Consider the following 72,089-nt stretch of genomic DNA (forward strand, 5'->3'; position numbering starts at 1 on the left):
AAAATGAAAGGAGAGACCTAACTTAAATACAAAACGTTTAAACTTACTGTAGTATAAATGAGCTTTAAAATTACTTTAGTATAAATGAACTTTAAATTACTTTAGTATAAATAAACTTTCAAACTTCCTATAGTATAAATGAACTTCTCTCTCTCTCCACCCCATCCCTCCCTCTCTCTGTCTCTTTCTACCACCCCCTCATGCCCCTCTCTCTCTTTGTCTTAGGATTTCAAAATTGACTTTTCATAATTTAAATTTAATTTTTTGAAAGTTTCAACAATATCTTATATCTATAGTCAAATAAAGGACTCAACTAGAGATAACCTTAAACTTCACTCTCTAAGATAGGCATTGTTACATTGTCCCTTTTCCCAAGAAGTGTGGCTTAAGATTAATAGACCCAAAAAATAGAGCAATTGATTTCAAAACTTTGAAAAACATAGTTTGAACCTTTGAAATTTTAAACAAAATTTGCAAAATGTTTTTTAAGCCAAATTCAAATAGACAAACTGTCTAAAGCTTAAGATAGGAGTGTTACATGTCATGTTTAAGATAGGAGTATTGATGAGTCATATCCTTAGTACTTGTACTCTCTCTTGGACTCTAAATGCATCAAAATTATACTATTTATCTAGGTCTCTATTTCTTGACATCTCTCTCTTGGGTTGCCAACCATTTTGCATGGCATTGTCTAGCTATGTTATTTTCATATCTTGCTTTCCTCACTTCATATATTGCCAAAGTATGGACCATGTGCCTCAAGTATATGCTACATAAGAAAGAGATTAGAAACACAAAATAATTTACAATAATGATATATTTTTATAATGGTGACAATACTGACCATGTAGTGTGTTATGTTATTTGAAGTCCATGCCTCTGCCCATAGAGTTGTGAAATTTAGCAGCTGTCTCTTTAAATGTATTGATATCACCATCCCTAAACCTCAACTTTTGTAAGAGAGTTTCTAATCTATCTGGGTGTATCCACACATCTACCTTTGCAATCCTCATTCTTCCCCCATTGCTCCAATCTAGAATAGCAAGATGCAACTTTTTCCATGCTTCATACTTCTTTGGTTGTTTCACAAGTATATTGCCTTCCTCATCTTGAGGTGGAGATACAAACTTCCTAACCTTGGGTTTTCCAAAGCATGGTTTGCAAGGGATGTTTCCACTCTTGCCCGATTTTTTCTCACTTTTTATTTCTACTTATCCCTTATGCGATCCAACTTCAGAGAGGACTTGTTATATCTTCTTACATGTAGCATCAACTTTCAACATAGGCTACAACTTGTATGCAAAGCATACATATTCATATACTAGCTTCTCAATTAGTCTAACCAAACAATGCAATGTGCAAAAGTGAACCCTTGTCAATGGTATTTCCAAAATAGGGTGCTAGTTTGGATCTGTGAGATATTTGCAATCACACCTAATGTAGCCTCTTTGTATGAGGCAGCCTGGGCTTAGGACATGTAGGCTGCAGTAATCCCATATGCACAAAGAGGGAAGATTGCTACCCATCCAACAACTATAAAGCATTGTACTTGACTACCACTTTTCATATAGAATGAATACAATGTCATGATGCTTTGTACTTTCAGTTAAGTGTCGTGTCATTGTCAGTCATACACAAAATTGTGTTTATGAGTCCAAGCTTCCATCTTGGAACCTAATTCACTTGTGTAACAAACAGTGTCTTTGTTTTCATCATCATGAGTTCACTTTATGCCTATAAGCCACCATAGCCATGCTCTAGATCCACTCATCTCGACATGGTATCAGACCCTAGTCGGGCATGGCATTGCTTCTCCACCATAGCCATGCTCTAGATCTGCTCATCTCGACATGGTATCAGAGCCCAATCGGGAATGGCATTACTTCTCCAGCCTCTCTTGATTCCTCTCAATCTCTACCCAACTCACATCTAGCTCAGGATCAGTGTATGACTTCTTTTCTCAACTTCAACTTCAGCCAAGCTTGTGGCAGCCATAGCCAAACAGCACATAGCTCTGGTTGAGCCCCTAGATCTCACACTACAGCTCATCTCAGCCCATGATTCCTTCTGGAGAAACATTCCTCTACTCGTGGCGAAGCTCCCTGATACATCATAGTCCAACATTACCCATCGTTGAGCCCAGCATTGCATGAATTTGAGCTCGCTACCAAATCTGTGCCCTATCCCAGTAGTATAACTTCAGCCAATCACACGCGTCACGATTCAGTCTACTGCCATAGGGCATTTGAAGCTTGTTATGTAAGCTTCTCCCTCACTAAATCTCGTGGCAAATACTTCACTATAGCTACTGTAATCAGCAAAAAAAACTAGTCGCACCACTGCAAACCCTAAAGGGCAGCCATAGCTTTTTGGGCTCAAGCTCATAAAATTTTTCAATCTCTCACTCCTTTGGGCTCAACCAACCCTCTACAATTCTAATTCACTCTGATCTACTCACTTTCCAATTCAAATCAGCGAGGGAAGCAAGAAATCAAACTCAGTTTCAACACCAAGCTTAAAGATAGTGTCTTTTTTATACTCATTCAATGTTGATAAACACTAATCTTCTTGTGTCTATTGACACATTAAAGTGTAACTCTTCTGCAGTGCAAACTCAGAATTTGAAGCTCATTCTCATTTATGGGAATGAAAAAAATGAATTCCTTTATAAAGATGCTTGTTATGAAGAGTGATACAATTCTCCTTGCCAAATTGTAATACATAGAGGATGCTTTTTCTACAGGAAGAAATGTAGTAACCTACATCCAAGTGCAATCAATGATTCCATTTATAGATTTTGAAGACACTCCAGCTACCTTAGTCATCATACAAATCTCAAAGATTGTACCTTTTCTTGAGGGGGACCATAAAGACAAGAACCAAATGACTAATGCAAGCAAAGTCCATGAAAATGATGACCATGAAGGAAAGATCAAAGAGAAAAAGAATAAGAAGAAGAAGTAGAAAAATCATGAAGACTCTGAATCGACAAGCAAAGTGAACAACAAGTACATAATCAAAAAGGGCAAGTTGAACTACTCTGATAAGAAGACCTACAATGAATTGAATATCTATGTCAAAAGTAATGCTGAAAACTGCAAGGGCTTGCCGGTCCTTGATCAAAATTTTTACTAACTTCTTTAGCCTTGTAATGTCTAGCCCAAATGTCTTTACCATAAGCTTTTAAACTCCTCATGTAGCCTTGTACTATAGCCTCTGTAAGCCTCTGGATGACCATTATGTTTGTGGTACCCACACTTAGCCTTTTCTGCAATAGCCTCTGGTGTTTTGCCATGTTTATGGTGTGCCCACACTTTGCGGGTGTTACTTTCACTAAAGCCTCTACACACTTTGTACTTTTTGGTTGTGATTGAGGAGGGGTGTTGAGATATTTGCAATCACACCTAATGTAGCCTCTTTGTATGAGGCAGTCTGGGCTTAGGACATGCAGGCTACAATAATCCCATATGCATAGAGAGGGAAGATTGCTACCCATCCAACAACTATAAAGCATTGTACTTGACTACCACTTTTCATATAGAATGAATACAATTTCATGATGCTTTGTACTTTCAATTAAGTGTCTTGTCATTGTCAGTAATACACAAGATTGTGTTTATGAGTCCAAGCTTCCATCTTGGAACCTAATTCACTTGTGTAACAAACAGTGTCTTTGTTTTCATCATCATGAGTTCACTCTATGCCTACAAGCCACCATAGCCATGCTCTAGATCCGCTCATCTCAACAAGATCCACTAGGACTAGCACTCCATTTCTCATGACTTTTTTATCACATGTTGAAGCACCTTGTTGTCCTGTCTTGGCAAGCCATTCTTTCTTTGCATCTTTCCTTTCTTCCTAGCTTGCATACAATATATACATGAAAATTTTGCATTTTTTGCATTCGATAAACCAAACATACACTTCATTGTTTTTAAATCACTTACAAGATGCCATTCAACTTGATAGTCCCCAAATCCTTCAACATGTAAAGTTGCTCCATTATTTTGTTGTTGAATAATACTAGGTATATTAGTGAGGTTTAAAAAAACTTTAAGTACTTCATGGTCCTCTTTTGGTACTTCAAATGTTGCAAGCTACCATATTTCATTCTCTGATTGCACACTAAAGTATAAATGATGGTTTTCATTGATTTCAGGACCCAATGCTTGATTCATAAGTGGTATACTCACATGTTCAAGTTTTTGCCCCATGATAATCTCACTCTCATCAAGTTTGAGGATAAGCTTGCCTCTACATTCTTCTGAAGACATATTGTAGATCTTGTTGACCATAGCCACCTGCACCCTACATATATCCAATACAAAGTTGTTGGATGCATTCAATACAAAGGTAACTTCTTTGGAACCATACTTCAGTATGTGTGTGTGTTCCAAATGGGTAGGCTCACCAATCAATTCTAAAACTTTCTCATTTAGTTGTTTACAAGAAACCAAGAATAGAGCAAATGGAGTTGGAAAATGCTAACTTATGCGGTAAGATGCCTACACAAGCCTTGGGAGGATCTTCTTATTTCATGTTGATCATTGACGACTATAATAGGAAGATGTGGGTATACTTCCTTCATGATAAGGCTCAAGCTTTTGATAAGTTTAAACAATGGCTAAAACTTGTTGAAAATAAAACAGGGAAAAGTGTGAAGAAATTTAGAATAGATGGTAGTGGTACATTTAACTCAAAGGAGTTTGAAGTCTTTTGCAAGAGCAAAGGGATCAAGCATCAATTGACAATGCCTCATACACCTCAACAAAATGGTGTTGTGGAATGTAGGAATCACACCATTGTGGAGATGGCAAGGTGCATACTAAGGCAAGGGATTACCAAACCATTTTTGGGCCAAATATCTAAATACTGTAGTTTACATTCTCAAACAATCAGAGCTACACAAAGGCTCTCAAGGGAAAAACACCTCATGAGGCTTACACAGATAAGAAACCAAAAAACATTAAGGCCTCCTGGAATCTCAGTGCCATCAACTTGTAAGCTCCTGATCAATAAGGAGCATTCTCCAATCATATGAAACCAGTACACCTCTTGCTTCATGTAGCTACGAAATCTCCTTACATCCGCAAAAAGTGTGACATAGTGGAGTCCTTTGCCTTTATGATAGTCATGAGAAGTAAAATCTCCCTTTTCCTAATATATTGTTATTGAACAAAACATAACTTCAATATTGTTGAACCAAATAAAGTTCAATTCCAAAAAATAAGAGAATATTAGTCCATGAGGAAAACATACCTCTCTTTAGCAACATTAGCACTACAAATGGCATACAATTTGTCCTTGGTAATAGCCATCATGTTCTTTTCATCCCAATTCAATGCAAACAAAACATAAAAGAAATCCTCTCCATGTGCAGGATTAGCTATTCCAAGGTACTTGTATCCTTTGTCCCTCAATTTATATTGCTCTTTGTTTATGAATTGTTTTCTTTTTGCCTCTGGAAATGCAAGCTCCTTGAGGCAGGCCTCCTCTTTGAGTATGGCAAAGTTATAGTCATCCTAACTAAAAAACCAATACACTATTCTTAGTTATGGTTAAATTCAAGATACCACAATTTGTTATGGTGAAAACTAAAATACTATACCAAATTTTTTACCTTCCACACCAAAAGTGATATCAGCAAACATGGGTTCTTGTACCATGCCATGGTTACTTTTGCCTTCAATTTCATACTCTATTTCAGCCCACCATCTTTGAGAAGGGCTCATCCTTTCCAAAATGCTTTGTTTATTGACGATGCCAAATTTTTGGAACATTAAAATTTCATGGCCTAGGTTGGGTTTGATATGTGCTCTTGTTACACATAAAGGGGATCATGGTGATTGCTATTTGTAATACAAAGGAAGTGGATATAGAAACACAAATTCTCTTTTGGAGATGCCTTAATAATGTGATGCTCGGGTGGGACACCCTCCTGTAGACTTTGCAGGCTTTATGGTGGACGAAGCAAGTGCAAATTGGATGGCGATCTGCACTATTTTCAATGGGGGACCTGAGAATGTGTTGGAAGGAAGAGAGTGATTGTGTTTTTTTCACTGGGAACAAAGCTTACAAAAGCACAAAACAAAATACGTGCCTTCAAACATTCGAAAGCATCACTTGAAATTATGCAAGAGGTGGTGCCTTTCAAAATCCATTGAAGAGGGCAAGAGGAATGCCACAGCTATACAAAATTGGTGGTAGCAAGTAGTAGGACTACCTCGAGACAGTGCCATAGCATTGAAGAGATGGATCAAATGGTGGGAGAATAGAATAGACCATTGGGGTAGTACTACACATGTAAATGTTTTTAATTTTTTCTATTTGTTACATGCACATGTACTAATATCATTGGGGTGGGAATACCCAAGTACAAGAACAAAATAGACATGTAAGAGGAATTGCTGACTTTTTTATTGGGTTGCACGCTTCCTTGAGTCCTTGGGAGAGGGCTTGTATTCCCAACACAAATCTTTCTGAGAGCATGCATGCAAGTTGGTTGGCAGGGGAGGATGGAAGGAAGAAAATTGGTTTGTATGATGCATGAATCACTAACTTGATCAACACATATATTCAATGTTCAAGGCAATTGGCCTTCACAACTGAAAGATACTCTAGAAGCGGTCCCGACATGGATGCTCTTATTAATAGGGTGGTTGCAAGAAACACCCCTTCACCTACATTCATAGCTCGAACAATTCAAGGAGGAGTTCTTGGCACCCCCATGTACGGAGAGCCTTTCATTTCTAGGAACAAAGAAACAATTCAAAGGAAAAGAAAAGCTCTAGATGGTTGTAGCTCTCATAAGCCTAGCCATGCAATGGAGTCAAGGGATAGAAAACAAAAAGGACGACTGCGCAAGATAAACTTTCAAAATAGAAATGACCAAGGTATAGAAGTAGGCTTGGACCATGAGGTGCATGCAATGCTAATTGAAATGGATCTCCCAACTAATATTGTCTCAGAGGAGGAATTGCATAGAAGTTTGTGAGCCATCTGAAGAATGCCCGTTTGTTGCAAATGAAAATGTTTTGGTATTATAAATAGAAAGAAGTGATGCAATGTGATAGAAAGTATATCAACTGGGTTACTATGCCCTTCATTTTGGTCAAAGAGGGAATTTCAAGGTAAGCCTATTGCACAATATTTCTAGTTTTGCAATCATGATGTGGAGCATACATGGGATGTTGATAAACAAGTTAAGCATGCGCCCTTGCAACCAAGGATTTGGTCTATTGACAAGGGCACCAATGCTTCTGTAGAGGAGACTTCAATCCTTATAAAAGGAGGTTTTGCATTCAAGCATGATGGCATTCCACTTACCCCCAAAAATACTATGACCCATGGGACAGGACCACTTACCTCTTCAAGTGGCAAGCGAAGCAAAAAATGGAGACATGGTATTTCTAAGGATTCAAAAAGAAAAATTGCATTGGCTGAGGCATTGGATGTAATTTTCATGGATGAGAAAGTAGTGGTGGCAAATGAGAAAGTCGTATTTTATGTTATGTTAGAGCATTTCTATGAGGTGCATGTCAATCCCAAGCCCTTCTACATGTGTCCTAACTTTCAAAAGAGAGAGTTTGAAAGTAAACCCTTCCTGGCCTGCAAGCACATGTATTATGTCTACATTCGTGTGCTTGGGATAGACAAAAATCAACATTGATGATGCATCAACCTTCCCTTAAGAAAACTTATTTAAATTTTATGCTTGCCCTTCCCTGACGCAAAAAATGCAAATCAAAGACTTGAGAGTTTCATGCTGGCTATTGTTCAATGAGATGGGGACCATGCAGTAGTGAATGGAAGACTTAAAGGGTATATGAAGAAGTGGAGGTGGACATTCATTTTAGATACATGATGTGAAGGGAACACATGTTTGGTATTTTCCTTTTTGAGCATAATGAGAACTCTAGTAAAAGTAGACATTCTTAATCATGGACCAGTTTTCCATTTGTGGACATGATTGAACGAGGATCTAAAAGTGGAATTATTGATCATGCTTTTTTGATTCATTGAGGGGACTATCTATTTGTGGACATGATTGAACGAGGATCATGCTTTTTTGATTCATTGAGGGGACTATCTATTTATGAGTTAGGGATTTCTTTATAAACTATGTTTATTAAGTATGCAAAGTAATTTCATTTTTCTTGATTTTGACACTCCAACTTCATTTTTGTTGCTTGAGCCAAAAAAAATTTCAAGGTAATCTAGATCTTGCTCCTCTGCTCCTGTTATGGAAAGTATACAAGTCTATTGTTTGCCTTTTGCTATGAAGAATACATCTATAAAGCTTGGTATTCAGTGGGGGGCTACCTATCTATAGGTGATGGATCTCGTTATAAATCATGCTTGTTTTTTGTGCAAAGAAATTTCATTTTTCTTAGTTTTGATGCTCCAAGTTCATTTTTGCTAATTATGACAAAAATTTTCTCAAGGTAATCTCAATTTTGTTCCATAGAGCTTGTTGATCATTTTGTTTTAATTCCCCTCAGAGGGTTTTCTATATCCCTTCTAAATATGTTAGAGTTAAAGCTCCCTACAACCATTGCATATATGAGAAGCTTTGGAGTGATTAGTGAAGAAGATGAGGAAGATATTGACCTTTGTTGCTACCAAGTCCACATATCAATACTATACAATAGTTATATATAAGTGGTTTTCATAAATTGACTAAATAGTTGCAAGAGAAATAATTATATTTTCGTATATTGAGTTCTTTTTGTGTTTTGTTTAGATTGACTCATTATTTTAGAGATCAGTTTGATTGATAAGGGTACTTTTTGATATGTGTGGTAGAAACCCAATTTTGTTCATTTTTCTCTCTTCAGTATATTTTGAGAGTTTGAAAAAAATGGTCCCTTGAATAGCCCTCATAAAGTTACAAATTTTGTGAAAACACTCCAAGTTTTTTCAAATACATAGAAAAACTCCAAGTTTTGGAAAATTTTGTGAAAAAACTCCAAATCGGGTGCTTGCTTTTTTAAATTCCCCCAGTGAAGTGTATCTCTAGTATACCATCTTGTACCAACTATGTCACCAACAACAACTTGAGTCACTATCTACTAGAGTCATAGCAACACCATCCATACCATCAGCAAGAATACCATCTTCATTGGTTTGAGGACTTCTTCAATTGTCCTAGCATTTCGCACCTTTGATACAAGCAATAGCATGCTACCTTCAAGTGAATGTTATGGGACTAGCATTCATCTATGGGAGAAATGATGTTATTAGTATTTTGACAATGCTAAAGACTAAAGTGAAAGATAATCAAAGAGGTTAAAGCACAAGCATTGGCGTTATTTTCTAGTGGATTATTTATTTTTGGAGCACTTCAATATATTATTTTTGGGCACTTATGATACTTAATGGATATATTATTATCATGGCTATATTATTTCATGAGGACCATGCTCATCACACCCATGCACAATGTATTATTACCCAAAGTCATACTTGTCGCACTCGCAAAAATTGTTGTTTGGGTAGCACACATGAATATGCAATCATAATAACATAGGCTAAGCCTCATAAGGTAACAAAAGAAGCATGGATTAAGCAATGAGCTTCCAAGATCCCCCAAATTGGATAGGATGCCCAAAAGCAAGTGCAAACCCTAATTTCCAATTATGGAATCCCTAAAATGTAAATAGGGCACCACCCTAGAAAAGGGGCCTCACCACCCTAACCCTAATTTTAGTCTATGTAAGAGAGGGAAGTCTTAGTTATAATCATCCTTGTGACACATTCATGATGCAAAATCTCTATCACTCTAGCTATTGAGCATTCATTCACTTCTTCTATCCTATCATCTTGTTTCCATTGTTGAGAGAGAGAGAGAGAGAGAGAGAGAGAGAGAGAGAGAGAGAGAGAGAGAGAGAGAGAGAGAGAGAGAGAGAGAGAGAGAGTGTGTGTGTGTGTGTGTGTGTGTGTGTGTGTGTGTGTGTGAGGTTGTTTGAACGAGGAGCTTGGGAGAGAGAAGCATGTTCTGATCCTAAAATAATGTTAGTTAAGGTTCTAAGACTCTATCTTATGCAATTGTAATGTTTGGCTACACCAATCAAGTGCATCCATCTATGTAATGCTCCTATTGAGGGAGGAGCTCACCCATTTTCCTTACATGCCCTAGACATCTTTACTTATCGAATTAATTTCTAATACATTTTTTAGTCATATACAATTAGCTTCCTCAATTATCCCCTTAACATTGGCTTTCTTCCCACAATTTATAACATGGATACCAAGGCAATATCAAACAATCCTTTTGGAAAATAGTTTCCAAAAAACTTTTGTAGCTTGTAGAACCTTGCCCCCTCTAAGATACATATCCCAAAACCACATATTCCAACCATCATAGGCTCACAAAGCAGCTCTTTTTGGCTCAAATATAGTCATTTATGGATTCATACACTTATCTAGAATTGGAACTTCCAACATACTCAAATATAGTCATTTATGGATTCATAACCTTATCTAGAATTGGAACTTCCAACATCTATAGATGTTGGGGCCTAGATAGGTCCTTATCTCCATCTTACGACCTATTGTGAGAATGTCTAGAGGCTCCTAGATCATAAGGTTGCCATAGGAGTGAACCCTACTCTGTGGTGGCATCCTCACCACTCAACCCTTGGCTAGTGTATCAAGCACTGCCCTTGTGGATCAATTACCTCACTAGCAATAATGTGTAGGATCATAGAGATGGTTTCATTGTACAATATCCCCCTTGTTTGAATCAAGTGAAAATTTAGAGCAAGCAAGAATCCTCCCCTCAAGGAGTGATTATGATCATATCTCATGAGTCAACTACAAATAAGGCAAACAAAGGATATATTCCTTTGTTTTTGTGTCAATGCCCTAAGTTACATGAATGATTCTAGTGTAAGGAAATAATTAAGGAAGCTCCTTTTACATGTACAAATAGCACGGTAGGATCTAATTAGACAACTAAAGATGTTTTGGGTGCATGAATGGGAAGAAAGTGAGCATTTCACTTGACACGAGTACTTTACAAATGCATGGACTCAATTAGTTGGGTGGCTTTTTGAACAAAGCACTAAGAATAGGGCCAATCATTTTACAATGTAAGTCCAATCATATGACTTGACTAATATCATTTTAGGGGGGTCAAAGTGAGATTATGCTAAGAAAGAGGGGGTGATGCTCAATTCTCCCTCATCTCTCGCTCTCTTTGAACCAAGTGTAGTGGTAGTCTACTCTTAGACTTGATTGGTTGCAAAGTGACCCTTCTTCACCAAAGCACTAGATTACCCATTGAGAGTAAGAGGTCATAAGATCTTCAAGATGATCCTAGTGGATCGTGGTCAAGCACATTGCTTGCTAGGTGGACTTGGAGACCACCCAACTAACTATGTCTATGTGTCCCATGGGATTTCAATGGTACTGGGAAGGGTGACCGAGTGACTACCAAATGTTACCTCTTTAGGACAAGTACATCTCAATGTGCTAATAGGAGGGTCGATTAATACTTTGATGAGTATACCTAATGCAATTGAAGGGAAGCTTGTCCTTTTTATCAAATTTCTGAACACCAAATGCATTAGAGTGACATTGAATACTCATGTTTACGAGTTTTGTAGTATGCGAGCTAAAATTTACACTACTCATGAAGAAGTTTTGGTTGTTGGAGAAGACAAAGCTGCATAGCACATTAGGATAGAAGGTGAAGTTTGGTACATTGATTAAAAGTACATTACGGAAGAGTCCAATATGAGAGAAGTGCTTTAGAATATCAAACCAACTAGTGCGGGAAAAACAATTATACTCAAAGAAGAAGTGCTTTTGAAAAACAATTATACTCAAAGAAGAAGAGATAAAGATAGCACACATGAGTGAGTAGCTAAAACCCTAGAGGTATGACACAAATTTGACTCTTTGTTTGGCGAGAAAGCATGTTAGGCTTGTGCTTATAACTCAATGGGTGGAATTTGTATGGATAACTACAAGTGTAAGAATACTACTAATGACTGAGGTGAGTCCAAATTCACAATGATAAGGTATGTTTTCATAGCATTTTGTGATATTTGTAGAAAAAGTACCAAAGATAGTGTCAAGAAGATTATGGAATACTTCTTATGCTAAATCAACAAGCCAAAAGGAGTGAAATAAGTTTTTAATTGTTGAGATTCATTTCGTGCTCTTAACAAGGATGTCCATGTTTCAATAAGATCCTTAAGGTTTGAGATAGCTAAATTTGTATTGTTGTGACTGAAATATGATGAATTTTTTTACCAACAAGTAGTATCCAATTCTAACAAAACACGGTTTTATGATTTCACATTATAGCTAGTGCTAGATTGGTCAAGCTCAATGAGAGCACAAAGGAAATATATTGGAATATTGCAAGATACTAACCCTTGAAGAAAGATAGAGGGTTGGGGAAAAGGATTATTATATCTTAAGGCCCATAGCTAGAGGTGCAAATAGAGTTACAACATTGACAACATGTTTAAATTTTAGAAAAATAGTAATGAGTAGAAAGCTACAAAAAATAGCTACTATTAGCACCATTTTCATTAGTGAGTATCATAACAATACTAAAACCATTGCATCTAGATGAGATTTATAATAACAAATTCTCTAATACAAGAAAGAAATATGGGGAGCATTTCCTCCGAGATACATCAATTGATTCATGAGAAAAAAAAAATTTGATTTGCCATTTTAATAAGAAGTTTATAGCTCAATGTGAAGGAAGGCTCATCATGTTACCTACAAAATCAAAAAGTTAGAGAGTTATAAGGACTAAGCATCCAAAACCTACATTGAACACATCATTAGCAATGGTCAATCACCCTCATATGGAATTGCCACCTTGCTTGATATCATGGAAAAGCAAATTGGGGTCTTGATACATGCTTTAGTATTCGAGTGCTAGGTGAATAGCCATGATCCTCACATCCTTAAGCTAATTTAATCATAAACACATATAGAAGTGAGGATTGGATACCTAGGGTCTTATTTGAATAGTTATAGGATTAGTTAGACAATTCTCCATCAAAAGTGAAACTAATAGGCATGGCGTGCCTTTTGAGTTACATTAGAGTAATGTTTATCTTAGAGTATTAATAGTTGCATACTTACTTATCAATCACATTAACCAAATCCTAAAATCAAATAATCAACACATTCATTCTAAGAAGCTTTTTAGTTATAAACTCTAGTACCGACTAGTTAGAAATTAACTCAAGGTTAGTTGGTTTGTGTAAGTTGTTGCATATACATTAGCTACTTCATGCATGTGGATGCATATACATTACCTATGAATAGATCCACGTCTATTGCCATCATATGAACAAAATCACTCCCTAGGAGGAGTTACATGAAAAAAAGTGCGAAAATCAAGTATCCAATATTGGTTCAATCTGATGCAACCAACACATTTGAAGGAATACTAGAAGCAAACAACACTTCACTATCACTTCATGCACAATTATTGCATTCACTTCCTCAATCTTCACATTGCCTTTGCCCTCTTTCTTATCAATATTCTATATCCTTCTTCCTATACTTTTGCTCTCACTTCCATTTATAATAGCCCTTCTTGGTATGACTTTTTTTAGCACAAGAGAAGCATTCAATACTTTCTTGGACCTAGATTTGTTGCATGATTGCCCATGGTCCTAGTTCCTTTTACTATTTTTTATATCTTTCTTTATGAATAGTCAATGCCCAACCATTTTTGACTTGGTACATGGTTTTCCTATATATTTCTTTAGCCAATAAATTGGCCACAACATATTTGAACTTCAATTCACCATCTAGAGCTGAATTATTGATGCATGTTCTGAAGATATCCCATGACATTTGGAAAGAACATAATAGGAATATCACCTTTAATCTCATCTTCAAAGTTCAATTTCTATGCCTACATTTTGTTGAGTATTATGTTGAACTCATTGAGGTGGGAGGAAATAGTGGTACCCTCGTTCATCTACAACTCAAACAATCGCTCATCAAGTACATTTTGTTTGAGGAAGTCTCCTTCTCATACATTTTTAATAACTTTTTCCATAAGTCATGCACAATGATTTCATTCACAATAGTTAAATAAAATGTTTTTCTGCCAAGTGCAATCTAATAGTGGACTTGGTTATAATGCATCCAACTCCATCTAGTCATCTCAAAACATATCTATAGGTTTTGCATCTATGCCTGTCATTTTTGGGTTTTGAAATGGAGGGCCAAAATTTTGAAATGGGGGGAGAGGGAGAGAGTGCATCACATCATGGTGTGGTTGGTTTTCAAGGGAGATCCCATGCCATGGATGGGATTATGTTATGCTGATGAAGGGGAAGGAAAAATCATGTCATGTTAGGGGGTGTCCCATGGGACACTATGCCTTGTCAAGTAGAGGTGCTTCATGGCAAGGAGGATGAGGGACATCACATTGCAGTTGGGGTGGTGGGTTCACAAGTGTCACATCATCGTCTTGCCATGCCATGATTGTGGTGATAGGGTGATAGATGTCACGACATGGTTGGAGTACCATGCCACGGGGGAGGAGGGCATACATTGACAATGTAGGGAGAGGGGATCATGCCATTGTGTGGGAGGGGGGAGGGAAAATTGTGTCATGGCAAGGGGGTGTGCCATGCTTGGGGGACACCATGTCATGGCAAGTGGGAGGGTGCCACACCATGGTGTGTGAGTGACATCATATTGTGGTTAGGGTGGTGGGATGGGAAGTCACATGTTGTGGTTAAAAGAGGGGAGTTTCCATGCCATTATTGTGGTGTAGGGTGGGGGATACCATGATGATGGCATGTCATATCATAGAGAGAATGCCACTTCATGATGAGGGGGAGAAGACATTGTGTCATGGTGGGTGTATGCCATGTTTGGGGGACGTCGTGCCATGGCAAGTGGGTGGGAGGGGTCCCTAAAAAACTCCAGTCCACCCCAATCCAACAACTCGAAAGGACCCCACTCCCCCCACTTATGTCCTATAAGAGCTCATGTGATACCAATGGGAGTGATATGAAATACTACTTGTGTTATATCAATACCTCCTTAATCAACTCAAAAAGAATAGCTAACACTATAATGGACTCTGGAGCTTTAGCAAAATCTAGTCCAATATGGATAATTATCCCAACTCTATGTCAAAGCCTTGGACTAAATTATTTGTCACATTGAATCAAAGTGGTGTCTCTAGCTAAATTTGAGATGTACAATTGGCAATCCTAGGTCTATTGAGAGAAATAGTTTTTTAGAAAATGGACTAAATACTCATTGAATCCCCCTTTTACATTCATCTACAAAAACTTAAAATTATCCTAACCTAAATATCTTGAAAAGATTTGTTCAATATAGCCTACCAAGATAATCTAATTGCAAAACAAATCCAAAAACGGAGTAGGCATTGCCTTATTTCAACTAATGCAAGCCAAGGTCTTTGGGTATGCTCAATATTATCGAAGCTATAAGGACCTACTACAAGGACTAGTATAATATAGGAAAAGTTTCAAGCCCAAACACCAATAGTTAAGACTTTGGATGATCTTCTATTCTTTCAAAAGCTACAATTTGCTCCAATGATGATCTCTCATGTTGTCTTCTTGATACCTCACTCTAACTAACCGTGCATTCTCCTCTCTTTGAATCAAGATGGATTTTCTAAGGCCCCAGTACTAGTTAGTAGGGGCGGAAATCTTGGAGAAATAAGGGTCTTCGTGCCATTCTTCTGTATGGATGGAAGGTGAACACTTGCATAAGAATTTTCTATTAAATAAAGAAGCAATATTTCAAAAGCTTTGTTTTCATTGTTTGTGTGTTGTGCTTTTAAATTACGTAAATGAACATTATGTTTAAAAGGGTCAGTTAAGGAAGTTGATTTTATGTGTACAACTTAAATGTGTAAGGTAAGTAGATAACTAAAACTACCCAATTGAGAGAAGCGGGAAGGTGTGACCCTTGACGGATCCACCCTGAGGCAAAGTGGTCTTAGTAAGTCGAGAGCTTCTCACGAATTCGTTGTGTTAGAGTATAGGAAAAATTGACCATTAGAATCAACTGGGACCTTGACTCCATATCGTTTTAGGGGAATAGAGTGAGGGTTTGCCTTATGGGTGTTGAGAAATGTGCAATCACATCCACCATAGGCTCTTTGTATGGGACAAATAAGGCAAAGAAACATACAGCAAATAAAGCCTTAGACTAGGTCATGTATGCACGGTTTATTAAAGCCACGGTTGTTGAATACCATGGTCCCTTTCCATCTATCTCCACCTACCAATACCACCTACTATAAGCCTATAAAAGGCACTTATCCCCACACTCATTCCATCGGTTATTATCAGTCAGTTATACTTGCATTGTGCTATGATACCATGTTAAAATACTGAGAATGCATGCCATGGAGGATCACTAATGAGCAAATAGACAATCATAATGAGGTAGAAGCATTGATAAAGAAGAACAACTAATATTATCCAGACTCACCAGTCCCTCTTTTGTAGCTCATTTTCTGATGATAGACTTTTTTAGTTTAACATGTGGACTTGCCTTATGTTCCCACCATAAGCTCCTAAAACTCCTCATGTAGCCTTTGCACACTATAGCCTCTACAAACTTAGTGAGGCCTTGTAACAGCCTCTAGCTTTGTATGGTTAGTTTTTTGTTTCTTCCATGTCTACAGTTAGCAAGGTTCTACTCACGACAGCCTTTGTATACTCAGTGTATTTTTCAATTGTGATTGAGGAGGGGTGTTGAGAAATGTGCAATCACATCCACCATAGCCTCTTTGTATGGAACAAATAAGGCAAAGAAACATACAACAAATAAAGCCTTGGTAGGTCATGTATGCATGGTTTATTAAAACCACGATTGTTGAAAACCATGGTCCCTTTCCACCTATCTCCACCTACCAATACCACCTATTATAAGCCTATAAAGGCACTCATCCCCAGACTCATTCCATAAGTTATTATCAGTCTGTTGTACTTGCATTATGCTTGGATAATATTAGTTGTTCTTCTTTACCAATGCTTCTGCCTCATTATGATTGTCTATTTGCTCATCAGTGATCCTCAATAGCATGCATTATCACTATTTTAACAATGGGTAGAGGGGTCAATGTATTCATACTCCCCCTCATTTCTCACTCTTCTTGAACCAAGTGCGATACAAGTTGACTTAAGTAATCTAGCACAAGCAATTGCTTAAAGATCGATGCTAGTTAACTCCAAATAGGAGACCTTAGTTTACCTAAAAACCAAAATTCAAGTTGATTCTTGTGGGAACAACTAGGACCTTCCAATGCGAAGTGGAATCGAGAGAGTCTGGGTAGCAAACCTTGTGTTATTCAAAAGAGTACTAAGCTGCATTGCCTTGAAAAATCATCTGGATGGACCACTACATCGTGCTGCCAAAGGATGTCTCAAGTAGACATGTTACACATGGTGCTAGAGTGAAATAAAACTAACGTATAGGAAGATTTGTTTGTAACCTTGTTAAAGAAACATTCAATGCAAGAATGATTTGCCTCTAACAATCGGTGGAATCTCTTTCAAAATAATAAAGATTGGCAAAAAATCTTGATATTCCGAGCAATGTTTACCTCCATGATGCATTCCCCTGATTTTGATCTGTGGGATCGCTTCATGAGGATCTTGGAGCATATATATAATCCTTTGCCACTATATCAGGAGAATTCATGAATCAAAGTGGGATCTATTGCTTCATCAATGCCGATTAACTTGCCTATCTTCAAAACAACCTTAAGAGAATCAAGTGGATGGAAGATCTTAAACTAGTCAAGCAGTTTATCTTCAAAAAATCACACCTATATGCCATCCTCAACATAGGCAGGGATTGAGTTCAATAGATATGTTATCTTTATGACCGAGTACTCCAAAATCTCTCAATCAAGCGCGTTGCCATTTTAGGGCATTTGACCATCACAATTATTGTTAAGATGGTTTCTCAAGTCTCTCCAAAAGATACAAAATCTTATAAATATTTGATGAACCTTTAAACCTACAAAACCATCAATGTATTTGAATTTCACAATTAAAGTCATTATAACCCAAAGGTCTTCCCAACTTGATTCCAATTATCTACTTGATGTGATAAATAAATTCATTTAGTCTTGTTGCGAGCTGTGAATAAGAAAAGAGTTTCAATTTTTTGCAAGATTGTGTATTCCATACTACCGTATGCTATAGATTTAAAAAATTGTGGATTCAAGTATTGAAAAAGACCTTAAAGAGAGGTGAGTATTGTAAGCACTCAAGACATGCAACTAATCTTGCAAATGTTAACAAAACTAGGATATTGCACCTTCCATGTCTATGCTTACCCTAGCCGAAGTGCAAGACAAGAATTTCCTTCTCAAGCAAATCAAACTACCCGAGTTTGATGACAAAGGAAAGGATGGCAAGTTTGAAGTAGAAATTTGGATTGAATCTATTGAGAATTACTTCGTTGTTGCAGGAACTGCTTCTCCAAATTAGGCAATGATAGCTAAACTAACGTCAATAGGAGAAGCCCAGGAAGCAATGGTGCAAGGACCAAGGTGTTGTGAAAGCGACCATTACTTGGGATAAGTTGAAGGAGGTTGTATGCAGGCGATACCTCCCACTAGCCTACCATACACTAAAAATGAATGAATTATTTAGTTTGAAGAAATCTAGATCAACCTTGGAGGCTTGCTATTCTAGATTCGTGTCCCTTTTGAAGTATGCCCCACCCATGGATATCACCCAGCAAGTGTCAAAGTTTTATCATGGGCTGAACCCTCCCTTGGATAATCGTCTCAAGGCAAAGCATCCATCTAACCTATAAGACACATTAATTTGAGCAAGTCCCATTATACATGAACTTCAATCAATATCCAAGAGTGGCAGATTTTGGGGACAAAGTTCTCCATACAAGGGACCATGAGGATACGTCAAAGAGGGTCCAAGGACAATACTAGATCGAGCAAAGGAAAAAGGCCAAGACAAGTGAAATTGGAAACTTCTTACCTATAATTGGCAACAAGGAGTTACCAAGATATTTCCATTGCAACAAACTCGGCCACTTTAAAAGACAATGTTTGAAGTTAGAGCAACCAATCCATCAAGGGCAAGTTTGTGGCTAGAATTGAGCAATTTCAACCACCAAGGGGAAGGTTGTTAGAGTAACCTTCAAAGGAAGGAACAAAAAAATAGATGAAGGTGAAGATCCCACTTTAGAAGCAAGCATGAAAAGAGCAACAGTACATGCTACTCTCAACAAGAAGGCCTGGTAATCTAGATGCCAGCAACCTAACAAGGTAAAAACATTTAAGATTTTGATTGATTGTGGGAGTACCCACTCATTTATCTCACCAAAATGTGCAAAGAGGTTAGGAGTAAACATCAAACCTACATCTAAATTATTAGTGGAATCCGCAAATGCGAAAGAGGCAATTTCTGCTCAACAAACTAGAAGAGTGGATTTTAACTTAGGAGACAATCTTTCCAACATGGGCTTCAGAGTTATGAATTTAGGGGGTTTATAAGTGTTTGCTAGGGATGGATGCTCACATTCATTGCAAAAAATGTCAAATCACATTCCTAGACCAAAAAGGTGAGTTAGTAACCACTAAATGCGAAGCTAGAAACCCTAGAATTCAACTAGCAAAAGCTTCTTGGATCATGAAGGGGCTAAGAAAAGGACTAACTATCTACTTAATCAAACTTAATAACGTCAAGTGAGGAAAGGTAACTGATGAAGAACCATCGTGGCTAAAGGAATATACAAATGTATTTCCAAAGAGTTGACAAAATTTCCGCCGCTAAGAGAAGTTGATAATGAGATCAAGCTAACACCAAGAGCTACACCAGCAATAGTAAAGCGACCCTATCATATGTCCATTTTAAAGGCCATTGAGTTCAAAGAACAACTCAAGTAACTTTTGGATCAAGGATACATCAGATCGAGTAATTCACTGTTTGTGGGGAGCACCAGTGCTGTTCTAAAAGAAGAAGAATGGAACTCTCCATCTTTGCATCGACTATTGTAGGCTAAACCAAGTGACAATCAAGAATAGATATCCAATTCAAAGGATAGATGAATTACTTGACTATGTTCAAGGTGCAAAGATATTCTCAAAGATTGATCTATGATCATGCTATTATCAGATAAGGATCAAAGAAGAAAACATTCCAAAAACTACATTCAATATAAGGTATGACCATTATGAATTCATTGTAATGTATTTTGGGTTAACTAATGCACTTGCAACATTTAATAGGTTGATGCAAGACATTTTTTGGCCCTATCCTAATGACTTTGTTATTGTCTTCTTCGACGAAATATTGACCTACTCAAAGAAGAATGACAATCATAAATTGCAACCCTGAGTTGTCTTGGAAACAATGAGAACACACAAACTATATGCTAAGAAGAAGAAACATGTCTTCTTTAAAAGGCAGATTGAGTACCATGGATTTATAGTCTCTAACAAAGGAATTGTGATAGATCCTACCAAGGTTAAAGATGTACAAAAATGGGCATCCCCAATGACAATTAAGGAAGTCCAAAGTTTTCTAGGCTTAACAAGATGGTACATGATTTTTATTAAGGATTATGCCTTGACTATTGCACCCTTGACTAACTTACTCAAGAAGCAAACTGCCATTGTATGGACTCCCATTGAGAAATCTAGCTTTGAGAAGCTTAAAAAGAGTTTGATCATAGCTCCTATTCTAAAATTACCTAACTTGAACCAAGAATTTGAAGTTGTCATTGATGCAATTTCTCTTACATTAAGTTGTGTGCTCATGCAAGAAGGCCATTCGATAGCCTACTCTTCTAGGAAGTTGAAGATTCATGAGAAAAACTATGCTACCCATGATTTGGAGCTACTTGGTGTAGTTCATGCTCTCAAACTATGGAGACACTATTTGCTTGGTAGCAAGGTTAGCTTTGTCATCAACCATAAAAGTCTCAAATGGATCTTTACTCAACTAGATCTAAACATGAGGCAATGACAATGGATTGAAGTCTTGCAAGAGTATGACTTCGAGATCAAGTACATGCCAGGTAAAGAGAATGCTATTGCAAATGCTCTCATCCTCGGAAAGCATTTCTCAACACCCTTATCTAAGAAGAACCCTCCAAGGCAAGGTCTCTAACAACAATGATGTCGATGCCTAGTAAGCCAATCATAGAAATGGCTAAGGAAGAAGCAAGTAAGGACCCAAGATACCAACAGATGATAAAAGAAGTCCTACCCAAAGAGATAGACCCTAAGTTCAAATTCAAGTATTTGAACTTCTCTATAGAATGAGGACTTATCTACTCAGAACGAGACTGTGCATTCCAAGAAGTCAAGACTTCAAGAAGAAGATACTCTAGGAAGCTCATGATACTCCTTTCTCAGGAAATTCAGGCTATGCAAAGACTCTTAAGCTTGTAAGAAGAAGCTTTCATTGGGAAAAGCTCAAAGGAGATGTGCTTAAATATGTCACTGAATGCCTTAGCAAGTAGTCAAGGTTGAGCACGTCAAAATGGTAGGAAAGCTTCAACCCCTTGACATCCCACAAACGAAGTGGGAAGTTATCGACATGGATTTTGTAGTTGGGTTACCTTGTGTCCAAGGAGAATATAATTTAATCTTAGTCATTGTGGATATGCTAACTAAGATCACTTACTTATGCTAGTTAAAACCAACTACAAGGCTTCAAATATTGCAATGATCTTTATGAATGAGATTTTTAGATTGCACGGATTGCCTAAAAGGATCATTAGCGATTGTGACTCTCTCTTCACTTCTCATTTTTGGAAAAAAATATTTGAGGCTATTGGCACCCAACTTTATTTTAGCACCACCTATCATCCTCAATTTGATGGGCAAACTAAGTGAGTCAAGCAAGTCATTGAAGTCATTTTTTAGAGCTTGCTATTGTATGGAAAAGAGTACCTAACATCACTAGTTTTTGACCCTACCTTAAAGGTAGAAGCTTATAAGAATATGTTGGAAGAAGTGGATGAGTAAGTTAAGGGTATCACACGAGATATCCATGCTGCCAAGGATCGAGAGAAAGCATATGTCGATCTAGGAAGATAAGAACGGATCTTCGAGGAAGGAGACATGGCTTTCATTCATGTTCCTCGGTTTAAGAAGAGCTCTTTATCTTTGGGGCAATTCAAGAAGCTAAACCCTAGATATTGTGGATCATATAAAATTCTCAAGTATCTAAGACTAATGCTTATAAGCTACAACTTCCTGAACACCTAAAAGTTCACAATATATTTCATATTAGCCTTCTAAAAGGTTATATACCCAATCGTGATCATATTCTTGATGATCAACAAGTTGTAATGCCAAGCCAAGGAGCCCTTGAGCTTCAACCTAACAATATACTTGATATAAGAGAATGCATCCTTAGAAGTAGGACCGTTAGGGAATATCTTGTCCAATGGAAAGACTATCTTGAGAAGGATGCCAGTTGGATGGACAAGGATACCCCATGTAAACAGCATCCCCAGTTTCTTTCATAATAAAGGACTAGGGCCCAATAAAAATCTTAGAAATATCTTCCTCAAATATAATGAACCCTACACTTGCACTGCTTGTAATGACTACTCTACCCTATCCTTATAAACTAAAGCTTGGTGATACATGTAATCAAGTAATGTAGTGAAAGCCTTAATGGCTCCTAAACCGCCAGTTCTACGATATAACTTTTGCTAGAAACTAATAGCCCCTAAGTTCTCTTGAGATGAGGACATCTCAATTTCTCTAACGGGGAGAGGATGTAATATCCGAACCATGCAAACAAGATTTAGGGGAGATGAGTGAAATAAAGTGTAACCTTAATAGAAAAGAAAACAATAGGAGAAAAAAAGGAGAAGATAACGAAGTCGCTCCCGCACGCCGATAGACTGCACCATCTTCCTTAGAATCTCTACAAAATCATCGCCTTAAGTACACCACGAGCGTCATCAAACCTACCACTGTGCGTTAATTCCCAAGCACAATCAAACCATGCAAGTTGCCAGTGAACTACGTGACCATTACACCAATAGTTGCCTTAGCCAAGGCTATAAAGATTTAGCTCAAGCCTAAGGCTTGAGCTAGCATCCTATTTACTACTCACCAGTTACTGCAAAGAGAGAGAGAGAGAGAGAGAGAGAGAGAGAGAGAGAGAGAGAGAGAGAGAGAGAGAGAGAGAGAGAGAGAGAGACACACACACTCACGCACGCACGCACACACACACACACACACAAAAGAATAAGAAGAAGGAATAGATAAGAAGGAGAGAAGGACAGAGAGGAAGAAAGCGAAGAAAGAGATGGAGTGAGATGAAGGAGCAAGAGGAGATCATCCCGAATCATAAAGAGGAGCACCACTCCAGTCTGTAAGAGTCTCATCTACCTTCTTATCCTTCATACTTCAATACAAGTCCTTTCTCTCCTAGCAAAGTTGTGATCTTGCAAGGAGCTGCCAAACCATTTAAAAGATCAAGATCGTGGAGCTAGTGCCATCGGACATCTTCTCACGATGACCCCAAAAAGCAGTGGTATTCTAGAGTGACGAGTACAAGAGCTACGAACCGGGTCACAAACCTAGCCATGGACGTCTTCTCATGATGGCCCTAAAGAGGTGGTATTCTAGAGTGAGGAGTATGGGAGCTACCAACTTAGTCACAAATGTGGTCAACACACCATTATATATGGCACAAGACTATGTTCCTTCGTAAAAATTAATATTTATTCAATACATGGCTAGGAGCATAAATAGAGAAGTTGCAATATGGTAAATAAATTATAGCAAAAAGAAATTATAGGACAAGTTAAGGCTATTATATTAGAATTGTATTATTTGAAGTCAGGATAAATCATATAACATCGCCTTGAATAAATTATCTCAAGTTACTTATATACAATCAATTGCATCAAGAATAAATTCCTTGGCATTTATAAAGTATGAAAACATTAGGAAAGGTAGAAGTTGCATTAAGAATAATTCTTTTTGCATTTATAAATTATGTAAGCATTAGAACAAGTGAAAGTTGCATTAAGAATAATTCTTTTTGCATTTATAAATTATGCAAGCATTAGGATAAGTGAAAGTTGCATTCAAAATAATTTATTTTGCATTTATAAATTATGTAAAGCATTAGGACAAGTGAAAGTTACTTTCAAAATAATTCCTTTTGTATTTATAAATTATATAGGCATTAGGACAAGTGAAAGTTACATTAATAATAATTCTTTTAGCTTTTACAAATTATGTGGTCATAGGGGAAGGTGAAAATTATATCAAGGATATTTCTCTTTTTATGAAATTGTTAAATATCAAGAAAATATTTACTTAGTATTTATAAACATAGGAAAAAAATTCAAATTTTCCTTGGTACTTAAATAGAATTAAGACAATTAAAGTAGGTGATCGAAAAGTATCAATTAGGAGTAGTTCTTAAGGAAGAAAATTCCACTATTATTTTCTAGATCTAATAAGTTTCCACAATTTAGGATAAACTCTAGATCCTTAATGAAGTTAAGTGACCACTCCTTGACAAGAGTGGGTTACGAATGAAAGATTGCAAACAAAGACCAACGACAACTAAGGAAAAGACCTAAAGAATGAAGATTAATTGAAGTTTAAAAGGGGAACTTAAAAAAGTCAATTTCAAAGTGAAACTGGGAAAAATCGAAGAGTTAAAAGAAGAACCAAGTTGGAAGGGATTACCTCTAAGTTAAGATCTTGCTCAATTATCTCTTTATTTGTTAGGAATATTGCTTGAAGGAAATTGCTTGTGCTTATAGAAATTGCATACAAGTTTAACTTGATGCACTTAGGAAATTGATTGAATAATAAAAAATCCTAATACACTAAGACTGCAATAGGATAAAAAAGAAAGCACACTAGACCTCCTCAAGGCTAGTTGCGGGTCCCTTTCCAAGGGGAAATAGATTACCACCTCAGAGAGTTTTTGGATCGACCTCAACGAAGAGAGGTCACTCCATAGAAAATCCTTGCATAAGAGGAGTTGAGTGCCAGGGGGGCTCTGGCCAGTCAGCTCTTAGACTCATAAAAATCATCCAAACTCCTATGTGACTCAGGATGGATTTTTTGAGACTCCATTACAAGTTAGGGATGAAAATCTTGGAGAAATAAGGGCCTTCATACCATTCTTCTGTATGGACAGAAGGTGAATACTTGCATAATAATTTTCTATTAAATAAAGAAGCTATCTTTCAAAAGTTTTGTTTTCATTGTTTGTATTTATGATTTTAAATTATGTAAACGAATGCTGTGATTAAAAGGGTTAATTAAGGAAGCTGATTTTATGTGTACAACTTAAACGTGTTAGGTAAGTAGATAACTAAAACTACCCAATTGAGGGAAGCAGGAGGGCATGATCCCTGATAGATCTGCCCTAAGGCAGGGTGGTCTCAATAAGCCAAGAGGTTCTCACAAATTCATCATGTTAAAGTATAGGGAAAATTGACCCCTAGAATCAACTAAGACCTTAACTTCATATCATTTTAGGGGAACAGAGTGAGGCTTTGCCTTATGGGTAGAGGGGTCAACATATTTATACTCCCCTTGTTTCTCACTCTCTTTGAACAAAGTGCGATATGAGTTGGCTTCAGTTCAAGTAATCTAGGACAAGTAGTTGCTCGAAGAGATGGTTAACTCCAAAGAGGAGACCTTAGCTACCCTAGAAACCAAAATTTAGGTCGATTCTCGTGGAAATGACTAGGATCTTTCATTATTGCGAAGTGGACTTGAGAGAGTCTAGGTTACATTATACTCCCCCTTGTTTCTCACTCTCCTTGAACAAAGTGTGATACGAGTTGGCTTCAGTTCAAGCAATCTAGGACAAGTAGTTGCTCAAAGAGACGGTTAACTCCAAATAGGAGACCTTAGCTTGCCTAGAAACCAAAATTTAGGTCGATTCTCGTGGGAATGACTGGGATCTTTCATTATTGTGAAGTGGACTTGAGAGAGTCTAGGTTGCAAACCTCGCATTATTTGAAAGAGTACTGAGCAGTGTTGCCTAGAAAAACCATCTTGATGGACCATGAAATCGTGCCACAAAAGGATGTCTCAAGTGGATATATCACAAATGGATATTAATGAAGATGATATTTTTGTCGATGCTAGGGATGATGTTGTTGGTACTGTGATGGATGGTGACTAAGATTTTTGTTGGTGACACATCTAGTAGAAGATAATGTTGCTAGAGATACACTTGATTGTTGATTCTTCTAGTTGGATAACGCTTGAATGCCAATAAAAGTAAATTGGAGATTGTAGAAGATGGAAAATTTGTTGCTTGAAAGAGTGATAGTGGCTCATGATTCTCCTCAAATATTTGTACTTGTAAAGCAAAATCCCATGTGCACTTACTTCCTAGGGAAGAGTGCAAATCTTTTGTCTTGTTCACATGACATATGATACTACTAGTTTGGGAGATAGGTCAAACTCCAAGCAAGCTTGAAGTGTTGTTGCAAACTTGATGATCCAAAAATGTGGATAGATGATGGTGTAAATAGTATGTGAGCATGTGTATAATCATAGGCTAATACTCAATTAGAAAATTGATCCATGGGTTATTCTATTGGTGATGAAGATTTAGTAAAGTAAGAAATCTCAAGCTAATGTTGATAGGCAAAATTATTGTTATTAAAGGAAAAGAGAGTTGATGAAGATCATGGAGAGAACACCTAAAGATGAAGATTTAATAAAGCAAGAAATCTCAAGCTAATGTTGATAGGAAAAATTATCATTATTAAAGGAAAAGAGAGTTAATGAAGAAGACCTAAAGATAGGAAATGTTGGGGGACAAATGATGCAGTCCAATATGAGTAGCTCATGGAGAATGCCTAAAGATAGGATGGACAAATGCTGGGACAAATGTGGAGTCCAATATGAGTAGCTCATGAGAAACATGGTTTACCATGGATTAATGACATGTGGTGGTTGATTGAATTGGCCCCTTTCTACTTGAAGTATCTTATCACCTTGCTTTGTGATTGATTGGTTGATATTAAGGAAACTGAGATGATGAAGTGAAAAGGGAAAAAGCGCAAGTGACTTAGAGAGATAGATCTAACCACGATTAGCCAAGACTCTCTAGGTATATTAGGGGTATATCCTAATCTTGATGTGCCTTGAGTAAATGTTTAGCAAAAGTAGAAAAAGGGCTAGGGGGTTAGAGACAAAGTTGGCCAACCAAGGTCACCAAAACGTATCTAACTTTTTTGCTCATATCTTTGTCTCTGATTTAGGGGATTAGAGACAAAGTTGGCCAACCAATGTCACCAAAACGTATCTAACTTTTTTGCTCATATATTTGTCTTTGATTTAAGGCTCTAGAAGAGGCTTATTATCTTAATATTTCCACAAATTAATTCTTTAGAGAAAAGTTCTCATCGTTGATGTTATATTCTTGACTTGAGTTGAGCCATTGTTATCCTACATTTATGGTGAAGCTTTGAGAGTACTATATAGTGAAAAAGATACAAACAGTTGATGATAATTATGCTACTTTATGCCTCCGCACCTAAGTAATTATATCGCATAACAAGAAAGGACTTGCAGAGCAACTAGCAATATGTAATTCCTCTTTGGTCAAGATCTATCAATGAATGGGTGATATTGAAGCTTGGATAGTAATTCTAGATTCTAAGCAAGAAAGATGGAGCAAAGAGAGGTGGAGGCATGATAAGTAGAATCTATTTGCATAATATTAATCACATGTTACTATTTGGTTGTCGTGATGAGACGACTATCAAAGTAAGCAAGATCAAGCTATTTCTGTTGCAAGAATGGGCTAGAGATTTGTTATTTTTCTTAAGCTTCTTAATATTCAATTTTTGACCAGTTGCTACACTTGGTAATATATGCATAAGAGAGAATAAGTTGTGATAATTACAATTGTTCATGTGAAGATTTTTGAAAACTCATTCTAGATAAAGACTATTGTTGCAAAAGAGATGTTTATTCTCTTTCCAAGTGGAATGCCAATTTCAAGCAAGTTGAATTGCATCATCTCAGCAAGACCCATATCTATCATAGCAAACAGTTTGGTAAGGGTATAAAAGGTAGAGCCAAGTTGAAGTAACTTCTCCATTTGAAGAGAATTCTCTTTCTTGGCCAACTTTGGAGGCATATTATTACTAAGAGCTTGGTAGAGAAGGGTAAGTAGAAGATCAAGTTTAGTGGGGCTGATCTATAGGTGAGTCTTGGCCAAATGATCGAGTAGTTGTGGCCACCACTTTGTGCCACCCAAGATTATCGGATAGACATAAAATTAACATGAACATAGGACCATATTCGTTAAATTTTTTCCTTTGTTTTTTCTTTTGTTGGGTTGTAGTGGTTTTTTGGTTTTTGGGGGGCAAGGGGCGGCGCCCGGGGCACAAGAATCAATAATATGTTTTTGTCTTTGGCGGATGTATTCCGGAAGCTACGGTGAGCTTTATGAGTACTGGCAGCGGATCTTGCTCTTGAAACGGGACGGAGAGATATCCGAGTATTTTGTTGATACAAGCGGCCTGTGTCTCAGGCAGAAACGGGTATTTTGAAGGAGAAGACACATCTGAAGCCCGCCATCGCCATGGTTTTCCTGCGAATTTCTGTATGTATCCTGCTGTCAGTTCTCCAATCTTTGCCAGCTTGCGCTTGCGTGTTTTTTTTTTCCTTTGAAGGATTGGGAAGGGATGCAAAATTGACCTGTACATGCATAGCTGCTGCAGGGAAATTACTGGTTTGTCATGGCCAAACCAATAATTTATTATGCTAAGTTATGGCTGAGTTTTGATTCTCACTTAGGAGGCGATACGTCGGAATATGCCATGTATAATTGATGTTCTTGGCAGCCGTAATGTCTTTTAAGGCCATATTTCTGATATTTGTGTTCTATTGCCATTTTCGAGGTTCAGATTGATTCATGAAGGAGCTTTTGGGAAGCTTAATATCGGTATTGTGTCCAAGATGATACAATTTAGGATGGTGAGACAATCCGGAATTTAAGCTGAGCATTTGTTTTGAAGCTTGGGTTCGAGGTAGGCCTTGCTTTGTTGGCTTGTCAACTTGCTGACTAATTTGTGTCGTAAGGAAGTCCAGTTAGGTCCTTTGTGTCTCTAAACTGTGTGTAGAACACTAATGTGAAAATGTACAAGGTATGGTTCCAAGAGCCTGATCCGGGTGCTGTTTAGCATACTTTGCACCCCACATTTGTAGAGCGAGTCTTTGCCCAATCTAGGATGATCATGATCAGCATTGACTTTATCTCATGCAGTCACAAACACTCTGCTTTGCGTTTTTTGAACCACTCACTCATGCTCACATGTCTTGCACTTGTGATATCTTGCGAGGAGAAGTCCTTATTGCTTTAGATCATGTCTTGCTGAGGAGAAGAGAAGACCTGATGTTGGTGATACTGATTCCTCAATTTGAGGACCAAGAGTTGTTTTAAAAAGCCCAAAACTCTTGAAATAAATTAAAAGTAGGCCATGACAAAGTCAGTCAAATCATGAAATCCCACTTTTGTACTGTTAGGAGCAGTGTTGCAGCAGTGTAGCCATCCAGTGGCTTATAAAAGTTGGAAACTCAAGGCAATGGTGAGAGTGAAATTAAGGCTATAGTGTAACTTGATCATCCTCTAGTTTTGGAAGGCTCATTGTTGTGAATTGAAGGACTAATCCCTTGAACTGAGCCGTCTTGACTTTTTTGGTCATACCTTGCACAATGGAGAACAACTGAAGCTTATGGTCAAGAATTATTCCCCTAGGTGCCATCATGAGCTGCATAATGTTCTATGAGATGATTCCAATAGTCAAAAGCAAGTGAGAAATGTTGGAGCGTATATTGAAGCTTAGGCAACAATCCTTGCATTTGCTGACATTTGCTGTAGCACTGTGAGCTCCTCCATTGGTGGATAGTCTGTAGGGTGAGTCTATCTTGGATCAAGCATAGTCTCTAGCCCTAAGATGAGCTCCCAAAATCCTTAGGATTTGAGTACTTGTTGGCTTAAATTTGACCAAGTTGTAAAGTTAGTGCCATTCAACCTATTCTTATCGTTGAAAACATTTGTAGCAATATTCAGTCTGTAGTTGATGTTAAGCTAAAAAGGATGCATTACACATTAATCTTCATTAGCTCATTGAAACAGACCCAAAACTCAAAGATGACCAAAGTTTTTGTGTCCCATATAGGAACACCCAAACTTTGGGAGAATCCACATCTATAAATAGATTCTGTCCAAACTACTTGGTTTATCCCATTTCTGCTGGTTTCAGCCATCAGCTCACATCTTCCAATGGCTATTGAAACCAGCCTTTCTTTTTCGAAAGGGTGGTAATGACTTGATAAAGTAATAATTACAGCAAGCAAAAAAATGATAGAAATTGAAAAGTAAATGTTACACCCCTTTGGCCCCAAAAGCTGACACCCCTTGCTATTTCTTTATCTTGTATTGCAATTGGAAGTACACTAAGATTGCTCCAATCTCCTTTGCTTTCCAATGCCTCTTGCTGTCATAAATGACCAATAAGTCTTCTTATCAGTTTGCCCCTTGATTTACCTAGAGATTGGCCTTTGATTGACCCTTGGTTGGTCAAATCTAGCCCCAAATCAATTGGGAATGGCTGGATCTCTGGAAATGTTTCGAAGAGAGTCTGGTACTCAGTCTCGGCCATGGAAGCCGCCACCGTCTCCTGCTTACGGCTTGACGAAGAAATGGGAGCCGTGCCCAAGGTAAAGAGGTAGCGGCCATAGGAACACTAGGTATTGGGATCTCCTGCCCAATCAGAATTAGTGTACCCTTGCAAACATAAACTGGAACCATATGTTAGGCCATAAGAATAAGTACATCATAAATAACACAACACACGAAGACATGCAATCCAATGTGACATCCTAGGTGCTATGAAATATTGACTGAGTATGCTAATTGAGTAAGTTAATCTGGCCTAGTGTGAATTAACCAAATAAGTTTTCCTACAATAGAGCGATAGGTATGTGCATCGAAGGGCTGTCCTAGGGTATCCTTTGACAAGTGGATAGTAGGATCAAGAGGCATGGCCATTGGCCGTGTCTGATCCGAAGTGTGCTGTTCCACTAGCTGAAGTGCGTACTTTTGCTGTGACAAAAAAATGCATCCCCCAAAACGAACTACCTCCATCCCCAAAAAATAAGACATCAAACCAAGGTTTGTCATCTCAAAAGTAGCACTATGCTTTGCCTTGATATCTGCTAGGATAGCAGAATTTGAGTGTGTGATGAGTAAGTCGTCAATGTATAGCAGGATATAGTTGACCCCCTCTGCAATAGATCGAATATATAAGTTTGGGTCATAAGGGGTAGAATGGTATCCAAGAGTCTGTAAGAACTTATGCATCTGATGGAATCAAGATCGCGGTGCTTGCTTCAACCCATAAAGAGCTTTTTGCAAGCGGAATATCCTATCCCTCGGGTTCCTTGAAGAAAAGCTCGGTAGCTGTCCCACATAGACTTCCTTCTTCGAATAACCATTCAGGAAGGCACTCTTGACATCCATTTGATATATTGGCCAACTGTGGTGAGCCGCTAGTGTGAGAAGCAACCGGAAAGATGTCAACCGCGCAGTAGGAGCAAAGGTTTCGTCATAATCAATGCCATGCTTCTATCGAAACCCTTGCACGACAAGGTGAGCCTTGTACTTATCTAAAGTCCCATCAGCTTTTAGCTTGGTCCTAAAAATCCACTTTGTCTTGATGACTTTCTTGTGGCTTGGACGATCCACCAATGTCCAAGTGTTATTTCGGTCAATACTCTCTAGCTTCTTCACCATGGCCTCTCGCCATTGAGGGTGCTGAAGAGCCTCCTGCCATGTATCTAGCTCAGAATGTGCTATGTAATCGGCTGTAAATAGTGACGCAAATGAAGTTTGAGGAGCAAACCAGGCAGATCTTTTAGGTACCTCCAAAGTGGAATCCGATGGTAGGATCTCCGAATCCCACATGGTCTGCTGGTACCGGTGAGGTAATGGGTCTCTCGGAGGGGGCCTGGGAGATAAAGAATCTGCAGTAATATCAGGAGTGGGAAGTAGACTAGGCTCAGTAGGCATGATCTTTGATGATGTGGAAGGAGGAATAGGATCTGAATCTGGTGCAGAGTATTGCATGATATACATCTGCTCAAAAACGACGTCCCTCCTAACGATCACCTTGTTTGTTCGAGAATCGAACAAAGGATAGGCTTTCACTTCAGAGTAATATCCGACAAAAATAAGGAAAGGATAGGCTTTCACTTCAGAGTAATATCCGACAAAAATAAGGAGATCAGCTCGGGGAGTGAGCTTTCCTATCTTATCATGAGACGTGTGTGTAGGCACGACACCCAAAGACTTTGAAGTGGGAAATGACAAGCCGAGAGCCAAAAAATGCCTCATATAGAGTCTTCTTAGGAAGAGCCACAGTCGGGCACGGGTTGAGGATGTGCACCGAAGTATTAACAACGTTGACCCAAAGGCGCTCAAGAAGCTCTGTTGGAAAGAGCATAGAGGATGCCATTTCCATGACTGTCCGGTTCCTACGCTCTACAACTCCATTCTGAGAGGGGGAGTTAGTAGAGGTGAGCTGGCGAAAGATGCCATGCTTCAGTAGAAACTTGAAAAACTCGTGGAAGATAAACTCATCACCGCTATCACTCCTCATGTAACCAACACGACGACCAGTCTGGTTATGAACCAGCATCACCCAAGCAGAAAAATAGGTAAAAGCATTGGACTTATGCTTGAGGAAGTACACCCACATGTATCTAGAATGATCATCCACTATCAAAAAGAAATACAGCGCGCCATTTAAGGCAGCAGTGGATGTCGGCCCACAAAGATAAACATGAATCAATCTAAGAGGCCCCTCAATGCGATGTGTGTACTACTGAGGAAATGGGGTACGTTGCTGCTTTCTGAGCTAACAAGCTTTACACACATCGCGAGCTAGTTTTAGGCGGGGAAGGTCCTCAACCAACTCACGGTGGGATAACTCATAAAGAGAGTCATAACCAATATGCCCTAAGCGAAAGTGCCAAAGATGCTCATTGGTTGTAGGCTCCCGAGATGTGGCTAATGCCTGGAAGTTGTAAAACACGGAGTCCTCGGTTGTCGGCTCGGTCAGAAAGTGTCATGTGGTAAAGGCCATTAGGCTGTGCCTCACCATGAGCAATCACTAAACTAGTATGAGAGTTAAGGATCTCGATTGTGGTTGCTGTAAAGAAAACTGCTCGCCCCAACTAGCAAAGTTGCTAAACAGATATCAAGTTTACCCCAAGTTGGGGGACGCGATAAACATTGTCCAGCGAAGCCAGATCCCTATCCTTGTTAGTGGCAAAATTGACGCTACCTTGAGCTTGAATCTTGAACGAGGAGTTGTTGCCTACGCAGACTCGCGCGGCTGCAGGGGCTCAAATACGGAAAATATCCTCTATAGGAGTCATGTGATGTGTTGCTTCAGTGTCCACAATGCAAATAGGAGCTGAAGTGCTCGGCTGTGAGGAGTGGGTCTCTACGGTATCCTCGCCAGGAGGCGACTCATAGATATGGACGAGACTCGTATCTGATGTCTCTATGGAGACGATGTGGGCCTCTGTAAACCAGTCAGACAATCCCTCTAGAGTTGAGAATGTTATCGACTGAGATGGTTGAGCGGCGGCAGTATGAGTCTGACCTTTAAACTGTCCCTTGCTATCATTGCCTCCCTTGATGGGGGTTGCCCAACTGAGGGGCGGGGGTCTGAGACTTAGATTTGGGTGCTGTGCCTCTTGCCTTTGATCGACATTCATTGTCAAAGTGACCAACCTTTTGACAATGTTGACAATACCTATTCTTTTCAGGTACATTCTACCATCCTTGTTTAAGTTGTGATTGGGAGTTTCCTTGTGATTCCTCGGATTGATTTTGGGTGGAGGTTTGATTTTGTTTGCCCTTCCCTTGTTGCCCCTTCTGAGAACGAGCAATAAGAGTCCCCTTTGAGGAAGAATTCATATGAAATTGATCGAACAACCGTGCGTAATGCAACAACTGACACTCAAATTCATAGAAAGTGGGCACGGTAGGCTTTGAAACTATACCTTCGACAAAATTGAAGTATTTCCTCGGAAGTTTGTTCAGAAACATATGACTTGATCGTCAAAAGACTTGGGAGTCCACGTAGTGGAGAATTCAACAAGAAGTTACCGCCGATACTCGCTTAACTTGACTTTCAAGTCATCCGGGTCAGTGATTTTAAAGAGTTGGAGCTCATGGTGAAGATTTATATTGGTCCTATCTCGAGCCGCATAGCAGTCGGTCAAGTGTACCCATTGTTCTGACGCTAAGTTAAAATGCTGAAGCTAATAATGAAACGTAGGTAAGAAACCTTGTATTAGCTCGATAATAGCGGAGGCATGCCTAGCCTTCCATGAGTGGACAACCTTGTATGGAACAAGTGCAGGATTGGATTGGGGTTCCAACCCTTGCACAAGATCCCATAGGTTCTAGGAGTCAAGGACATGTCTCATCAAGTTCGACCAAGTGGTAAAGTTTTACCCGTTAAAACGAGTCTTGATTATTGAAAGTGTGCTTGGTAGAAGATGAGTTGGAACCATGAGGTGTCGGGAAAGTGGGATAAGATGGAGGTGGAGGGTAAGATGGTGGTGGTGGGTGTGTCTGATAGGAAGAATGAGGGGGAAAAGGTGGATAGGTAGAAATAGGCTGGGAGTGTCCAATGAGTGCCGATTGATGCGAAGGCATTGGAACATGAATGTTTCCATAAGGTGCCGATGGGGGTAGAGAGGCACTAGGACATGAAAGCCTTGTCCAAAGCTTGGCTGGGGCACAACGGAATGACCAAGAGGTCTACTAGGTAATGTTATAGAAGCTTCGGGAGAGACTGGGGGGGATACTCAGGTTGCAATGATTCCGAAAGTGTGTGAGAAGAAGGAACACCACCCAATTGAGGAAAGGATACGGTCCTAAAGGCGGTGCCTATGTTTCCATAACCCCCGGTGCGGTGTGATGTGCAACATGAGGTGTTTGATAGGGGAATGCAAATGGTGTAAAAGGAAGTGGAGAAGTAGCGCAAGAATGTGGTGGGATGGGTGGGTTTTGAATTTGTGGTGTGAAAGATGCAGATGCATTTTGATCATTTTTACCATTTAATGATTGAAAATGAAATGATAATGATGATGCACTATGCAATGTAAAAATAGGAACACCAAATTCATTTTGATTTTGAGAAGTAAATTGAAAAGAAGGAAGGGTAGAAGAAGAGGTACCTGGCTTTTTATCATAATCCCCACGACGTGTGTTAACATACAAGAATTGGTCCTCAGTGTTGAAACATCGATCTAGGACATGGCAATGCGGAAGCTATGGAGGTTGAAAGATGAAGACCAAACTCGTGAAGACATAGACATAGATAAGACCAACTGTTACACAAGTGAATTAGGTTCCAATATTGAGGCTTGGACTCATAAACACAATCTTGTGTGTTGACAATGATACTTTACTGGAAAGAAAAGAGTACTATCATTTCATTAGAAAAGAGAGCAAGTACAATGCTTTATAGGAAACTAGATGGTAGCACTTCTCCTATTGTGCATATGGGATTTTGGTCCTCAACCCTCACTGTTCCTTACAAAGAGACTGAAGTAGGTGTGATTGCAAATATCTCAACACCCCTCCTCAATCACAACCAGAAGTACAAAGTGTGTAGAGGCTTTAGTGAGAGCAACTCCTGCAAAGTGTGGGCATATCATAAACATGACAAAAACTCCAGAGGCTGTTGCAGAAAAGCTAAGTGTGGGTATCACAAACATGATGGACATCCAGAGGCTGTAGTAGGGGCTTCACAAAGTGTACAGAGGCTGTAGTACAAGGCTACATGAGGAGTTTATAAGTTTATGTCCGAAGCATTAGGGCTAGGCATTACAAGGCTAAAAAAGTCCATCTGAATAGAAGGACCGATGAGGTTTGTCCTTCTCATGGTGGTTTTTTTCTTCTTCTTTTGCTCCATTTTCTTCTTTTTCTTTAACTGCAACTAGATAGGCCTTTTGGGACCTCTTTCTGGCGTGGCAGAACTTCTCGGTGTGTCCAACCAGTCCTTTTGCAAAAGTCATAGAAAAGCTGGTTCTTCTTGCCTTTGTACGCCATAGTACAAAGAAGCGCGAGAAAGGATGCAACACCACCAATAAAAAGCCAAAATGATACTTTCCAATCAGCTTCACACCTGCAATCCCAAAACCATTGAAAAGTTTGTAGGGGTGTTGGAGGTGCTCCATTTTACTCTGTGTCTTCAGCATACTCATGTCATTCTGCTATGAATTCTTCTTCAACAAATTTCCAAACAAACCATTTTCCCATTTTGAGAATACTTCCAAGCAGATAGATGCTCAAGATGCTGGATATAGTCATCAACGATGGCGTAATTGCAGCACAAATTGCATATGCTGTCAATCGAGCAGTAGGGATATATCCAGGCCCATAATTGAATTCCACAGGTGATGTAAGTGTGAAGCTGGCAATCACAGCTGTGAGCCAACTAAGTGATCTTAAATGTTCAGATTTCTCTTCCGCATTGCGCCGGTTGAGTTCTGCAAATCTGCACCAAAGGTAACAAGAGTTTTCAAGCCTCCACTGTCGCATGTAACCTTGTTGATACCTTCGTTCTGAGAGAAGGAACTGTCTCTCTAGCTCATGCACCGTGCGCTCTTCGGCTTGAAACTCCATCTCCATAATCCTCCATTGGACCTTTTGAGCGCGCCACCGCGCTCCTCCTCTCTCCAACCCCTTGTCAGCCACGAGTCCAGGGTTTTCAAGGGAGCCTGATTCATACCGCCTTTCATCTTCGTCGTCATCAACACTAGACGCTGAGGCAGAGATATTCTTCTAAACTTTGAAGCATCGCACAAGCCATGGATTTTCTGCTTTATCTTTCTTTGATATTGGTACAAGCCAGCCCATGCTTGCGTCATGAGACAGTGCCGTCTCTTAGATATTCCCCAGTCTCCATCACCTTCCGAATAACATATTTGTGAATATGATGTCAGAGAGTCGTAGGAACACCGGAGTACACCAGTCGATATTCTGATAGAGACGAAGGCTCACACTGTAGCATGAATGGTTCATAGCATCTCACTAGGCACACTTAGAGAGGTTGGAAGGGGGGTTTACTGATCTGAACTGATGTATGCCATAGTCACCATGGCTCCGATACCATGTTGAAACATCGATCTAGGACTTTGCGATGCGGAAGCTATGGAGGTTGAAAGATGAAGACCAAACTCATGAAGACATAGACACAGACAAGACCAACTGTTACACAAGTGAATTAGATTCCAAGATTGAGACTTGGACTCAAAAACGCAATCTTATATGTGGTCAATGACACTTTATTGGAAAGAAAAGAGTACTATCATTTCATTAGAAAAGAGAGCAAGTACAATGCTTTATAGGAAACTAGATGGTAGCACTTCTCCTATTGTGCATATGGGATTCTGGTCCTGGGCCCTCACTGCTCCTTATAAAGGGACTGAAGTAGGTGTGATTGCAAATATCTCAACACTCAGGAGGACCTTTTTCGTTGTCAACGGATTGTACTCTATCTTTCTCATGATTTCTACTAGTATATTGCTAAGCAGAAAAAGTAAAAGACGAACCTAAAGTACCTTGCACCGGAGTGGACGGAAGAGGATGAAAAAATTAAACATACTTCGGATCTCTTTCTCCAATAGGGGAGGGCCCATCCCTGAGGGAGGTCTTGATGGTCTTGTAATATCATTAGATTTATGTGCAACATTTAAAGAGAGAAATTCATGCATACCTTCATTGAGTAGCTTCTCCTGAAGGATAATCTTTCAATCGAGCTCCTCATTTTCTTTCGTCCAAAGTCCATTGATCACATGATATTCTTTAGTGGAAAGTTTGTATTGCCTTTTTTCCATGTTGTTAGAAGTGTCTTTCACCATGTTGGAACTTTATGGAGCAAGTTGTTCTACCCACTCTCGCTCAGTTTTTGGGATAGGTTGTTTTGGAGACTGAATTGGTGTTCATGTGTTCGAAGTCATTTGAACCTACTGTTGTTCTTGCTTCTTGCGGAGAGCTTTTAGATCAAAGGCCTAGTTTTCTTAGAGAGTACGAGGCTGTGATACCATGTAAAGAAATACTTTGACATAGAAACACAAATAACAATCGTACGACAAAGCATAGACTGATAAAAAAACACAATTAGGGTTAGGGTAACTCAGAGACAATGAACACATAAAATAATTGAAGTGATATAAGTGTTGAAAATACAATGCTCATGCAATAAACACACTATGCAGTGAATAAATACTGAACCTCGAACTCCTGTATCTCAAGAATCGGGGCAGGGGTAATGAGCTAGAGAGTGTGTCGTACTTCGAACGGATCCCGAATTGCATCAAGGCAACCCCCGGATGTCATGAGGACATGTATTTTTGAAACCTCACTTAACATTTGGATTAATTTTTAATCACATGATTAAGTAAATGTTGCACATGTGAGGTGCAATTGGGGTTAAAGTAAATTTACGAGCCCGGGATCCGAAGAAATCATGGGATGTCAAAGGCAAAAGTTGCTATAAGTTATGTTGCACAAGTACTTGGTGGTATCTGGTGTCAGTTGTTGGCTTGGGTCATTCATTTTGCCATAAGTGTCAGTTGATGACATTAGAGAAGTGGCGTTTAATGGTACCTAATGCCAATTTGATGGTCAAAGATGGCATAGAGACACTTGGGAATGGAAGTTGCCTAGCCAATTTAATTATTGGCCAGTCATATTTTTTATAGGGCATCAAAATAATTATTAGATTAATTTTCAATATTTAAAGATTAAAAATTAATATTTAATTATGGATAATGCTAGAAAAACCATTTGGGAAGGTTGACACTTGTTAAAAATGCCCATGCAAGATTGAAAAACGTCTTTAGAGGCTGGAGAGAGGCATTTTTAGTGTATTCAGCCTACAAGAGAGAGAAAGGAGATGCTGCTGGTCTGATTTGCAGCCATTGGAGGATCTTTTGAGGCAGCCAGGGGCAGGAGAAGACCAATCAACAGCAAGTGACAGCATCTATAGGCTATTGAGATAGGGGAGCAGCAGTAAATGACCGATTTTCTTCAGTTCTTTGCATCTACAAGTTGTTATGGCAAGGCAATAGCTGCATTTGACTGATTTTCAGTCATCCTTCGCGACAAAACTCTGAATTTTCTCTCTCTACAGCTTTCTCTCTCATCTCCCAGCCATTTTACAGCGTTGCTGCGAAGATCTCAGCGTTTAGACCCTTGGAGGCTGAGAAATTGCAAATTTCTTTGTTGTAAACCCTAATTTATAGCAAAAATTAGGGTTTAGCAGCAGCCTTGGGAAGCGTGCCGGAAATTGGAAGCTCCAAGACTTGGATTCAACTGGGCTGAAGGTGAATTTAAGCTAAACTTAGGTGGAGGAGTAGCCAGCCATTGAATTTGGGGCATTTCCATCGTGTATAAAGTGGGTGAAGGCCAATTAAGTGCCCGAATCAAGGGGCACAATAGATTGAAGACTTGTTGGTCACTTTGAACAGTAAGGGAAGTTTGGATTGCGAAGGGGAGCGGAGGAATCCCATTGTAAATCGACTTCTTCAATAAAGAAATACGGAAAGGGGTGCCAATTTTGGGGCCAATTGGATGTGCATTGTTCAAGATCAGTAGGTAAATTTGTATTTTCAGATCTGCATTAATTGTTTTCTGCTGTAATTAAGTTGTAATTAGGGATTTACCACCCATCCACGGAAGGAAGGCTGGTTACATGGTTCCACTGCCGGGATACCATCAAATCCTTTGAATTGGTGGGCTTGTGGTACTTGATTGCAACTTGGGAATATTGCATTATTGCTGAAATTGTTCTCAGCATTGAGTTACAACAAGCATGTCTTCACATGGTGATATGGGATCAAGTGGAGAGAATGCATCACTCCTTGGTCAATCACGTGGTGAAGGGGGAAATGCAATGACTGATGTTGGGCATGGTTCTTAGCATGGACAGCATGCTGAAAATGTGGGAAATGACCCAAATGTTGGCACTTCAATACATAAAGAGGCTGATGACCAGCAAGGGGCTGAAGAATTTGATGATAACTTCAAGGATTGAATGTGTACATCAGCAAATCTTTTCGCTGAATTGGCAAAGGATTCCCAGTTTACTCAATTCTTAAATGCCCCAAAGAAAGACAGAAAAGGCAAAGAGAAGAAGACACCTTCTACAGCTTTGCGACAGCCACAAGAACTGAAGGAAATGCCTAAGCCTTCTTTAGAAGAGCCCAAAATGCTCGATGAGCACAAACAATTAGTATCGTAGGGTAGCAAGTGCAAATGCATGGCCAACTTGGTAGTGTCAATCCATGGGAATATGGGCAGCAAGGCAATTATGCACATACAAGCATGGGACAGCAAGGATACTTTGGTGATGGTACCATTTTTCATACTATAGTTGGATAGGCACAGAATATGGGAATGTATGGCACAAATCCCTATGGTATGTAGCAGCCAATGCATGGCTCATAACACCCAATGTATGCGGGTAATACAAGTGGAATGCCTAACCCCATGGATGGCAGCATAGGCATGATGCTTGGGGCACAAAGCGGGCCATATGGATATATATCAGCACAGTACTCTCCATGAGCAGGTGGAGAAGTATATTTGTGGTTTGCCAAATGGTATTCAGGATTTTTGCATTAAGTCCATTGTTTCCACCATGTCTCAGCTCATAGAAATTGCTATTATAGCCGACACATTGTTGCATGGAGAGGATGCAGGATTCCATGATAATGATGCCAAGTCACATGTCCAAGAGGCGAAGGCTGAGAAAAAGGGTAAATCTGAAGGTAAAGCTAAAAATCAGGGCAGATCTGAAAATAGGGCTGGAATGAGGAACAAATAACAGTTGTCTTTGAGATACTATGGGCCATTTTAAGTGTTGGAGAGGATCAATGCTGCATGTTGTAGGCTAAAATTGCCTCCACACTGGCAGATACACAATGCCTTTCATGTGAGCTTGCTTAGACCTTTTCATGGAGATGTGTCAGAGGATGTATTTGTTGAAATTCAGCCGGAGGTTGAAGACCTTGATAAAGTATTGGTACCACAGCAAATTTTGGCACACAAAGTGAGGAAGATTGGGGATAAGGGTTCCAAAAGGTACTTGGTGAAGTTTTAGAATTATTCACCAATGGATGCCAAATGGATGGAGGAGGATGACTTGGTAGACCATCCTCAGTTGTTGCAGCTTTGCCTTGATGCTTTCCAGTTAGAGCTGACTTTAGTTCGTGCTCAATCAGGTTTAGCAAAGCAGAGGTCCAGAGTATTACCGGATGCTTGTGAGGGAGCTAGCACCTCCGTTCCTCCAGTTATGGATAGCTCTCATATGTAGTGGATCTCGTATGTATTTAGCATGCATCCAAGATACTGCACTGACAGTATGCTTGCCATGAGGGCACTACTTAGTGTACTAGTCACTGTGAGATGTATGTAGATGAGTATGAGTTTCTTCTGAGCACTGAAACTATACTTTTGCATCAGTTGATGATCAATCTGGCATGAATTTTACCTCAATTTTGAGACAAAAATTTTGATAAGTTTTTGATAAGCTTGAGAACCGTCTATGGTCACTTTTTGGCTTATGCTAATGCTGGAAAAACCATTTGGGAAGGTTGACACTTGTCAAAAATGCCCATGCAAGATTGAAAAACGTCTTTAGAGGTTGGAGAGAGGCATTTTTAGTGTATTTAGCCTGCAAGAGAGAGAAAGAAGATGCTATTGGTTTGATTTGCAGCCATTGGAGGACCTTCTGAGGTAGCCAGGGGCAGGAGAAGACCAATCAACAGCAAATGACAGCATCTACAGGCTATTGAGACAGGGCAGTAGCAGTAATTGACTGATTTTCTTAAGTTCTTTGCATCTATAAGCTGTTGTGGCAACGCAGCAGCTGCATTTGATTGATTTTCAGTCACTCTTCGTGACAAAACTCTGAATTTTCTCTCTTATAGCTTTCTCTCTTATCTCCCAGCCATTTCACAGCCTTGCTCCAAAGATCTTAGCATTTGGCCTTGGAGGTTGAGAAATTGCAAATTTCTTTGCTGTAAACCCTAATTTGCAACAAAAATTAGGGTTTAGCAGCAGCCTTGGGAAGCGTGTCAGAAATTGGAAGCTCCAAGACTTGGATTCAATAGGGCTAAATGTGAATTTAAGCTAAACTCAGGTGGAGGACTAGCCAGCCATTGAATTTGGGGCATTTTCATCGTCTATGAAGTGGGTGAAGGCCAATTAAGTGCCCGAATCAAGGGGCAAAATAGATTGAAGACTTGTTGGTCACTTTGGACAGCAAGAGGAGTTTGGATTGTGAAGGGGATTGAGAGAATCCCATTGTAAATCAACTTCTTTTTCAATAAAGCTAAAGTAATACGGAAAGGGGTGCCAATTTCGGGGCCAATCGGGTGTGCATTGTCCAAGATCAGTAGGTAAATTTGCATTAATTATTTTCTACTGTAATTAAGTTGTAATCAAGGATTTACCACCCATCCACGGAAGGAAGGCTGGTTACACCAGATGTCAACACTAGCAAACGCAGCAGTGAGAAGTTGGGTTTGATGCAGATGGCAGTGAGGAGAGAGAATATGCAGTAAATGCAGGCTGATATGAGAGAGAAAACAGCCAAACGCAGGCTACAGATGTTGGGCGACAGTAGGGGGGAGAGAAAATCTGTCAAACGCAAGCTGGACAACCTGGCAACAACCTGCAAGAGATGGCGACAGCTGGAGGAGAGAGAAAACTGCAAAACGCAGGTTGGACAGCTGGGTGACAGCCTGCAAGAAGCAAACGCAGGGCTGTGATGACGTGGCAGGCTGTACGGTAGTAGGTTTTCGCAGGAACACTCCAAAGTGCGTGAAGAGGGCTGAAAATCAGGCGCCAACTGATGGAGACAGCAATGGACAGCTTCGGCTGAGATGCCCTCCGCGAATGGGGTGTGGGCAGCAAGCTGAAACACGTGAAATCCGCAAAAATGAGATTGTAGGCTGGATGGAGGGCAACATACTTATTTTTAGAAAGATTGGGCCCTCCCAAGTGGGTTTGTACTTATGGGATACAGAAACTGCCTAGAATCGCGTTTCTTTTAAACAAACTAGGTTTCGTCATTAATTAAGTTTTAGGGCTGTTTAAGTAAAGCTAATGCATTTTTAGCTTAATAGGAGGCACTATTTTTCATGCTACGGTGCCCATACCTTGGATGTAAAATTGAAAGGGGAATCAGTCCTTGATGTATTGGTTGCTATCATTTTAAAAGTAATGAAAAATTACATTTCAGTGTACTTGCTTTTTACTAAGGATAAGGTTGATAATGAGTATGTTGAAAACATGTCTTACTTAGAAAAGAATCAGATGTCATTGTTGAAAATGTATGCTGATTACTTTTATTAGTTACCCTTGAGATAGCTATTACCTGAAATGCTGGAAGATCATGGCATAGATCTTATCCCTAAGTCGAGTAAGGCCATGAACAAAGAGAAGTGGAAAGCCGAAGTTAGAAATATGTAGGACGTTTGAAATGAAGCTTGAGGAAGAAATATGTAGGACGTTTGAAATGAAGCTTGAGGAATGGGTTGGTAATAATGGCAAAGTGCTAATACCACTAATAGGCACTGAATAAATGTCACCAATAGTGATACAACCCTCAGATAGATGAAGATCATGTAATAAGCCAAGGCCTCTCAGAAGGTGAGGCATCCATTGAAGATGGCTCCTCCAACGCATGGATGTGAAGGAATACTAATTTATGGGTAACAACTGGTGTAGAGGTTGAGGACTTAGATGATTTAGCTCTATCTTTCACTCCCAAACCGAAGGTGAGGGTACTTCTTCCAACCTTTCTTCTTAGGATGTGTCCCTTTTCCACATTTTGGGCATCTAGGCGTCTCTGAGTTTGTGTTAGAGCCTAAATAAGTCTTTTGTTTATTCTTCTTGTGCTTGGCCTTGATTTCTCCTTCTTCTTCTTCCCCCCTCCCGTAACTGCTATGAAAGCCTTCGTGGAGTTGGATCCATTGGCTCCTACCTCTTTGAGATACTCATCATGCTTTAAGACAATTGGGGCTAGCTCCTTCCATAGAAGAGTCTCTTAGGTCCTCAATTGAAGGAGGTTGATGTAGAAGGCATTGTACTTCAAAGATGGTAATTGAGTCAAGCTCATATCTTGTATCCTCCAACTTGTTGATGTGATTCTTCATGGAAGGAGAGTCATCAATACTAAGTATTCCAAGTTTCTTCTCCAAGGTGATCTGGTGGGCGAATGTCTTCTGATGATACAAAGAAGCAAGTTTTGTCCATACTTTTGCTGTTATCTGCAACCTATATACATGCACTAGAATAGAATCTTGTAGGCTCATGAAGAGAAAGGATAGTCTCTAGAGTTGAGTTGATTCCATGGGGCTGCACGATCCATTGTCGACCCGACTTGGGAATCCTCCATGGATGGGGAACAAGGTGGGTAACAAACTCCCAAAGATCAAAGGTGTCAAGAATATACTCCACCTTACAAGACCAAAGCGAATAATTTGATCCATCTAGCTGGTCTTCTTTGGGTACAAAAGAGAGAATAGGCACTTGCATGGATGGTGCCAAAATAGGCATCCAAGGGAGAGGATGGGCCCTATGGGAGACATGAAGAGAAGGGGAGGAGATGGCTGCTCCCTATTTGTGTGAGCTGGCAAGAGAGGGTTCCCATTCAGAATAGAACTTTGACCTCGGATCTTTGTGACGATCATGCCGCCTCTCAGAGGGAGTATGAATAGACTCCTCATTTGAGTCATCAAATTTTGGAACCGTGATATTCCATGTCTCTGACCTTGCAAACATACTAAATCTGCTGTGTTTGACTGTAAAAGAGCTGAACGGAGAGAACAATCAGCTACACTTGCAAGAAAACAATTGTAGACGACCCCCCATTTTCTCGAAAGCACCTATAGAACGCAAAAAATCTGCATTTTCTATAGCAAACAACAGGCTGAAAATTTACTTTTCCAGCAGTGGGGTGGTCTTCTCTAAAGGAGACCTCTATGTCCTCACTTAGGCCATGATACCATGTGAGTGCGCAATGGAAGAGGAACATGAATAGGGAGGGAAAAAGAGAAGAGAGAAGACAGTAAGAATGAAAGAGAAATCTGCACTGAATCTGGAAAGAATGCTGAATACAATGATGGACTGATCAATCCTTGCATGCAGCCCAAAGCATTAGTAGGGAAGGCACTGGATTAGGCTAGAAAATGATGGCAGCATTGGAGACAATGAACAGAGACGGAGATGGAGTGTGCAGCAGCTCTTGCGAATGATAGAGAAGAATGCTGCAATCTGAGTGAGCTCCTTTAGAAGATAGAAAAGAATGATCTTCCCAAAGTGCCCACCAGCTATAAATAGCTGATATGCCTCTTAACTGGCCGAGCAGCCAGCAGAGCCACTAAACGTGGCAGTCCGCCAGTTAAATCTGGCCGACCAGCACCTACAGAGACCGTAAATGCTGAGGCTGACTGATGCTTGGCAAAACCAAGAAATGGACACTAAACTGACTGAGAAAAGAAATGCATGCTCCGAATAGAGCTGCCTCCGCTGTCAAAGCACACGACTGACATGTCAGAGGTCCTAATGTCCCCTGTCTGACTCAGACTCAGGCTCACAGGCAGGAGATAATAGTGCATGACAAACAAGATTGCTAACAACAACTACCACTTTGGTATAGGCTTCCCTTCTCTTTACCACTCTTGTTCGTGCTTTTATAGTAGACACCCTAGAATTGAATCTCAGCTTATGCTACTGATGCTAAGTTGTGTTTAGACACAAAATCTGCAGACACCATCACGATACTTTTATAAGCTCTCCATGGTAGTTTTTGCTGTTGGATGTGCTAATGCCAAGCTTAGCTTTATAGTATCTTCTACAAATATTCAAAGCAGTTCTGTTTGCATGTACGAACCATTATTGTTAATATTGGAGAAATAAATACCTAACTACATAATATAATGGAAACATTTTGCACATTTGGACATGACGTGTATTTTGTGGTTGTGAAGGCTTTTTGATTTAAGTGCTGGCCACAAAAATGAGTGTGGATGTGCTTCAACAGTTCCCCCAAGATGGGATAATCAAACCTCTGGATGAGTGTCATCATTTGCAAGGTAATTTAGTGGAACAGTAGAGTATTCTTGTAGCAAAAGTAGAAAAACAGGCTATGTGTTCATCTTTCTATGATAATCCAGACATGGAGGCATCTTTTTCGGTGAAGTTATATCCGGATGGCTTTGTGATTGGAAAACCACTTGAGGTGATTCATAGTCAGCTGTTCTTTGCATATCTTATTTACTCAGTTTTTTTGAGCATATGAATTGACCTAATGCTGTTCCCCCTTTCTGGGCCCTTTTTAGCAAGGAAAGTCAATACCACCACCTCTTGGAGTGATGGACTTGATGCACCCATACAACCGCACTAGTGAATCTTTCCTGCGGGTATTGATCTGTTTTATCCCTGCAGAGGGTACATATTTTAAAGTAGTTCTCAAATAAAAGAAAGTACTAGCTTTCCAAACCAAAATTTCTCTGGATGCTTTTATGTGCTTTTAAGTTGACACATCATTATTTTGCACTCTTGTCATTGTGTCTAGGCTCTTGATGGAGGCTGGATTCCAGGTGCGCTCCTTGATGACATACCTTGCAAATATGTAGATGGATGCATAGTTTGTGAGGTGAGTACACCCGATGCTTAGGTTTTTCAAACTTTTGTCATTTACTTGTGTTGAGCTGAAGCAGATAATGGAAAAAGACATGATGTCTGTAGATTGCTAAGAGCAGGGACATTGCAAAATTATCTGTTGGATAGAGGAGAGGAAGAAAGGGAGGGACAATGCTCCTATGCACTTAGCCCAGCCATTGCCATTGGAATTGAACTGTATAAAGGGAATTATTAACTCAGTGCAATGGAGAGAGGAAAGCACGATTATAAGATCTATAAAAAAAATTATGGTGAAGATAACAAGAGGTCAACAGGAATTGTTATGTACTTTTTGAGAACAATACCCTTCGCAAATAATATAATATAATGTCTAGTCTTTGACAGCTTATTATCTTACTTGGGGTTGGGTGGTTATATGCTATGAATTTTGCAAATGCTTGGCATTGCCACATCTTTTTTTTCTGAACGGCATAATGTCAACCAGAATTTTTGAAGTAAATAACATTTTCATTGTATATTGAATACTCATTCAATCAGGTGAAATAATAGCCTTCATTCTGTTTTTCAGATACATGATTATTGTGCCAATGCTCCTGAGACACAGTCACCTCTTCTAACAAAATTACCCCTCGATTGGTCGCCAGTCATATACAAGATTACTTTAAAGCCTACAATGGAGAGTATCGTGAAGGATGTTTCTTCAATGATGGATGATAATTGGACTTACGCTGATTTGACGGTAGGTGCCCTTTTTTACTAAAATTTTGTCTATATGCTAGAATTGGAACTGAGAGAGTGTACAGGCTAGAAATTTATCTCTATACTCGTAGAAATAAAATATCAAATGCGTTAGTCTCATAACAACTTCCTTCTTAATCGTAGGAGATTGAGTCCAGAATTTTGAAGACTGTACAACCAGAATTGAATCTTGATCCAAAGCCAAGCTCTAGCCAACCTGATAACAAATCATTGGTACTGATGCTACTCCCTTGTGAGCATTATTTCTTTTTTTACATTTCATACAAGAGTTATAATGACAGACCCCTTATGCCTTGTGAATGGAAAGCTGCGGTCCAGTCAGAGGATATTCAAACACTATCGTAGCAAGGGTGCTTTAATTGATCGAAGATTGCGTAATGCAACATCAGCGAAGGCTATGGTTAGAGCAAGCAGTCTAGCCAATAGCAAAAAGATTTCCTTTGAACTGGTTCCAGAAAGGGTTTCTGGTGAAACAACTTCGGACTCTGTTGCATCCAAGTCTTACCAAAGTTTGGGGCCCACTGGCCCTGCTACACAGATAACACAATCACTCTTGTCACCAGCTTCAAACATACCATTAACAATGGCAGGATTTGAGCCGGTTGGGCTTGGTGGGGACAACAAACTATTCAACCCTGGGAAAAGGGATGTCAGAGATTACAGAGTCAGAGTTGACACGACAAAAATTAAGCAAGAGCCAATGGGGTTAGACAAACAATCACAGTCTGCAGTTAAGTTTGATCATAAGCTGGGTATAGAACCAGGGGTAGCTTCGGAGAATAAATCAGAGTTAATAAAGCTGGAAGTGCAGTATCAAAAGGAAGTGAACTCAGAGCAGCAGAGACTGGGAGATCCTATGTATCTGGAGCAAGACCTTGATATTTCATCGCAAAAGCTAATACAGCAGAGTCTTGAAAAGCCGCAAAACCTTTCATGGCAGGTGTTGAGTCCAGCAGGTGATAGAGATAATAGGCAAGATGACTTGCTGCAGAGGAAGAAATCTATGTTGAGTCCTAAGATAAATAGTAGGTCACCCATCCAATCAATGTCCAGTGATGTCTCTCACCTGTCACAAGGGGCAGTTCATAACATGGCCTCTGTGATTGGTTCATCTACCAACCCCAATATAGTGACTTCCTTATCATCTGGTCTAGCTCAGCAAAAGGAAAAGCTACAAATGCAGGCTGCAATAGGCGCATCTGGACCCTTGGATCCTATCATGCAACAGCTATCAAGACGGAGGACAAGTTCTCTTCCAAAGAATCCCACGAGTGTTACAGGGGTGGCATCCCCTAGCAGCACAGGAAATTCTGGGGGAATGGGAAACATTAATAGCCCTTCAACTGCAAGCATACCTCCTGTTGTGAAAAATGAAGCCATGCCAGTGGTTGGGCAAAGAAAAGAGCCAGGAGACAACTTTGGGGCCCTACTTTCAATAGCTCAGCGGTATGCTTTGCAATTACTGCAAAAAGTAATTGAGCTCTGTTTGGATTGATATTTCATGTAGCAGCTGGTTGACATTTGTTTTGGTGGATATAGTCATGGACTTCCAGCAAAGAGAAGAAAAGTTGAGCAACTGCCTGAAGTTAAGAAAACCTCTCCTTCCTGGCAGTTGCTACTAGTTGCGTTAGCCAATACTTCCACCGAGGATATAGACATACCCAAGGGACAGAGGAATATGGCTGATTCATTAGCAGGAGGAAATGTAAATGTTCGCAAAACACGCTTTTTACTATTTCAGCGCCAGGTGTTTCATGGTCAGTGTTCTCCATCGTTTCTTTCTGCTTGGCATTTAATGCTCAAAGTGTTTTGGAAGACTTACATCAGGTTACTGGTCAGGAACTGTTTTTCGCCAAGTTCATGTGCGGCTTGTTATGTGTGAGCGAGGGAAGGATGTAATGGTGGAGGCAGTTGTACAATTTGGCGATGATCAGGATGATGAGACACTCAACTCAGTCCCACATCATGTGCTGCCTACAATGCCAAATGCTGTAAGTTGTGCTATATGTATGGGCAAATTAGCATTGTTTAATTAGCTTTAAGGAACTTTTAGGTCTGACTAGTTATGCCTGTTTGATTGTGCAGCATGCTGCAGACAGGTTCGCAAGACAGTTTTGCACTCTGGTAAGAAGAAAGATGTCCTATATACTAATCAAAATGATTTGTCAAATTAAATTGGCAGGTGTTGCAAAGTTTGTGTGCTTCTTTTCTTATTGTATCCCATTTAATGCAGATGTTAAAGGAGGGATTTGAGTTGATAGACGACCAAGTGCATCCAACCATGCAACGCAATCCGCAAACCAATGCAGCTTCCAATGCTCGATCTCTACCAGCTGCTGCTTCAACTCTTGGAAACAATCTGAGCCAGTTATCCTCACCTCGTGCTATGATGAACCAACATATGCCAACCCTGGGAACTGTTAGCAATTTAGCAGTCATGCCTCAAATGCAACCAGCTGCACAGAATGGCCTTGCGGCAAACCACATGCCTCCACCAGGAAATGCTGCAAATCGACAGATTTCTGCTGGCTATTTGGGTCAGGCAGGAAATAACCAGTCTTCAAAGCCGTTACAGTTAGATGGGGCAGCTTCTCAACTTACTGGCCTACAACATCCACAACATCACCAACAGGCCCTTAGTCAACGTGCTCAGCAGATGTTATTGCCAAGTCAGCTTTCTCAGCTCAGTCGTAATCCAGGGCAACAAATCAATCCACAGATGGCTGCTAATGCTGGTCAACTGCACCAATATTTTCAGCAGCAGCAGCAGCAGCAACGCCAACAGGCACAAACAGTCCTTCAAAGAAAATTTGTAGGTATGGGTGGCTTAGGGACCATGGGAAGCTTGGGTGGAGTAGGCATTCCTGTTAGTGGTGCAAACCAAGGTGGCCTGGGAAATGTGGTTGGTATGAACAATGTTGTAGGTATGGGAGGGATGAATAATGTTTCTGCATCTATGGCTGGTATCTCAAGTCTCAATAGTGTTGGACATATGACTGGTTTAAACACGGGGTTGAGTAACTTGATTGGGCAACAGCTTCGTCCAGGTACTTTGACACCAGCTCAGATGGCAGCATTATCTTCTAAGGCACACCTCACACAAGGGCAGAGTGGTCATCCTGTTGGTGCAACTAACTCAACTGGAAGGAACTCCGTGGAAAGCCTGACAGGAATGAACATGGCAAATCAGGTACATATGTCATCTGGCTTGCAACTGAGTCGAGTGGGGAGGGTTGGTTTGACACCAATGCAGCGTGCACCGGGCACAAGCATGGGCAGCCCAAAAGTTGCTACCTCAAGTGTAGCTTCTGTTGCTGCTCAAAATATGTACTTGAATTCTCAACAATTAAACCTGCAGCAGCAGGTCAATTCATTGCAGCAGAACCCTCAGCAAGGATTGAGTATTCAACAGTCACAGTTAACATCACAACAACAGGTGAATGCTCAAATGCAACAGCAACAACAGCAGAATCCGCAGCAGCAGCTAAATTTGCAGCAGCAGCAGCAGCAACAGCCACCAAAAACGTCGCAGCAACTGCTTAATCCCCAAGCATCACTAATAACACAGTCCCAACAGCAACAGCAAATCAATTCCCAGGGTCAAATGAACCCTATCACCCAGCAACTCAATTCACCACTGAGCCAACAATTAGTTGGAGGCCTTGGGTCAATAGTAGGAGGTCCAGCAAGCCCACAGCTGAGCTCTCAAAGTTTGGGAAGTGTAACAGGTGCTTCCATGGAGGCATCCACTGCCAGCCATGGTGCGTCTTTGCCATCATCTGGCCAGTGAATGTAAAGTGAGTGGTTATGGAGTGCTAAGATTAACCATAATGATGACTAGATTCTAAAGGATAACTTGCAGCCTACAGTCTGCACCTGCTTCACTTTTGTTCTCACAAATGAGTAATATGTATTCAACAATCACCTTTTATTGTAAAGCTAGACGGGCTAAGATATAATATTAGACTCACATGTAGAACATGAACTGTCAATTGTACTGTCATTACAATGCAGAATTCATGATATGCTTAAGTGAGTCACATCATAGTATTGTTGCCCGGACCCAAAATCATTGTCCACAGTGGGCTACTCGCTCTAATAGAGATGTACAGATTCCAATCAAATAGATTTTATTCTTATGGTGACTTAGAGACGAAGTCATTTAATTGTTCTTCAATCCTAGTCTTAAGATCTGTAAATTTAGCCTAATATCTATTTCAGATGTGGTTACCTACCTTTCAGAGTGTCATAAGGACATGAAATTTTGAGATGGTTTAATTTTGTTAATAACATTTGATTAAGTTATTAATCAAATGTGCAAGGTTATTTAATACGTGTATTGTACACGGCAATTATTTTATGGTAATTGGTTAAAAACTTGAGGATGCAGTGGGTGTCAAAGATAAATGTTGTAATAAGTTATGCTTGATAGGTGCTAGGTGTGTTAGATTTGAGTCTGGACCAATTTATTAGTCACTAATGCTAGTGGTAATATTAGGGACTAGATATTAATTAATTAATTAATGTCAATCTAAGGGTCAATAATTGCTCAGGGATGTTTGGAAGATAAATTGATATAAATAATTTCATTATTGATTGATGGAAATAATTTTTTGAGCATTAGAATAATTATTAAATTATTTTAAAATAAATATTTTAATTCAATAAGTTATGAAGGGAAAGTTTTCATCGATGGTATTTTATGAATCAGGATAATACTTGAAAATAAAATTAGAAAGTTTTTACTTAGTAAAATTTGCCCGTGCAAGTGAAAAAAACGTTTTTAGGGATTAGTGAAAGTCTATTTTAGCTATTGTGAGAGGACTGTTATAAAGTAAGGAGAGGATATTGATGTGATTTGGAGGATTAGTTTTACAGCATATGAGAGCAGATTGAAGCGCTCTATGAGATAACAATAGTTCAAGGTTATGATGTAGATGATAATATATGAGAGGGAGCGACAAGTCTTTTTGGTGGTTCTAAGCTATAGGTGATGGTTTTCATGATTGTTTGAGCAAAGCAGCAATGGCTTTTTAGCATTTCTCGCAATGAAACTTTGAAATCTTTTTCTATAGTATTTTCTTATATCTCTTAGTTATCTCTTAACTTATCTTAATATTTTTCAGCAGTTTGAGCCATTAAAGAAAGTTTTTAGTTAATCTTTGTTATAAACTTTAATTTATAATAAAAATTAAGATTTAACAACCACCTCAAGATGTATGCTTAGAATTGAGAGCTTAGGACTTGAATTTTAATAATTGAAATTAATGAATTTTAGGAAGATTTAAGAGACTAGTTAGCTAATATCAGATTTGTGAGTGAATTTGTTTTTCAAGGAGCAAGGTGAAGGCTAATCTTTAAGCAAACCAAGGGGAAAATTAATTTGGAGGTTTACTGGCCATTTATGATAGCAAGTGATACTTAGATAAGCGGAGGAGATTAATGAATCTCAATTGTACTCTATCTATTTGCAATTGAAGATAAAGAAATACCGTAAGGGATGCCATTTTTAGAGCTAACAGATTATTCATTGTCTAAGATTAAAGTGATAAAGTGTGAATTTTTAGTTTATGTAAATTTTATGCTTACTGTAATTAGTACTTAATCAGGTTATTTACCGCTCTATTTGAGGAGGAAGATTGATTTTAAGGTTTCATTACTAGGATACATCAATTTCCTCGAATTGGTGGGTCTAATGCACTTGATTAAATATTAGAAGCTTTACTCTAGTGTTGAAATTGTATTTAGTTGAGCATTACAACAATAATGTCTTTAGATAGTGAGATGGAATTAAGCAAGGATGATACCTCTCAATCTAAAAAGTCACAAAAGTGTTAGGAAAAATGCAATGCTTGATCTTGGACAAGGCACACATCATGGATAATAAGTTGATAATGTTGGTTTGGCTTAAAATATGGATTCTTCTAGGTCTTTTTGTGGTGATATGCTAGAGGATATGTTGATTGAAATTCAGCTTGAGGTTAAGGGGCTGAATGAGATTTTGCTACTTGAGCAAATATTGGCATATAAGGAAAAAAATGTTGGAGGTAAAGTTTTCAAGAGATACTTGGTAAAATTTTAGAACTATTCACCAATGGATGCAAAATGGATGGAAGAGAATGACTTGATAGACTATCCTTAGTTGTAGTTTTACCTAGATGTCTTTTAGTTAGAGGTGACTTTAGTTTGTGCTCAGCCAGATTTAGTAGAGCAAGGGTCTAGAGTATTGTTTGATGCTCAAGGGGGAGATAGCACTTCCACTCCTTTAATTGTGGACAACTCTTGTATGCAGTGGATCTTGAATGTATTTAGTATGAATCCAAAGTAGTTTGTTGACAATATGTCTACCATGAGGTCACTACTCAGTGTACTCAATCATTGTGAGATGTATGCATATGAGTATGGTTGTTACTCCGACTTTGAGACTATTTTTGTAACAGTTTGGGATTAGTTCATGTAATATATCAAATATTGAAAATTCATGGGAAATTTTTTTTCTCCTCACCATCGGCGACGGTTGTGCTAGAAGGGGAGAGGGAAATAGAAGGCCAGCAAGCTCCTCACTGGAGCTTGCTCGGCCTCATGGCCATGCCAATGGACACGCAAGGGTGAAGAGGACCTTATCCCCTCCCCTATATAATTGGGGGGGGGGGGGCGCAAGCTAATGGACGGGAGGGCTGATATACGTGAGGGGAGGCTGCCGCCATGAGTAAGAGAAATTTCGCCTATGCTGTTTGAAGGACGGAGAGGGGGACGGACTCGCTGCGCTGGCCGCCTGGGCAGAGGGACGCGACGCCGTCGAAGGAGGGAGGAGCCGCTGCCGTTTATTTGCCGTCGACTGACAGTCCTGTCACACTCCCCCTGGTAATCTTTTGGAAGCTTCCAAAGGGAGGGGGGCATCTTAACCCCCCTTCCTATACTTTGTTTTTATTAAAACCCCCCCCCGCCCCCCCCCCCCCCCCCCCCCCCCCCCCCCCCCCGGTGTTTAAAGCATTATATGCTCTTCCGATAGTTGGAACCCAACCCCCGTGTTTTTAATTTTCCTTTAACCCCTTCCTCATTGGCCTCGGAATCATTTTTCTCCTCAGTGGGTAAACCCTCATAAGGTCTTTTTCTCCTAAATTGCCTAAGGGTCCTTAGACCCTTATAACCTTTACGGTTATTATTTTCCTTGGAGCTCTCCCGCACCTTGTGTTTTTTTCACACCTTTCTATTCCTGTTCGTGCGAGTACAAAGGCCATTAAGCCTTCTCCATGGCTTCAATGGGTCTCAGTCATAAAGGATTCTGAAACACCCTTTCGAATTCCCGACTTCAAGGAGGGAGCCTTCCAAAAACTACTTTCGACGAATGGTGCAAGGGAGTGACGGTGGAATTCCAAGGAGGAGTTGTAAAGCTGCTTCCATGGCGGAAATGCCTCTTAAGAAAGTCCAAAGCGCAACCGCGGGAGGGTCGTCTCCTGGCATCCACGTGGATATCTCACCCTAAACCCAGGTTTTCCTTCCTAAATTATTATTTGATATTGTTGTAATTCAATCTTGCAAGGTTAATCGTTAGAAATATGATATATTTTCGTCCTAGTAGTTCATGACGAAGGAACTCAGTCATCATCAATACTTTTAAATGAAACATGCAAATTAGAAAGTATAAACGCATTTCTAGCAAATAGCTTATGCATTGAAATGAATTATAAGACTAGATTATTATCCATTAAAATAGTATACTTCGGTTAAGCCTAGAAGTATAAACTGCATCTCGCACTATTAATCCATATCGCAATGAATCATCATGGAAAGTGCAAAGCATGAAACGACTCTTATGATGCAAGCTAATGGACGGGAGGGCTGATATACGTGAGGGGAGGCTGCCGCCATGAGTAAGAGAAATTTCGCCTATGCCGTTTGAAGGACGGAGAGGGGGACGGACTCGCTGCGCTGGACGCCTGGGCAGAGGGACGCGACGCCGTCGAAGGAGGGAGGAGCCGCTGCCGTTTATTTGCTGTCGACTGACAGTCCTGTCACACTCCCCCTGCTAATCTTTTGGAAGCTTCCAAAGTGAGGGGGGCATCTTAACCCCCCTTCCTATACTTTGTTTTTAGTAAACCCCCCCCCCCCCCCCCCCCCTTGGTGTTTAAAGCATTATATGCTCTTCCGATAGTTGGAACCCAACCCCCGTGTTTTTAATTTTCCTTTAACCCCTTCCTCATTGGCCTCGGAATCATTTTTCTCCTCCGTGGGTAAACCCTCATAAGGTCTTTTTCTCCTAAATTGCCTAAGGGTCCTTAGACCCTTATAATCTTTACGGTTATTATTTTCCTTGGAGCTCTCCCGCACCTTGTGTTTTTTTCACACCTTTCTATTCCTGTTCGTGCGAGTACAAAGGCCATTAAGCCTTCTCCATGGCTTCAATGGGTCTTAGTCATAAAGGATTCTGAAACACCCTTTCGAATTCCCGACTTCAAGGAGGGAGCCTTCCAAAAACTACTTTCGACGAATGGTGCAAGGGAGTGACGGTGGAATTCCAAGGAGGAGTTGTAAAGCTGCTTCCATGGCGGAAATGCCTCTTAAGAAAGTCCAAAGCGCAACCGCGGGAGGGTCGTCTCCCGGCATCCACGTGGATATCTCACCCTAAACCCAGGTTTTCCTTCCTAAATTATTATTTGATATTGTTGTAATTCAATCTTGCAAGGTTAATCGTTAGAAATAGGATATATTTTCGTCCTAGTAGTTCATGACGAAGGAACTCAGTCATCGTCAATACTTTTAAATGAAACATGCAAATTAGAAAGTATAAACACATTTCTAGCAAATAGCTTATGCATTGAAATGAATTATAAGACTAGATTATTATCCATTAAAATAGTATACTTCGGTTAAGCCTAGAAGTATAAACTGTATCTCGCACTATTAATCCATATCGCAATGAATCATCATGGAAAGTGCAAAGCATGAAACGACTCTTACGATGCATAACTTTATGAAATTATCGTTGTCAACTACATAAAGTAGCAAGGAAAAGGTTGCTTATTTAGCATGAATTTTGTTTGCAAAGTGTAGGAAGATTATTTGAAATTAACCTAACCTCAAATTGATAAAGTTTAGGATTGAAAAATCAATTTACGCATAGACAACAAATCATGTGGAAGTTATCTCGAAATTATTTTCTAGAGTTAACCAAATTGACATAAACTTAAAACACCTAAGCTGCGAAATACTCGTTGGGAATGAGTTAAATTCCAAGAAACACCTATACCTTAAATACTTGCCCACATTCACTGAATGCAGGGACAATGAATTGTAATCGTAAAAGGAACTAGGGTTTGTCCCTGAGAATCTTACAAAGATGAAGCTTGGAAACCCTAGGTCTAACGATGTCAGCTTAAAGAATTTGAAACAAATTGTTTCGTGACTCCATAGTCTCATAGCTCGATGCAGCACTTGCGCAACAAGTGCAGAATCATATGATCTTGTGATTGGATCACAAGGGAATGGCCAAGTTCTCGCAATGAAGTTGGCATGTCCTTATGCAAGTTATCTTGCGAGAGGATGAATAATCATCCTAATTTAATATCCTTCTTGAGTAAGGAAGATTGTTTGGAAACTAATGATCAACTGATAAACTTAAGGTTTGACCAAGTTGGGTTAATAGGGTACGCCCTAACCATGGATATAGGGGATTTTGCCAAGTTGCAAGTTATCCCGGATCGAGTGCTGGACGCATTGGAAAGGAAGGATTCATTCCTTATCAGTTTGCCAACAAAAACGATCAATGGAAATGTTTGTGCTTGCTACAGATTCTAGAGCACTGTTTGGCTTTGTTTGATCAATGAATTAAAAGATAAATGGATATCTATACTTCAGGTTGAAGTCCTGAAGGGAGAGGCAGCTTCAGTTACCCTCGACTGCCTGCGTGACCCTAACCAAGGGGGTTGTTGACCGCGCCGGGATAGTGGACCGAACCCGCTGCGAGAGGTCTCTCTGTTGAGTGCTACTTGGAGTAGAAGGACGCTTGGGTGCCAGGGGGGCTCTGGCCGTAAATCCCTCGCATTGCGGGTCCTGCACAAGAGGCTAACGTGACTCGGGATTGGATCTCGAGGCCCCCATACTAGTCTACGGGTGGAAACTTGGATTAGTGATCCTTGTGGATTGCTGGATAGTCCTCAGGCGGATTGTGGATAAGCCTATGGGCTGGACTCTTTATTTCAAAGATAAATATTATAACCTATTAATAAGGAACTTGTCTGACATTGTTTTTCTATGTTAAGTGATAAGATTACGTGAAGGAACCAGTGTGTAACGGGTTAATTAAAGAAGTTTGTTGATACTTGTCCAACTAATGTGTTAGGTAATTAAATAACTAAAACAACCCAAGGAAAGTGCAGAGGATGGGCCATAGGTTCGTCCTACGGATGGGTGGTCTCGGTTGGTTAGGAACTTTTCTTAAATCGCGATGGACAGCAGGAGGATCGTCAATGAACACGAACAACTAAAGCGTTGACCTAGAGTTAAGAGTGAACCGCGGTTTACGCTGTTTTAGGGGAACGGAATGGGACTATGCCTTATGGCAGAGAGGTTGAGCTTTGTATCCCTCTCGTTTCCCATTCTCCTTGAAACAAGTTCAGCGTGAATCTGCTTCGGACCTGGCGTTTCTGCGTAAAGTAGTTCGCTTGGGTCCGACGCTAGTTGCTGTTAGGAAATGACCAATAAGTAAAACCCTAATTCAGGTCGATCTTAAGTGGGAACGGCCGAAATACTTCTGCTACGTAGCAGGCGCGGAAAGCCCTAGAACGCAAATCCCGTAACACTCCATGGGAGTGCTGGGCAGAGCTTTCTAGACATCCTTTCCGATGGACTGCTAAGACGTGTCCTGGAAGATACAAGCGGACACATTACAGTTGGTATCAGAGCAAACCAACAACATAATTATTTTATGAAATCTTAATAAGAAGAAGTAAAGCAAATGCTGATGTTTCAGACATTTCCTTACCTTCAATGCTGTCTTGCAGAATTACGAAGCGTGGAACAAGTTCTTAGTATTTCGAATCATGTTGATGACTGCAATGCATTCTCCGCATTACCGACAAAGGGTTGGGATGATGAATATCCTGGAGCAAATCTATAATCCATCACCCTTGTACATGGAATGAAGATGGACGGGTGCTTCAGGAATCTACTATATAGCCGCCCATCGGTTTGCTTATCTACAAACCAACCTAAAGAGGATCAAGTGGTTGGAAGACCTAAAAGTCGTGAAGCTGTTTATTTTTGTGGAAGCTCGCATAAACTCAACTTTACATATTCAAGGTCGGAGGGTTGAGATGAACTCATATATATATGAGGAAGTAACCCGTGTAATCCCCGCCGACAGGATTAAAGTGTTGGGCTGCCATGAGAAGTATGGATTCCAATGGAAAGGATATCCTGAACTTCCAATGACTTACCGATTCCTGAAGATCCATGACCCGAAACCATACTATTATATAGTTCCTGTAGATAAATGTAATACAACGTTGTTCTCCCCAAACTAAATGTAATAGTTGGCTTATCATCGCAAGAAATGTTGTATTCAAAAGGGCTATGGCCATATAAATACAAATAAAGACTTCTTTTTATCAATGTCTGATTGTGTATAAGAGTTGATAAAAAGTTAAGTAGCTACATTGTTTACATGATAGCTGAATTAAAGATGCAATATAAATCAATAACGATTATCGTATAAAAGTTAAGAAACCTTTATCCAGGCACAACCCCAGGTACAGGTTCCCAATTCACCTCCTACATCAAGTACTGCTGTAATCCAGGAGAAGAAGTTCCTTCTCAAGCAGATTAAGCCACCCGAGTTTGACGGGAGAGGCAGATTCGTCCAAGCTGACGCTGAAATTTGGATTGAATCCATGGAAGATTACTTCGAAGTAGCTGGTACTGCACCCGCCAATTAGGCTATGCTTGCCAAGTTAAAGCTCACCGATGAAGCCAGGCTTTGGTGGAATCAATGGTGCAGGGATCAAGGGATTGCAGAGGGATCCGTTACCTGGGAGAAGCTAAAGAAAGCCGTGCAGGGAAGATACTTGCCATCTACATCATGACCTTGAACTATTGTTATTTGAAATCTTTTTCTATAGTATTTTCTTATATCTCTTAGTTATCTCTTAACTTATCTTAATATTTTTCAGCAGTTTGAGCCATTAAAGAAAGATTTTAGTTAATCTTTGTTATAAACTTTAATTTATAATAAAAATTAGGATTTAACAACCACCTCAAGATGTATGCTTAGAATTGAGAGCTTAGGACTTGAATTTTAATAATTGAAATTAATGAATTTTAGGAAGATTTAAGAGACTAGTTAGCTAATATCAGATTTGTGAGTGAATTTGTTTTTCAAGGAGCAAGGTGAAGGCTAATCTTTAAGCAAACCAAGGGGAAAATTGATTTGGAGGTTTACTGGCCATTTATGATAGCAAGTGATACTTAGATAAGCGGAGGAGATTAATGAATCTCAATTGTACTCTATCTATTTGCAATTGAAGATAAAGAAATACCGTAAGGGATGTCATTTTTAGAGCTAACAGATTATTCATTGTCTAAGATTAAAGTGATAAAGTGTGAATTTTTAGTTTATGTAAATTTTATGCTTACTGTAATTAGTACTTAATCAGGTTATTTACCGCTCTATTTGAGAAGGAAGATTGATTTTAAGGTTTCATTACTAGGATACATCAATTTCCTCGAATTGGTGGGTCTAATACACTTGATTAAATATTAGAAGCTTTACTCTAGTGTTGAAATTGTATTTAGTTGAGCATTACAACAATAATGTCTTTAGATAGTGAGATGGAATTAAGCAAGGATGATACCTCTCAATCTAAAAAGTCACAAAAGTGTTAGGAAAAATGCAATGCTTGATCTTGGACAAGGCACACATCATGGATAATAAGTTGATAATGTTGGTTTAGCTTAAAATATGGATTCTTCTAGGTCTTTTTGTGGTGATATGCTAGAGGATATGTTGATTGAAATTCAGCTTGAGGTTAAGGGGCTGAATGAGATTTTGCTACTTGAGCAAATCTTGGCATATAAGGAAAAAAATGTTGGAGGTAAAGTTTTCAAGAGATACTTGGTAAAATTTTAGAACTATTCACCAATGGATGCAAAATGGATGGAAGAGAATGACTTGATAGACTATCCTTAGTTGTAGTTTTACCTAGATGTCTTTTAGTTAGAGGTGACTTTAGTTTGTGCTCAGCCAGATTTAGTAGAGCAAGGGTCTAGAGTATTGTTTGATGCTCAAGGGGGAGATAGCACTTCCACTCCTTTAATTGTGGACAACTCTTGTATGCAGTGGATCTTGAATGTATTTAGTATGAATCCAAAGTAGTTTGTTGACAATATGTCTACCATGAGGTCACTACTCAGTGTACCCAATCATTGTGAGATGTATGCATATGAGTATGGTTGTTACTCCGACTTTGAGACTATTTTTGTAACAGTTTGGGATTAGTTCATGCAATATATCAAATATTGAAAATTCATGGGAAATTTTTTCTCTCCTCACCATCGGCGACGGTCGTGCTAGAAGGGGAGAGGGAAATAGAAGGCCAGCAAGCTCCTCACTGGAGCTTGCTCGGCCTCATGGCCATGCCAATGGACACGCAAGGGTGAAGAGGACCTTATCCCCTCCCCTATATAATTGGGGGGGGGGGGGGGGGGCGCAAGCTAATGGACGGGAGGGCTGATATACGTGAGGGGAGGCTGCCGCCATGAGTAAGAGAAATTTCGCCTATGCTGTTTGAAGGACGGAGAGGGGGACGGACTCGCTGCGCTGGCCGCCTGGGAAGAGGGACGCGACGCCGTCGAAGGAGGGAGGAGCCGCTGCCGTTTATTTGCCGTCGACTGACAGTCCTGTCACACTCCCCCTGGTAATCTTTTGGAAGCTTCCAAAGGGAGGGGGGCATCTTAACCCCCCTTCCTATACTTTGTTTTTATTAAACCCCCCCCCCCCCCCCCCCCCCCCCCGCCCCCCCTGGTGTTTAAAGCATTATATGCTCTTCCGATAGTTGGAACCCAACCCCCGTGTTTTTAATTTTCCTTTAACCCCTTCCTCATTGGCCTCGGAATCATTTTTCTCCTCCGTGGGTAAACCCTCATAAGGTCTTTTTCTCCTAAATTGCCTAAGGGTCCTTAGACCCTTATAACCTTTACGGTTATTATTTTCCTTGGAGCTCTCCCGCACCTTGTGTTTTTTTCACACCTTTCTATTCCTGTTCGTGCGAGTACAAAGGCCATTAAGCCTTCTCCATGGGTTCAATGGGTCTTAGTCATAAAGGATTCTGAAACACCCTTTCGAATTCCCGACTTCAAGGAGGGAGCCTTCCAAAAACTACTTTCGACGAATGGTGCAAGGGAGTGACGGTGGAATTCCAAGGAGGAGTTGTAAAGCTGCTTCCATGGCGGAAATGCCTCTTAAGAAAGTCCAAAGCGCAACCGCGGGAGGGTCGTCTCCCGGCATCCACGTGGATATCTCACCCTAAACCCAGGTTTTCCTTCCTAAATTATTATTTGATATTGTTGTAATTCAATCTTGCAAGGTTAATCGTTAGAAATAGGATATATTTTCGTCCTAGTAGTTCATGACGAAGGAACTCAGTCATCGTCAATACTTTTAAATGAAACATGCAAATTAGAAAGTATAAACACATTTCTAGCAAATAGCTTATGCATTGAAATGAATTATAAGACTAGATTATTATCCATTAAAATAGTATACTTCGGTTAAGCCTAGAAGTATAAACTGTATCTCGCACTATTAATCCATATCGCAATGAATCATCATGGAAAGTGCAAAGCATGAAACGACTCTTACGATGCATAACTTTATGAAATTATCGTTGTCAACTACATAAAGTAGCAAGGAAAAGGTTGCTTATTTAGCATGAATTTTGTTTGCAAAGTGTAGGAAGATTATTTGAAATTAACCTAACCTCAAATTGATAAAGTTTAGGATTGAAAAATCAATTTACGCATAGACAACAAATCATGTGGAAGTTATCTCGAAATTATTTTCTAGAGTTAACCAAATTGACATAAACTTAAAACACCTAAGCTGCGAAATACTCGTTGGGAATGAGTTAAATTCCAAGAAACACCTATACCTTAAATACTTGCCCACATTCACTGAATGCAGGGACAATGAATTGTAATCGTAAAAGGAACTAGGGTTTGTCCCTGAGAATCTTACAAAGATGAAGCTTGGAAACCCTAGGTCTAACGATGTCAGCTTAAAGAATTTGAAACAAATTGTTTCGTGACTCCATAGTCTCATAGCTCGATGCAGCACTTGCGCAACAAGTGCAGAATCATATGATCTTGTGATTGGATCACAAGGGAATGGCCAAGTTCTCGCAATGAAGTTGGCATGTCCTTATGCAAGTTATCTTGCGAGAGGATGAATAATCATCCTAATTTAATATCCTTCTTGAGTAAGGAAGATTGTTTGGAAACTAATGATCAACTGATAAACTTAAGGTTTGACCAAGTCGGGTTAATAGGGTATGCCCTAACCATGGATATAGGGGATTTTGCCAAGTTGCAAGTTATCCCGGATCGAGTGCTGGACGCATTGGAAAGGAAGGATTCATTCCTTATCAGTTTGCCAACAAAAACGATCAATGGAAATGTTTGTGCTTGCTACAGATTCTAGAGCACTGTTTGGCTTTGTTTGATCAATGAATTAAAAGATAAATGGATATCTATACTTCAGGTTGAAGTCCTGAAGGGAGAGGCAGCTTCAGTTACTCTCGACTGCCTGCGTGACCCTAACCAAGGGGGTTGTTGACCGCGCCGGGATAGTGGACCGAACCCGCTGCGAGAGGTCTCTCTGTTGAGTGCTACTTGGAGTAGAAGGACGCTTGGGTGCCAGGGGGGCTCTGGCCGTAAATCCCTCGCATTGCGGGTCCTGCACAAGAGGCTAACGTGACTCGGGATTGGATCTCGAGGCCCCCATACTAGTCTACGGGTGGAAACTTGGATTAGTGATCCTTGTGGATTGCTGGATAGTCCTCAGGCGGATTGTGGATAAGCCTATGGGCTGGACTCTTTATTTCAAAGATAAATATTATAACCTATTAATAAGGAACTTGTCTGACATTGTTTTTCTATGTTAAGTGATAAGATTACGTGAAGGAACCAGTGTGTAACGGGTTAATTAAAGAAGTTTGTTGATACTTGTCCAACTAATGTGTTAGGTAATTAAATAACTAAAACAACCCGAGGAAAGTGCAGAGGATGGGCCATAGGTTCGTCCTAGGGATGGGTGGTCTCGGTTGGTTAGGAACTTTTCTCATATCGCGATGGACAACAGGAGGATCGTCAATGAACACGAACAACTAAAGCGTTGACCTAGAGTTAAGAGTGAACCCCGGTTTACGCTGTTTTAGGAGAACGGAATGGGACTATGCCTTATGGCAAAGAGGTTGAGCTTTGTATCCCTCTCGTTTCCCATTCTCCTTGAACCAAGTTCAGCGTGAATCCTCTTCGGACCTGGCGTTTCTGCGTAAAGTAGTTCGCTTGGGTCCGACGCTAGTTGCTGTTAGGAAATGACCAATAAGTAAAACCCTAATTCAGGTCGATCCTAAGTGGGAACGGCCGAAATACTTCCGCTACGTAGCAGGCGCGGAAATCCCTAGAACGCAAATCCCGTAACACTCCATGGGAGTGCCGGGCGGAGCTTTCTAGACATCCTTTCCGATGGACTGCTAAGACGTGTCCTGGAAGATACAAGCGGTCACATTACACTTGGTATCAGAGCAAACCAACAACATAATTGTTTTATGAAATCTTAATAAGAAGAAGTAAAGCAAATGTTGATGTTTCAAACATTTCCTTACCTTCAATGCTGTCTTGCAGAATTACGAAGCGTGGAACAAGTTCTTAGTATTTCGAATCATGTTGTTGACTGCAATGCATTCTCCGCATTACTGACAAAGGGTTGGGATGATGAATATCCTGGAGCAAATCTATAATCCATCACCCTTGTACATGGAACGAAGATGGACGGGTGCTTCAGGAATCTACTATATAGCCGCCCATCGGTTTGCTTATCTACAAACCAACCTAAAGAGGATCAAGTGGTTGGAAGACCTAAAAGTCATGAAGCTGTTTATTTTTGTGGAAGCTCGCATAAACTCAACTTTACATATTCAAGGTCGGAGGGTTGAGATGAACTCATATATATATGAGGAAGTAACCCGTGTAATCCCCGCCGACAGGATTAAAGTGTTGGGCTGCCATGAGAAGTATGGATTCCAATGGAAAGGATATCCTGAACTTCCAATGACTTACCGATTCCTGAAGATCCATGACCCGAAACCATACTATTATACAGTTCCTGTAGATAAATGTAATACAACGTTGTTCTCCCCAAACTAAATGTAATAGTTGGCTTATCATCGCAAGAAATGTTGTATTCAAAAGGGCTATGGCCATATAAATACAAATAAAGACATCTTTTTATCAATGTTTGATTGTGTATAAGAGTTGATAAAAAGTTAAGTAGCTACATTGTTTACATGATAGTTGAATTAAAGATGCAATATAAATCAATAACGATTATCGTATAAAAGTTAAGAAACCTTTATCCAGGCACAACCCCAGGTACAGGTTCCCAATTCACCTCCTACATCAAGTACTGCTGTAATCCAGGAGAAGAAGTTCCTTCTCAAGCAGATTAAGCCACCCGAGTTTGACGGGAGAGGCAGATTTGTCCAAGCTGACGCTGAAATTTGGATTGAATCCATGGAAGATTACTTCGAAGTAGCTGGTACTGCACCCGCCAATTAGGCTATGCTTGCCAAGTTAAAGCTCACCGATGAAGCCAGGCTTTGGTGGAATCAATGGTGCAGGGATCAAGGGATTGCAGAGGGATCCGTTACCTAGGAGAAGCTAAAGAAAGCCGTGCAGGGAAGATACTTGCCACCTGCATATCACACAGAGAAAATGAATGAGTTCTACGAGCTAAAATAGCTGGGGCTCACGCTTGATGCATACTATTCTAAATTTGTCTCACTTCTTAAGTATGCACCATAGATGGACATGACACAGTAGGTGTCCAAATTTTGTGCCGGTTTAAATCCCCTAGTCAATACCCGTCTTGAATCTATGCGTCCATCAGATCTTCAAGATGCACTCATTCGAGCGGTGCCTATAATTCAGGAGGTGCAGGCTAGACCAAGGGGTAACAAAACTTGGTCTTATAATGACTCGAACAGAGGAGCATTCATACCTCAATGAAGAGAGTTCAAGGTCATAATCAAGGACAAAGAAAGAAAGCAAGGATGAACAAGGTCAACAACTTTGTTCCTACTCAAAATAATGGCCGAAACCTCCATTGTTTCCACTGCAATGAACCCGGTCACTTCAAGAGGCAATGTCCCAAGCTTGGTGGAGGACATCGCCAAGCACCTTTCCAAGGAACAGGCCGTGGCCAAGGAGCCGCTACCCGAGGAAGAGGAAGAATCGCCTGTGTTTCCAATAGGCAAATGTGCGAAGAAGAAGAAGAAGAAGATCCGACCATGGTAGCAGAGTTTGAAAGGGTGACAGTCCATGCCGCTCTACACAAGAAAGGGCCGAATCGCCAGTTCTCGGTGATTCAGACACCATCGGACTATCAAGGTAAAAGTTTAAAGACCTTGATTGATTGTGGCAGTACTCATTCCTTTATCTCACCAGCATGTGCAAAAAGATTAGGAATAGCCACAATAGAAGCACCTACCCTGCTTGTGGAATTGGCGAATGGTCGTGAGGTTTCTTGTACCAGGAAAATTGCTAAGGTGGAATTCTTTCTGGGAGGGAAGAAGACTTCGGTCAAATTCAGAGTCATGAATTTAGGTATCCATGAGTGTCTACTCGGAATGGATTGGCTTAGGCCTAATGACGCCCACATTCATTGTGGAAAGGGTCAAGTTTCCTTTCAAAACTCTGAAAGGGAATTAGTCACAACTCAAGGTGAGGCTGGAGTACCGAAAATCCAATTGGCCAAAGTATCTCAGATCATAAAAGGAGTCAGAAAAGGATTACCTTTCTACTTGATCAAACTCAACAAGTTGGATCAGAAGCAAGAGTCTAATGAAGGACCTTCTTGGCTAAAGGAATACGCGGACGTATTCCCTGAAGAGTTAACTGAACTTCCGCCTCAAAGAGAAGTGGATCATGAGATTAGGTTAGTACTAGGAGCTGCACCAATTGCAAAAAGACCTTATAGAATGTCCATACCAGAAGCAATTGAGCTGAAGGAACAACTCAAGCAACTGCTAGATCAGGGCTACATCCGGCCTAGCAGTTCACCGTGGGGAGCTCCAGTACTATTCCAGAAAAAGAAAGATGGGACACTTCGACTATGTATTGATTACCGAGGATTGAATCAATCAACGGTCAAGAACAAGTACCCTATTCCTAGAATAGATGAGCTTCTTGATCATCTTCAGGGTGCAAAGATCTTCTCCAAGATTGATCTCAGGTCAGGATATTATCAGATAAGAATCAAAGAAGAAGATATCCCCAAGACGGCCTTCAATACAAGATATGGGCACTTTGAGTTCCTAGTTATGTCATTCGGGCTTACGAATGCACCTGCCACCTTCAACAGGTTAATGCAGGATATCTTTAGGCCATATCTTGATGATTTCATGCTTGTCTTCTTCGATGAGAATTTAGTCTATTCTAAACAGGAAAAAGATCATGAACCCCAACTTCAGATTGTCCTTAAGACAATGAGGTCACATAAGCTGTATGCTAAAATAAAGAAGTGTGCATTGTTCAAGTGTCACATTGAATATCTGGGATTCATAGTACCAGCGGAAGGAATCTCAGTGGACCCAACCAAGGTCAGAGATGTGCTTGAATGGCCAATACCAACATCTATAAAGGAAATACGCAGCTTTCTTGGATCGACTGGTTGGTATAGGGTCTTCATAAAAAATTATGCTTTGATTGCAACACCTCTGACGGACTTACTGAAGAAGCAAACTTCCATTGCATGGTCAACTCCCGAACAAAATAGCTTCGATAGATTGAAGCAAAGTTTGGTACCAACACCTATTCTAAAACTTCTAGACTCAATAAGTAGTTCGAAGTAGTAACTAATGCTAGCATTCTTACCTTGGGGTGTGTACTCATGCAGGAAGGTCATCCAGTAGCATACTCTTCAAGGAAATTGAAGAGTCATGAAAAGAGTTATGCTATGCATGATCTGGAATTGCTAGCTGTCATCCATGCTCTGAAGCTTTGGAGACGCTACCTGTTGGGTAACAAGTTTACTCTAGTAACTGACCATAAGAGTCTCAAATGGATCTTTACCTAGAATGAGCTCAACATGAGGCAACGTCGATGGATTGAAGTGTTGGAGGAATATGACTTTGAAATCAAGTACCGACCAGGGAAAGAGAATGTAGTTGCCGATCCACTTAGTCGCAAGGCATTCCTTAATTCCCTAATCTTGCAGAACCCATCAACAGCTAGATCTCTAGCTACAAAAGTATCTATGCCAAACAACCCTATACTTGAGTTAGCTAGAGAGGATGCATGCCATGATCCGGCCTACCAAAAAATGCTAAGGGAGATCTCTATCAAGGATCAAAATCAAAAGTTGCAGGCTAAGTATCATGAATTTTCTATCAATAATGGACTTGTCTACTACAGAACGAGATTGTGTATACTAGCAAGCCAGCCACTTAAGCAAAAGATATTATGGGATGCCCATGATTCCCCTTTCTCAAGACATCCTAGCTATGCCAAAACTCTCAATACAGTTAGGAAGAGCTACCATTGGGAGAGGCTCAAAGGTGACGTTCTCAAATATGTCACCAAGTGTTTGTCTTGCCAACGTATTAAAGCCGAACATGTCATGATGCCAGGGAAACTGCAAATGCTTGACATTCCCTAAAATGAAATGGGAATTCATAAGTATGGATTTTGTTGTAGACCTACCCCAAGTCCAGGGAGGATACAACTCCATCATGGTTGTGGTTGACATGCTTACTAAGGTTGCACACCTTATTCCAGTAAAGACAAACTATAAGGCCTCAGACATTGCAAGATTGTTTATCAAGGAGATATTCAAGCTACATGGGTTACCTAGAAGGATCACTGGAGAGCTATCTTTGAAGCTATTGGGACTCAACTCTGCTTTACCACCGCTTACCATCCCCAAACAGATGGTCAAACAGAGCGAGTAAATCAAGTCATGGAGGATATGCTAAGGGCATACTGCTATCGTGAGCCGAAAAGGTGGATTCAATACTTGCCTTTGGTTGAATTTGCCTACAATGCTTCTTACCAACAAAGCATTCAGATGACCCCTTTCCAAGCATTGTATGGTCATGACTGTCGAAGTCCCCTAAACTTTTACGATCCAACCTTAAGGGTTGAAGCTTCAAGGCAGATGTTGGAAGAGATGGATGACCAAATGAAGTCAATAAGACAGGACATCCAAGCGGCCAATGATAGACAAAAGGCATATGCGGATTTGAAGCGTCAAGATAGAGTCTTCGAAGAAGGAGACACGGTCTTCATTCGTGTACGTCCTAAAAAGAGTTCCCTATCCTTAGGAGATTGCAAGAAGCTAAGTCCAAGGTATTGTGGACCGTACAAGATCCTCAAATGCCTAGGACCTAATGCCTATAAACTGCAACTCCCTGAGAACCTAAAGGTTCATAATGTATTCCACATCTGCCTATTGAAGAAATATGTACCTAATCCTAACCATGTACTTGATGACCAACAAGTTGTAATGTCTAGTCAAGGAGTCCTTGAACTAAGGCCTGATAGGATCTTAGATGTTAGGGAGAGACAATTAAGATCCAGAACCCTAAGAGAATGCCTCGTCTAATGGAAGGATTATCCCGAAGAGGATGCCATTTGGATAGATGAAGGCACACTCAACCATCAATATCCCCGGTTTATCTCAAGATGAGGACATCTCGATTCCTCTAAGGGGGAGAGAATGTAATATATCAAATATTGAAATTTCATGGGAATTTTTTTTCTCCTCACCATCGCGACGGTCATGCTGGAAGGGGAGAGGGAAATAGAAGGCCAGCAAGCTCCTCGCTGGAGCTTGCTCGGCCTCATGGCCATGCCAATGGACACGCAAGGGTGAGGAGGACCTTATCCCTTCCCCTATATAATTGAGGGAGGGGGGGGGGGGGGGGGGAGGCGCAGGCTGATGGATGGGAGGGTTGATATACGTGAGGGGAGGCTGCTGCCATGACTAAGAGAAATTTCGCCTGTGCCGTTTGAAGGACGGAGAGGGGGACGGACTCGCTGCGCTGGCCGCCTAGGCAGAGGGATGCAACGCCGTCGAAGGAGGGAGGAGCCGCTGTCGTTTATTTGCTGTCGACTGATGGTCCTGTCCCCCCTCGTAACCTTCTTGAAGCTTGGAAGCTTCCAAAGGGGGGGGGCCCATCTTAACCCCCCTTCCTATACTTTTTTTTTTACTAACCCCCCCTCCCCCCCCACCCTCTAAAGCATTATATGCCCTTCCCATAGTTGGAACCCAACCCCTGTGTTTTTAATTTTCCTTTAGCCCCTTCCTCATTGGCCTTGGGGTAAACCCTCATAAGGCCCTTTTCTCCTAAATTGCCTAAGGGTCCTTAGACCCTTACTTATAACCTTTACGGTTATTATTTTCCTTGGAGCTCTCCCGCACCTTGTGTTTTTTCCACACCTTTCTATTCCCGTTCGTGGGAGTACAAAGGCCATTAAGCCTTCTCCATGGCTTCAATGGGTCTTAGTCATAAAGGATTTTGAAACACCCTTTCAAATTCATGACTCCAAGGAGGGAGTCTTCCAAAAACTATTTTCGACGAACGGTGCAAGGGAGCGACGGTGGAATTCCAAGGAGGAGTTGTAAAGCTGCTTCCACGGCGGAAATGCCTCCTAAGAAAGTCCAAAGCGCAACTGCGGGAGGGTCGTCTCCCGGCATCCACATGGATATCTCACCCCAAACCCGGGTTTTCCTTCCTAAATTATTATTTGATATTGTTGTAATTCAATCTTGCAAGGTTAATTGTTAGAAATATGATATATTTTCGTCCTAGTTGTTCATGATGAAGGAAATCAGTCATCAATACTTTTAAATGAAACATGCAAATTAGAAAGTATAAACGCATTTTTAGCAAATAGCTTATGCATTGAAATGAATTATAAGACTAGATTATTATCCATTAAAATAGTATACTTCGGTTAAGCCTAGAAGTATAAACTGCATCTCGCACTATTAATCCATATCGCAATGAATCATCATGGAAAGTGCAAAGCATGAAATGACTCTTATGATGCATAACTTTATGAAATTATTGTTGTCAACTGCATAAATTAGCAAGGAAAAGGTTGCTTATTTAGCATGAATTTTGTTTGCAAAGTGTAGGAAGATTATTTGAAATTAACCTAACCTCAAATCGATAAAGTTTAGGATTGAAAAATCAATTTACGCATAGACAACAAATCATGTGGAAGTTATCTCAAAATTATCTTCTAGAGTTAACCAAATTGACATAAACTTAAAACACCTAAGCTGCGAAATACTCGTTGGGAATGAGTTAAATTCCAAGAAACACCTATACCTTAAATACTTGCCCACATTCACTGAATGCAGGGACAGTGAATTGTAATCGTAAAAGGAACTAGGGTTTGTCCCTGAGAATCTTACAAAGATGAAGCTTGGAAACCCTAGGTCTAACGATGACAGCTTAAAGAACTTGAAACAGATTGTTTCGTGACTCCATAGTCTCATAGCTCGATGCAGCACTTGCGCAACAAGTGCAGAATCATATGATCTTGTGATTGGATCACAAGGGAATGGCCAAAGTTCTCGCAATGAAGTTGGCATGTCCTTACGCAAGTTATCTTGCGAGAGGATGAATAATCATCCTAATTTAATATCCTTCTTGAGTAAGGAAGATTGTTTGGAAACTAATGACCAACTGATAAACTTAAGGTTTGACCAAGTCAGGTTAATAGGGTACGCCCTAACCCAGGATATAGGGGATTTTGCCAAGTTACAAGTTATCTCGGATTGAGTGCTGGACGCATTTGAAAGGAAGGATTCATTTCTTAACGGTTTGCCAACAAAAACGATCAATGGAAATGTTTGTGCTTGCTACAGATTCTAGAGCACTGTTTGGATTTGTTTGATCAATAAATTAAAAGATAAATGGATATCTATACTTCAGGTTGAAGTCCTGAAGGGAGAGGCAGCTTCAGTTACCCTCGACTGCCTGCCTGACCCTAACCAAGGGGATTGTTGACCGTGCCGAGATAGTGGACCGAACCCGCCGCAAGAGGTCTCTCCGTTGAGTGCTACTTGGAGTAGGAGGACGCTTGGGTGGCAAGGGGGGCTCTGACCGTAAATCCCTCACATTGCGGGTCCTGCACAAGAGGCTAACGTGACTCGGGATTGGATCTCGAGGCCTGCATACTAGTCTACGGGTGGAAACTTGGATTAGTGATCCCTGTAGATTGCTGGATATCCCTCGGGCGGATTGTGGATAAGCCTACGGGCTGGACTCTTTATTTCAAAGATAAATATGATAACCT

General features: G+C 40.1%; 1 protein-coding gene and 1 pseudogene across 4 annotated transcripts; one reads left to right on the plus strand and one right to left on the minus strand.

Annotated features, from left to right (window-relative positions):
• Positions 1–28,384: 28,384 nt before the first annotated feature.
• Positions 28,385–51,649, plus strand: LOC148025253 (protein PHYTOCHROME-DEPENDENT LATE-FLOWERING-like). 4 transcript variants are annotated; one of them, XM_087692250.1, is made up of 13 exons: positions 28,385–28,598; positions 28,903–29,025; positions 46,091–46,195; positions 46,277–46,341; positions 46,442–46,522; positions 46,678–46,758; positions 47,314–47,484; positions 47,628–47,717; positions 47,812–48,950; positions 49,044–49,261; positions 49,344–49,495; positions 49,590–49,628; positions 49,738–51,649. In XM_087692250.1, exons 3-13 carry the CDS (start codon positions 46,120–46,122, stop codon positions 51,292–51,294), a joined length of 3,669 nt encoding a protein of 1,222 aa, XP_087548376.1. In that variant the 5' UTR covers positions 28,385–28,598; positions 28,903–29,025; positions 46,091–46,119; the 3' UTR covers positions 51,295–51,649. The 4 variants fall into 4 exon arrangements, with proteins under 4 accessions (XP_087548376.1, XP_087548377.1, XP_087548378.1 ...); XM_087692251.1 differs by having other exon boundaries at positions 28,903–28,972; XM_087692252.1 differs by lacking the exon at positions 28,903–29,025.
• LOC148025254 (uncharacterized) lies at positions 33,407–36,814 on the minus strand (annotated as a pseudogene).
• Positions 51,650–72,089: the final 20,440 nt, after the last annotated feature.

This window comes from Lygodium microphyllum, chromosome 14 (assembly GCF_053477565.2).
Source record: "Lygodium microphyllum isolate KBCC chromosome 14, Lygodium_microphyllum_v1.1.10, whole genome shotgun sequence".
Taxonomy (NCBI): Eukaryota; Viridiplantae; Streptophyta; class Polypodiopsida; order Schizaeales; family Lygodiaceae; genus Lygodium; species Lygodium microphyllum.

Coding starts and splice junctions, on each gene's coding strand:
- LOC148025253 (XM_087692250.1), top strand. CDS start 46,120: ATGAGTGTGGATGTGCTTCAACAGTTCCCCCAAGATGGGATAATCAAA. Junction 47,718..47,811: donor AACCTGATAACAAATCATTG/GTACTGATGCTA, acceptor GTGAATGGAAAG/CTGCGGTCCAGTCAGAGGAT. Junction 49,262..49,343: donor TCAGCGCCAGGTGTTTCATG/GTCAGTGTTCTC, acceptor GTTACTGGTCAG/GAACTGTTTTTCGCCAAGTT.